This window comes from Callithrix jacchus, chromosome 6 (assembly GCF_049354715.1).
Source record: "Callithrix jacchus isolate 240 chromosome 6, calJac240_pri, whole genome shotgun sequence".
Classification (NCBI taxonomy): Eukaryota; Metazoa; Chordata; class Mammalia; order Primates; family Cebidae; genus Callithrix; species Callithrix jacchus.
Genome location: NC_133507.1, coordinates 128,363,410 through 128,435,498, shown reverse-complemented (window position 1 = coordinate 128,435,498; position 72,089 = coordinate 128,363,410). Strand labels below are relative to the sequence as shown.

Sequence of the window (72,089 nt, the reverse complement as noted above, 5' to 3'; positions counted from 1 at the left end):
CTTCCCTGTGTCCATGTGTTCTCATTGTTCATCACCTGCCTATGAGTGAGAATATGTGGTATTTCATTTTCTGTTCTTGTGTCAGTTTGCTGAGAATGATGTTCTCCAGATTCATCCATGTCCATACAAAGGACACGAACTCATCGTTTTTGATGGCTGCATAATATTCCATGGTGTATATGTGCCACATTTTCCCTGTTCAGTCTATCATCGATGGGCATTTGGGTTGGTTCCAGGTCTTTGCTATTGAAAACAGTGCTGCAATGAACATTCGTGTGCATGTGTCCTTATAGTAGAACGATTTATAGTCCTTTGGATATATACCCAGTAATGGGATTGCTGGGTCAAATGGAATTTCTATTTCTAGGTCCTTGAGGAATCGTCACAGTGTCTTCCACAGTGGTTGAACTAATTTACACTCCCACCAGCAGTGTAAAAGTGTTCCTATTTCTCCACATCCTCTCCAGCATCTGTTGTCTCCAGATTTTTTAATGATCGCCATTCTAACTGGTGTGAGATGCTATCTCAATGTCCACATATGCTTTTAAAACAATACAAAGAAAATATAAGATCAAAGCCAGAGTTGTTTAAGAGAAGTCATCCCATCCCTGGTCCAGTTAGACCTTGATTTTCACATTATTGCTTCCAGCTAATTGTAGTATTTTCAGAAAGACAGTGTAGCAATGGACTTGGTTGCAAGCAAAAGGAATAGATTCTGGTTAACTTACATAAAATGGGAATTTACAAAAGATGGTGAGAAGTATGACTTAGGAGGACTCACAGAATTAAAGGGAAAACTGAGAAATAGGACTGACTGAGGAAAATAAAGGAACCAAATCATTTTAGAATTCTAGTTTCAAGATTTACCTAACTATCTCACCAGGCTCTGCTGCCAGGATGGGCAAGTGCTACTCTCAAGATGTATAGGATAGAGGCTCCTTTGACATAGAGAAGTTTATGAAACTGCCTTTGCAAAAATTATAACTGAGGCAATTATGACAGTGAAAGACATATGACCTAACTGACTCCACCTTGCTTCTAACCTCCAAGTTGTCCTTGTTCACTCCTGGGCATAGGCTGAACTAACTTTGGGAGGAACTTAGTTTATAGTTTAACTTTGAAACAAAGACAATAACAGCCCTTTCCCAAATCAAATCAACTTCCTGCCTGGGGACTGGACTGCCTCTAAAGGACTAACAAGTTAGCCACAAGATTAGAAAATACAGTTTAGGAGTCATGCAGGTGGAGACAACAAGATTCTGAAGCTCCCCAAGTGGCTCCTGGGGGTAAATTACTATTACAACACCTAAGATCAGTGCTTGGGATATTTTGCAGATCCTGTACTCGATGGTTCAGCTGGCACATCTAGATCAATAAACTAGCTCTTCTGGTTTTGTAGCCCTACCCAGGTAGGAACTGACTCAATGCAAAAACAGCTTCTACTCCCTATAATTTCATCTCTTACCTGACCAATCAGCACTCCCCATTTTCCAACCCCTTATGCACCAAAGTATCCTTAAAAACCCTGATCCCTGAGTTTTGGGGGAGATTGATTTGAGCAATAATAAAACTCTGGTCTCCCATACAGCCAGCTCTGCATGAATTGTAATTCTCTATTGAAATTCCCCTGTCTTGATAAATTGGCTCTGCCTAGGCAGGGGGCAAGGAGAACTTGTTGGGTGGTTACATTTCCACCACTTATCAAGGGGATGGGGAGGAGCCTTCATTTATAGTCCTACTCGGACTACACACCTTGTGGGAGATGTATGTCCCCTAAAGGGAATTGGCTTTCTGTTACTGAAAAAAGGGAGGATCATTCAGAAAGAAGGGAGGATCATTCTGGATAATCATAAAAAAAGAACAATCATCCACTATACATCATTCCCAACTGCATTTTAAAGCTGGGTATTCTATCTATCTATCTATCTATCTATCTATCTATCTATCTATCTATCTGTATATTTTTGAGATAAAGTCTCACTCTTTTGCCCAGGCTGGAGGGCAGTAGCACTATCTCAGCTCACTGCAACCTCTACCTCCCTGGTTCAAGCAATTCTTTTGCCTCAGCCTCCTTAGTAGCTAGGATTACAGGTGTGGGCCATGACGCCAAGCTAATTATTGTATTTTTAGTAGAGATGGGGTTTCATCATATTGGCCAGGCTGGTCTCAAACGCCTGACCTCAAGTGATCCACTAGCCTTGGCCTCCCAAAGTGCTGGAATTACAGACAAGAGCCACTGCACCTGGCCAAAGCAGGGGTATTTTAAATCAAAAAGCCTCTTAATGAACCCACGACTAAGTTTAAAAGTCAAATGTTGACAAATCATGACTTAAAATTTCATATTTGAATTATTGGGACTAATTTCAGGAAATGTCACCGTTTTTGTAGATTAGATTAAAAATAGGTGGAGAGAAAGGATAGTAGTCGTAATGGTGAACAAGTTGACCTTCGGGGCTTCCATACTAACCTACTTTATAGTCAACACTGAGTAATTAAATTTATCCAGGCTTGCAAATCATTAAAAAATAAATAAATAAAGGGGCTTGCAAAAAATCTGCCTGGCCAGCAAAATGTGTTTGGCTGTCACCCACATTTGTCAATACTCCTCTTGATCCTGATGGCTTCATGGACAATGTAAGAACATACAAGTTTTGAGATATGTCGCAAGCCTATCAGTATGTCTTCCTGAGACCCAGGTCCCCTACCAACACACACAGAAAACAAGCAGAAACTTTGAGGTGTAGGGAGAAGGAGGTAATTGTTTTCTCATGAGGCTTGACATATTTTTGTTCCACCCACAGCAGGTGGTAGGAGGTGATTTTTGCAAATAAATTAACCTTTGTGCTCTTCAGGGTCAATAACACTTTCTCATTTTACTGGGGAATTTGAATTATTGACTAGCTTGTGACTTTACTCCCTAGAAGGTGAATTAGAGGAATTAATGTTTTTGGAGTTGTGTTAAAAAAAAAAAAAAACCACGAAAACTCACTTACATCTTTATACCAAATAGTATTTTGGTAGTATTATTCTATTAATCCTGGCATCTATTTGCAGAATGAGATAGTGACCAAAATTTCTACTAATCTCACTATCTAGTGAGGCATAGTGAAGGTAAGTGACTTTCAGTGTCACAGAGCAAACTGGTTTCAGGCCATTCATAGAATCTTCTAGCACAAGCTGGCCCAGGATAGGACACATCAAGTGTCCTCTAGTTCAGCATCTATTTTCTCGTGATTGCTAATTGCTAAGACTGTGGGTGCCAATCTTAGCTTCCAAACTGAGCACATGCCAACTTTTTAGGCCTGTTTTAACTAATTGTGCCTTTAAAATCAAACTTAAATATTTAGAGAACTCTGAAAAGGAGAGAATAAATGATTAGATATTTCAGTACTTTTTGAGAGCTTTGAAACCTATTTAACTCAAGAAAAATATTTTGGAAGGCTATATTTGAATTCTTCATTAAAACAAACAGCAGCAACAACAAAATACCTCTACAAGTTGAAAAAATCCTGGTGACGCAGAATGAAAAGTGGGAGGCTTGGAATTCTCGATGAAAAATTCCAGCTCTGACTCTTGCTAGCTGTGGAGAAATTACATATTTTCTCTGAAAGCTTCACTTTACACATCTATAAAATGAGGAAAATATATATTGCAGGTTTTGTGGTGAAAATTAAATAATGTTAATGTATGCAAAGGACTTAAGAATTTCCCTGCATATACTATGAATTCAACAAACGTTAACTATTAGGAAAGAGAATCCAAATCTTACCTACAGACTAAAAGGACCTGGGACTTAATGTCTGTTTGGTTTTTTACAGGAAGTAGATCTCCAAGTTCTTTTTCTTTTTGTGTGAAAAGGAAATTGGTTCAAAATAAGTATCTGGTTCCTCGTACACTATAAGACAACCCTGCAGGAAAGAGGTTTTTTCCCTCCTTTCCAAGGTCAGATTATTTTCCTTTCTCCCCCCAAACCCCTCCCCTGATACATACTTCTCTTTTATATATAAAAAATTTTGTTACTTTATAGTTTTTCTCTATAGTATGTGTTTTATGCCTTCTTTCCTCCAATGTAAGAAAGATGGTTTATTTGATGATACTTTTCATTCAAAGAAAATGCTAAGTCAAACAACTAGAGGGTCTGAAGAGGTGACACTCCTCCTATCAGAATAACCAATGGCTAATAACCATCACTCTAAGTTTAAGTATAGATTATTATTATTATTGAGCGTATTGTACCTTGGCTGTTTGCCCAGCATGTCCTTGCTAACTCAGGGTCACAAAAAAGAGTAATTCTCTGCCACAACTCAATAAGACATGAGATCTGCATGATTAGAATGACCTTAGCATTTGGAATCCTGAAATAATGGCACTCCAAATTAAATTAAAAATGGGTTAGATTGCTTTCAGTGAATAATTGCCATTACCACACACCATTCTTCTTGCTCCCCTCCAAAGTCCTTATTGATTTCATTGTTGCTCAGATGCTGAAGATATCTGTCCTATTGTTTGGAGGAATTTAAGATCCTTAGGAGGACTTACCAAATTAATGGAGAGGCTGAAGGGACAAAGAAAATGAGGTGTTTTACACACACACACACACACACACACACACACCAGAGGTTGTTGTAGTGATAGACACTTTCTCCGATAAAGCCAGAGCAGAATTCTTTGTTCAACCGCCCCTTTCTGGGTGAATGTGCTTAGTCAAGACATCAGGCCATTGGCCCTTGGACAACTCCCAGTCATTTGCCCAGCAGTGACTGCAGTGCCCACACAGACCACTTCGATAATTAAATTCCAGAAACTCCTGTTCTGAATCACCCAATAATTGACGACATTTGTATTTGGAAGTCGTTGCTGATGAGAATAAAGCAGCATGCAATAATGCTTTCAGTTTCACCATGGTTTTATTACCCTATTGGACCACAAGGGACCTGGTACATCCTGGGGGGAGGGGGGACACTTTTCTATTTAATTAACTTGCAGACATTTAGCCTAAACAGCAATAAATAATAGACAAATACTCCCCTTACCCCTATTTGTCTCTTATGGAGAATTACTACTACTAATAACAAAATAATTGAAATCAAAAATAAAACCACACAGCCAGGGAGGTGGGTAGTTGATGGAGAGGGAAGAGAAGCTTTAGATGTTTAGTTGGGGACAAGAATATACTAGATATGGAGAAACAGTGTTTTCTTTCCTTTAAGCTACTAACTTGGAGGCACAAAAGAGAGGGTATTGGATACTTTCGTGGGGAGGATTTCAGGAGTTCCAGGAAGGGACCCTGCCAGGCACAGCCTCTTTCTAACCAGCACACTGAGCCTTTAACTAGAAACAAAGCCATTCTTTCTATTGCTGCCTAGAAGGCCTGGAATGTGAAGTCCCCCCAGGCACAAGAAGGAGGGGATGATGTAAACTTAACAATGAGAGGCAAAGGACTGATGTCACATCCTCTCCTGAGAGCCGATTTTGATGATGAAAAGAGGAAAGAAAGTCTTGGGCTTTGAAGAGTCGTGGGAAGAAAAAGTGTCCGGCATTTTTTCATACCTTCAATTTGACCTAATACTGTTTTGCCTGTAAAACATCAACCCTTCATCCTTTGAAAGGAAGGCTACAAATACATGGATATGTATGAAGCGTTTTTTTGTATGCTAAGTTCTTTCCCACACAGTATCTCAGAACACTACTGCAAGATAGGATTCCGAATCCCCTTTTGCTGAAGAAGAAATTGAGGCTAGGATACATAAATTAACTTGTCCAAAAGATCAGCTGGCTTCTAGGTGGCAGAACAAGGACTGGAATAAAGGTCAGCTTGATTACAAAACTCAGGTGCTTTTTACTCCTGCTATGATAGTTCATAATAGAGCTTGATCTAAACTTCGAGGATGATTATTTTCAAAATGCAAACCAAGTCAAAAATGTGTCATTAGGGCCAGGTGTGGTGGCTCATGCCTGTAATCAGCACTTTGGGAGGCCAAGGTGGGTGGATCATTTGAGGTCACGAGTTCGAGACCAGCCTGGCCAACATGGTAAAACCTCATCTCTTAAAAAAAGTATCATTAACCTTGGAATATTTTGGTGAAAGGAGTCAGAAGGATTCCATTCATTTTTATAGATGAGACTGAAAAAGGATATGCAGGGACCAACCCAAGTTTCTACTGCAAAGCAGAAGGTACTACTTTCCATGGCAAAAACCTCCATTGCTTTTGCAACAACCTAATAAGGATTTAGTGGATCTGGATGTTATGACCAGCTGCCTATTTGATCTCTCCTTTTTGGTTTCTCTTAGGCATTTAAACTCAATCCATGCACAACTGAACTCATCGTCTTTTATCAGCATATTACCTGTTCGCCTTTCCTGTTCTAATTTATTGCCTGTTGTACTTTTTTTTCTTATTTAATAGGCACTGTCATTCATCTTTAGTCACTCAAGATAGGAACCTAGAACCACTTCCACATTTCTCCCTCTACTGTACTGCCTTACTCTGCCCACCATGGCTAATCAGTCCTGTTGTATATACCATCAAACTTTCGCGAATTTTTCCTCTTCTCCATTACCAGTGTCAACTCCTTGGTTGATGTCCTGGTCATTTCTCTTCTGTACTAGTGCTATAATAAACTAAACTGAACTGGCCACTGCATTCCAACCTCCTATGCTTCCCTATTCATATTCAAATTAGTAACAGGTTGGTTTCTCTAAAACCTAAAAAGGATGAATGAATGAATGACAAAACAAAAATGAACAATTTAGAAAGAAATCTACTCTCAAACACAAATAGTACAATAGCAACAAGTCAGCTAGAAAAAAAATACAAGCCATGCGTACTCCTTTAAACTGAAGTAAAATATATACACAGATATAAACCTTGACTATAAATTTCAGTGAGTTTTGTGAAAATGTACACCAATGTAAATAACACTCTAATCAAGATATAGAACATTTCCATTATACTGGAAATTTCCTTATGCCTTTCCCTACTGACTAATGGTTTTGAGCACTTTTCCCCATGCTTATTGGCTATTTATATATCTGCTTTTGTGAATTATCTGTTCATGTTTTTCACCTATTTTTAAATTTGGTTATCTTTTATTTGTGGATTTATAGGAGTTTTTGTTGTTGTTTATAAATTATGGATGATAATTTTTCAGATATAATTAATATGGTTATATTTTCCAAGACTTGCCTTTTCACTTACTTAATTGTATTTTTTGAGGAGGAGAAAAATTTGAATTTTGATGGCTAGCATTATTGCCAGTTATTTTCTTTTATTATCAGTGCTTTTGAGTCTTGTCTAAATTTTTACAGACACCTGGATTCAGTGTTTCTCTTCTATTTTCTTCTAGAATACTATGTAATTAAGCCCTTTTGTTTAGTTCTAGAGGCTATTTTAACTGAATTTCTGTGGAGGGTGAGAGGTAAGGGTCACAGTTTATTTTTCTTTCCTATAAATAGCCAGCACCATTTGTTGAAATGATTTTCTTTCCCCATTGAATTGCCTTGGTGCCTTTGCTGATTTTCTATGTGTGTCTGTTTCTAAATTCTGCTCTGCTCTAGTGGCCTATTTGTCTATCCTGATACCAATTCCACACTATTGATTATTATACCTTCATAGCGAGTTTTGAAAACAGTACAGCTATTCCAATTTTTCCAAAATTATTTTGGCTATTTTAAGTTAAAAAAAATGAAATAATGAAAAAAAGAAAAATCAGTTGAGATATTGATTGATATTGAGTAGAATCTTTAAATTTGTTTGGGCAGAATTGACATCTTAACAATAGAGATTTTTCCAATCCACGAACATGGTATATTGCTCCATTTTCAAAAGGTTTTATTAAGTTTCTTATAGGTACAAGTCTTGCAGATCTTTAATTATACTTATTATTACATTTTAAAATGCGATTTTAAATAAATTTTAAAATAAAATTTTTACTTTTAATTGTTGCTAGCTTATGGAAATACACCTAGAATATTGTACATAGTCATGTGAATATGTGAAGTTTTGCTTTTCTTTTCTTCCTAGTCACTGTGCCCTTTATTTCTTTCTCTTGCCTTAAGACTTCTAGTTCATTTGAATAGAAGTGGTGAGAATTTGCATTGCTTCTAATATTAGAGAAAAGGTTCAGTGATTCATCTTTGAGTGTGATAGTAGCTTTAGGCCTTCTGTAGATGCCATTTATCAGATTGAACAAATTTCCCTTATATTTTTAGTTTACTGAAAGCTTTTATCATGAATGAGTGTTGAATTCTGTCAAATATTTTTCTGCCTCTATTGAGATGAGTATATAGTTATTCTCTATTTTCTTGTTAATGTGGTGAATTATGTTGATTGAGTCTTAAAATATTAAGCCAGCCTTACATACCTGCACAAAACCTTACTTGACCATGATGTATTATTTGTTTTAGGTTCCACAGAATTTAATTTGCTCATATTTTACTTAGTTGTTTTACTACCATATTCATTAGAGATATTAGTCCAAAATGCTCTGTACTTGTATTTAATGTTCTTTGATAAGTTTTGAGTCAGGGATATGTTGGCATCATAAAATGAGCTGAGAAGTATTTACTCCTATAGACATCTTTATTACTCATTACTCTCTATTGCCTTAGAAAGATGTCTTTTATACATTTTTCTGTTTGTGTGTGTGTGTGTGTGTGACTCTAAGTCCTAGTGTTTCCCTAACCGTCTGGGAAGCTTATAAAAACAAAAATTGGTGGGACCCTTACCCAGAGTTCCTAATTTAGCAAGTCCAAGTAGAGGCCAATAATTTTCATTTTGAACAACTTCTCAGGTGTTGCTGGCACTTGGTCTATGAGCCAAACTTTGAGAACCACTTTTCTGGGCATTAAAACATGCATTTTTAATTTATCAATGAGCATGGATATAGTAGTCTGAAGCAGAATAGCAGTTCCCTTCTTTAGACAGGGTGTGTATTTTCTGATCTGCCCACAGTCTCAAGCCAGTTCATTTTACTCAATTATGTTGCATGTCTGATCCCTGTAGCTATTTGTATGTGTGACTCCAGCCTGTGGGCAGAAAATTTTACACATACATGATGTCACAGTCCATTTTGTGTTGCCATAAAGGAAAACTTGAGGCTGTGTAATTTATAAAGAAAGATTATTTGGCTCACAGTTCTGCAGACTGTAGAAGTAGCATAGCACTGGCATCTGTGTCTTGTGAGGACCTCGGCCTACGTCCACTCATGGTGGAAGGTGAGCGGAACCTACGTGTGCAGAAATCACATTGTGGGAGAGGAAGCAAGACAGAGAGAGAGAGAGAGAGAGAGAGAGAGAGAGAGAGAGAGAGAGACAGAGAGAGAGAAACAGGGAGAGACAGAGAGGTGCCAGGCTCTTTTTTAACAACCAGCTCTCAGAGGAACATATATTCTCAAGGAATCCACCCCCAGGATTCAAACACCTCCCATTAAGCCCCACCTCCACCTCCAACACTGGGGATCAAATTTCAACATGAATCTTAGAGGAGACAAACATTCAAACAATAGCTGGAAGAATGCTCACAATGTCCAAAATGATACACTCTATCACTACCACATTCCCCATGATAACTTTATTGCATGAAGGCACTCAGTTTTCCTAAGCTCCTTCTGAGGATGTAATATCTCAGTAAGGAAATGAAATAAAGGAACATGGAGCAGAGATATAGAATGGAGTTAAATCTGACCAGTGTACCCTGGTCTTCATGCAGGTGGAAGTTCATTAGTAAGTCGTCAGAGGCCTACTATGCTGCTGCTTCCATTCTGATTCTGAGGTTGAGATGTGTTTATGCCTTTCAGCCAACAAATCTTGCTCTTCTTAAAACTTTCTCAGATATTGCTTTCCTGGAAATCCACTTCGGCCCAGCTCTGAATTTTATACCCGTAGTTTTGCTTGAAAACTCAAAGAAATGAAAAACTATACTTGTTTTGCTTATTACTTACACAATAGGGAAATTGGTCTTTGTGTCTTATAATCAAAACTTTGCTTTTAAAAAATTTATTTAGTATATGTGTGCATGTGTGTTTGAAGGGACAATGATATTAACTAACATGTTTTGTTACTAGGCACTCTGCTAAGCATTTCATATGAAAGATTTTTTTATCTTCGACAACAATCCTTGTCGTTATGGATGTTATTCTCTTTTTACAGAAGAATGAACGTTATTCTCTTTTTACACATCAGAAAGGGAAGTGCAGAGAGGTTAAATATCTTGCCTGAGATCAAATGGCAAATAAGTAGTGAAGTTGGAATTTCAATTATCTGCATTAAAAATATCTGAACCAAGTGCTAACCAGGTCGTGCCCTCTGACACTAACAGTCCTGAGCAGCAGTGTCAAAATCTGCTACAGACTGTGCACCACACCATCCTCCCTGCCCCCCACCACTATAGTAGGCCCTCAGGTTGCACGATCCAGAGGTGTCTTTCACACCTGGAGTTGTGCAGCCTGGAGGCCCTGCTCACTCAAGTATTCTCTGTGAAAAAAAACCTCTGAAAGTACATGCCTTTTTAGAGTAGATGTCAGCAAAACATGCAGAATGAACCACAAAATGTCACAATGAAATGTGCAAATCACATGGAAAGTGAATATCATCCACTGTTCTCTTCTCTGTGTATTGACTTCACATCTGTTAGGCTCAGAAAGCAGGAAGAACTAGTGCTTGAAAGGAAACCCCATTAATATTCTCAGGGCCAAAAATCCCTGGAAAGGATGAGCTACAGAGACCAGGTAAACCTTGATGAATGTCGTCTCTTCTTAAGCAAGTTGATAAAACATTCAAGCTGGAAGGGGCCTAGGAAGTATTTTTCTCTATTTCTTTCATTATACAGATAGGGAGACTGAAGCCAAAGATAGGATCTGATTCCCAGCCACTAGGTTGGTGATGGCAGAATCGAGACTTTTAGTCCAGCCCAGGTCTTGCAACTCTCCAATATAGTGCTTTGTGCATAGCACTAGGGTGATTCGGCTGGGAAGAACTTGAGGGTCTGCTTGGAAGGTGACCCCACTCCACCTTCTGGCTGCAGAAGAAGGGAAGAGCAACGCATACAGAAAGGAGGAACTGGCAGTGGGAGAACAGTGATGATTCAATCACGAGCCAAAATACCAAGTTATTAAAAATAGAGCTAACTTTTTCCCTTCTATTACCACCCAAGCTTTCATAGACGTCTCCAAGCTGTCTTTAGGAATTGAAAGTCAAGGGAAGCAGATGATGCTATTTTATTTTATTAGTTACCTCTCATACTAATCTGATGATTAGTGGTAGGAAGCAGAGAGATTAACATTGTAGGGATCCTGAGGAGGACCCACTGTCTGGTTTGTGTAACACTTCGTTGTTTTGGTACTTTGACATGGCACCTGTCAGTGGAAGCTCTTTTATGTGTAGCTCCCATTAGTGAAGAAAATTGTTTGAAAAGGTGAACTGATTTTCCTAAGGTTGTAGAGTCACTGATTTCAGAGGTAAGACCTAGAACTTCGGTGCATTTTATTATTCTTTCTGTGGATATGCAAATCGTATAATATATATATATATGTATACACATTTAAGGGAGACATCAGTGTGGGGAGGCAAATTTTGAGTGGTGGACAGAACTGGGTTATTGCACCCATCGACAGATATAGGATTAATAGCTGTATGACTATGAGCAGTCACTCAGCTTTCCTGGGCTTTAGTTTTCTCATCTGCAAAATAATAACATAAATATCTGCCTCATGGTACTAATATAAGAATTAAGTGGTCATCCTTACACTAAATAAAAAGATTTACATATAGCAAATGTTCAAGAAATGTTATAATTTGTTCTCTGCATTGATAATCAAAATATTGAAGAGTAACAAAAATAAAGTATCTATAATTGGTTAAAGTATAATCAAGATATCAACAGAAATACCTAACCATGACTGCAGTACGACCTCTGATCAGACTTCTCTTCAGAATAATTATTTGTTTGCCTCCTTTTATGATTTTTCAGATATTCCTAATGGCATACAATAGATAGAATATGTCTCTTTAATCTTCCCCAACCTCCTTGTTTATCTAGAATTAGAAATCCTTTGGGTAAAACTTTGCCTATACTAATTTTGATATGCTAAGTGAGTATGTGTCTGGTTCTAAAGAGAATAGTTGAAAAGAATAAAGATTATAGATAGGACTTTATTCTAAGGGTACAGACTTTGGGAAACACTTATGCCAACCATGGTCTTAAGTTTTATATATGGGACATAGAGATCAAACATAAATTCTACTTAAGAATAAGGATATCTCTTATGGCTTGCAACCACAGAAATGATCATTCATGGAAGAATTTAATACATTGCCAAGAATGAATGTAATGAATTGGATCAAAGTTAGTAGTAGAAGACCTTTTGGTATGTCTTCCCAGCCCCTTTTCTGGGAACTGTTCACCTACCAAAATGGGTGGACTCTTGTAGCTATTTTTATACTGACCAATAGTTACTTTACTGGTCATAGCTGATTGGAGCAGAGATGGATACTTGACCCAATCTGGGCCAATGAGATTCTCTGCTAGGAGTTTGGACCTAGTACGGTCATCAGTTACTTGGGGGTCTTGATGCCAGGAAGCAGTGTGATTCTAGGTCTGTGCCAGAGATGTCTCACTATGTGCAAAAGGTATGGAAAGAGAGAAAAAAGAGAGGAAAAATGGAGGGAAGTAGAGGCAAGGAGCCCTAGTGCCACAGAAAGATTTGCAATAGCTCCCTTTGTTCGTACTGATTCTCCAGGCTCTGATTTCCTCTTTCCTAGAGGAAGGGTTGTTGGTTGTCGAGTTCTCTGTGGTACACATGGGTCCTTCCAACAAATTCTCACTTTCACACATCAGAGTCCATTACTTGTATCAAAGATCTCTTTAATGAGATAGGGTTTATGATGATTTAGTGGTCACGGTTATTATTCACCCACTCTGTATTAGAAATGTCTTATTTGGAAGGAGGAATTTCTCATGCAGCCATCTGAGGAAGCAGGGCCTCAGCCAGAACAGAGCTACAACAATCTCTTTATTCAAGTGCACCCACTGTGTATTTCTGTTTTTCCCTCCACGTACATGTATTCTCTCCAACTAAACTAGAACCTTCTTCTGGAAGATGACTCTCCACACTCATCTTGTCATCCCCTGTAGCACCTGCACTGTGATTTTATTGAATTTGATGATGGTGTTTATGTAAAAAGAAATTTTTTTAAAAACTTTCTACTTCAATAATTTTCCATTTGGACAAAACTTCTTTTGCTTCAATTTAGGAAATAATCACATTTCTTTCTCTTGTTGTTGTAACCAATCTCTCTTCGCAGCTTTGTGTCAATGAGGAGATAGGTTTATTTAGCCAGTAATTTCCACTGCAGAAAATCTTGGGCCCAGATTGCCCTGCAAAAGCAATATGTTCTGTTTTATTTTTATATTACATTATATTTATTTTAATTGCATTCTCCATCTGGTCAAAGATGGCATTAGGCACCGTAAATGGAGAAAAGAAACAAAGAGATATCTAACTATGATAATAACTGGGACTATTATTTTAAAAAAATCATCTAGGTGCACTAGAACCTCCAGGCATGAGGCAAATTCCACAGCCCTCATAGGATAGAGCTCTAGAAAGGCTGTGGAGAGGAAGATAGATGAAGAGAAATGGACCAGATCATGACTTGCCATGTCCCCTCTGCAGCCCTCAGTGGACTCCTGTACCCAGCCCAGGCCTGGAATCAGTTCTAGGACAGCATAGGGCACAGAATGAAATGATACATGTAGCTCCTAAGCTGTCTTGAGCACTTTCACGATTTCCAAAGTAGTTGCAGAAGGACATTAATGCACAGTTTCAATCAAATGTTTTATTAATAAACTTTCAAAGAGACCCCCACGGGAGAGGTCGTTTTCTTCTCATTTCAGGGAGATGTTTCTGCAAAGCTCCGCTAACAATTGGAGGTCTTCCAAATGAAGCTGATGTTATTTCAATGGCTTAGTATACCAGAAACCAGATCCTAAAATCAGATGCCTGCAGTGGAAGGCTAGGCACTCAGCATTCAGGCCAGGATGCTTTATGAAGGGTTATCAGGGATGCTGAATCGTCTGTTCCGGCTTTTAAATCTGAACAAATTATGAGACTTAAGAGGAGAGTTTACACATGAAAGTTTGCCAAAAACAAGTGGGTGGTGACATTCCCCGACTGTAATCTATTCCTCCTCCCACTTGCTGCAGTCTGTCACTTAGGATAGTTTATGTTTCAAAAAACAAAAGCCCATTTGAAACTAGCTTAAGCAAATAATGGAATTTGTTGATTCACATACTGACGGCTTCAAGGTATTTGGCTTCAGGTATGGTTTGAGGCAGAGATTCACCATATTCTCAGGGGCGCCATGGATTTGAGAGGCTTTCATCCACTTTGGGTGTCAGATCTTTTCTTCAGGCTGGTCCCAGGCTGAGGTCCCAGAAATGGTTGTATGGCTCCAAACATCACATCCTTTCCCATGCTGATCAGAAGACGAGAAAGCATTTTTCCTTAGTCTTTACTAAGAGCTAGGAAGCATTTTCCCCCTGAAACTTCAATGTCTTCTTGCCTTTTATTGGCTCAAATTAGATTATGTGCTCATTGTGAGGCCTGGGAAGGGGTAGATGGACTTTGCAGATCAGCTTTTGTCAATTGGAGCTCACCCCTGGAACAAAGTCAGATCACTCCTATTGGGAGTGGGACTTTTCCCCAAAGGAAATCTGGGGTGCTGTCATGATGAAAGAGGGAGAAATGGACATGGGCAATAAAATCCCAGGTATCCACCACAATATGCAGAACCATGATGGGCACCACCACCCACCCCTGCCCTAATGGGACCCTTTCATATAACGGCTTCTACTCTTGATGCTAATTTCAACATATTTTACAGGATAATAAAAAGATAAATATAACAGAAAAGGGTAGAAAAGGACCACTGGGATCCATCAAGTGCATTTTCTCCTGAGTGGTCTGAGAGGGCCAGTCTTTGAAGTGGCATGCTGGAAGAAGGAAGATGATGGAATAGTTAGAATGAAGAAAGCTGTGGTAGGCCTGACCGGCACCCCACCCTCATTCTTTTCATCAGGATACAGAGCCCTTCCCCAGCCACTGGAAGGCTGCTGGGGAGTTGCTAGTAACTGACCACACTGCCTTGCCCACCTCCCTTTCTGTCCGCTAGTCAGTTGCTGACTGACAAGGCACAAAAATCCAGTCCCCTTTCCTCGAGCTGAGGCTGATCTGTGGTGCATTTGTCTTCCCTCCTGGGCCTCAAGCCAAGTCTAGACTTCACCTGAAACCACCTCCTGGCTCAACCCTTTCCCTTCCTTTTGGTCCCCTCACTCCTGTTCAGCCATTTCCTGAAAATCACCCCCTCAATAAATCAGATCACCTGAATCTCTACCTCAGGCTCTGGTTCTAGAGAACCCAACTTTAAACAGAGGCTCCTTGGTATAGAGAAAGAAAAAACAAAACATAAGCTAACAAATAAATGGAAAGAGGTCAGAGCCTTCGTTCAAGGTGGGTTTGATGAGTAGTGGATTATAAGAATTGGAAGGTCCTTCAATTAATTAGGACTCTGTGGTTTCCCAGTAACAGGCAGCCCTCTGATGTGACTGAATGCAAAAAGATGATGTGTTTCAAAGAATTAGGGTGCAGGCTGTGTGTGGTAGCTCACACCTATAATCCCAGCACTCTGGGAGGCCAAGGCAGGCAGATTTCCTGAGGTTGGGAGTTCAAGACCAGCCTGGCCAACATGGTGAAACCCCATCGCTACTAAAAATACAAAAATTAGCTGGATGTGTTTGTGTATGCCTGTAATCCCAGTTACTCGGGAGGCTGAGGCACAAGAATCGCTTGAACCCTGGAGGTGGAGTTTGCAGTGAGCCAAGATCATGCCACTGCACTCTAGCCTAGACAACAGAATAAGGCTGTCTCAAAAAAAAAAAAAAAAAAAAAAAAAGAGGTTGCCACAGAGGACCTATGGGCTGTAGGCCAGACCAGCCACAGTAGAAGGTCATCCACATTCTCCTCCTCTCTATCACCTCTGTACCTGCTTCATTGTTTTCTTCTCTACCCGCCAGGTCCTGTGGAGGAAAACACAGTCATGATAAAGCTCTGAATATTTCACTCTCTTTTGCTTGGGAGATTGGACTAGACTCCATTGTCCCACTTTTCGGTTCCAGTAGAAGGAATTTTTATTGGTCCCCTGTGTCAAATAAGCCCTGGACCAATCTATCTTAGCCAGTGTAGGGTAAATGCACCTGAGAGCAGTGAGTTAATCATGGCCTTAGAATGACCCTGGATAGCCGGTGCATCTGAAAGTGTGCTCCAAGCTAGGGAATTAGAGACTGGCCAACCTGGAGATCGTTCCCTGTCTATAAGAAACATCTGAGCCCCAGACCCATACTGGGAACACAGGCTTTATGGGGATTATGGCCCTCAGTTTTGGGCTAAATGAAGGTTGCCAGTGGAGGTCGTTTAGGGGAGGGTGTTAAGTGAAAATGCTGTATAAACTGCATGCTGTTTGCAAACGGTTGCCCACTGGGCCATACGGATATCTTGTCCAGCACCACTGGCTGTAGGTAAGGCAGATATCCTGTCCAGCTCAACCACTGCCAGTGGATTCTCTCCGCTGTATGTAAGCCTCTAATAGAAACCTATGTCTTGTTTGCTGGTTCTGAGTCTCTTCTTTATCCTCTTGAACCTGGTTCCTTCCTCATTGAGCTAAATAGGAGTTTGGCACAGCAGCCAGGAGCAAAGGTTTGGGGCAGATGCAGCACTGCACAAACACCCCAGAAGCCTACTCTTATGGACATATGAAAGAGAAAAGACAGTTCTCCAAGAAAGGCTATTGGCAGATAACACTGCGGGTGCCCACTATACTAGTGAAAGTAACATGCCCAGGGGAATGTCACTTCATGAATTCTACCACCCCGAAAGTTATCTCTATCTTTGCCCTAGTCAAAACAGTTATTGATGAGGGCAGCATGCTGATTACATTCAGGGGACACTTCAAACTGGGAGGAATAGCTAATATGTTAGGTGACAGAAAAAGAATGCTGAAAATTTGATGGGCTTTCCTAGTGCCCAAAAACAATAATATTATATATAATGAGATAAAGACTCTTTAAGTAGGTTATCAATTGGCTTGGCAATAACAGCAGAGAAGAGCCCATATTTGACAGTGATTAAATTTTAAAAATCTAAGAATTTTAGTTTACCATGAGCTGGTTGTGGCATGACTTGGCTTTAAATAAAGGATTTGCTATCTCAAGCTGCATTTACAAGTACAGTATCCAGATCGGATCAGAGTAGGGAGCAGGGAGTGTGGGAGAAGGTGGCTCCCTCTGTGCTCTGCGCTTATTAGACCAAAGGTGCATTCAGCTCTAGGCTCCATGTTAAAGACCTCAGAGATTGGAACTCAGGAGTAAAGGAATGCATAATTGTTTAGCACCTACTAATTACTAGATACTACAGAGAGATTTTAAAACACAGCCCCCAGGTTAGATGAGTTGTCTAGAAATTCAATTTTATGAAAAATGAAACTGAGATTGTTTTTCTGAGAGGAGAGAGGACCTCTAGAAGGAACAGGATAGCTGTGTTCAGATATATGAAAAGTTGTCATGTGGAGGTCTGTGCTGTTCAAGAATGTAAAAGAAGCACACCCAATGACTAATAGAGAGAAGCGAAGGCAGGTTTATGCTGAATAAGAAAGAGTTTTCTAGCAATTAGAGATGTTCTGTGTGATGAAACTGGTTACCAAGTGATGAGTCTATGCTGCCTCTGGAAGTGTCCAAGAAGAGACAGGGTTAACAACCGTCATACTAGCTTACTATATGCCATGTTCCATGCTACGTGCTTTATATATGCTATCTCAAATCCTCACAATAATCTGGCAAGGCAGAAAAAAATACTGGCAGTATTTTACAAATGAGGGACCTGAGGTCTAGAGGGGTTACCGCACTTGCTGAAGAGCTCATTACTTGTAAGTGGCACAGCCTGAATTCAAACCCATGTCTGTCTAGTTTCAAAGTAGTGAGATAGCCAAGTGAATTCCTGCCTTAGCAGGTGTATTAGTCTGTTCTCATGCTGCTAACAAAGACCTACCTGAGACTGGGTAATTTATAAAGGAAAGAGGATTAATTGACTCACACTTCCACGGGGCTGGGGAGGCTTCACAATCGTGGTGGAAGGCAAGGAGAAGCAAAGTCACATCTTACATGGCTGCAGGAAAGAGCATGTGCAGGGGAACTGCTCTTTATAAAACCATCAGATCTCATGAGACTTATTCACTATCATAAGAACAGCACAGGGAAGATCCACCCCCATGATTCAATTACCTCTCACCAGGTCTCTCCCACCACACATAGGAATTATGGGAGCTACAATTCAAGATGAGATTTGGGTGGGGACCCACAGCCAAACCACATAAGAAGGAGGCTGGAGAAGACAAATATTAAGGATTACTATTACTTATTTTACTAGTTTACTGAGCCTCAATTTCTGCCCAGTAAAATCTCTGTATGGGTATAGTGTACCTATAATTCTAAGTATACTTTTGGAAGAACAAACAAGATATTCTCCCTTTATGAGGTCAGAGTAAAGGAAAATAGAAACATCAGTAAGGATCTGCTAAATTGCAGAAAAAAGAATCCTTAACTCTCAATGGCTTAACCCAATACTTCTGCAGGGGTTGGTGGGGGAGTCTTCCCACCACAGTCAGGGAGCCTGGCTGGTGGAGGCTTTATCTCATTAAGTACTTACCTAATCACAGCAGCTGCAGACAGAAAGCATCTCAAACTATGCATTGGCTTTTAACACTTCTGCCTGGAAGCGATGCACAACCCTTCCACTCACATTTCTTTGGACAACACCTGGTCACACCTAACTTCAAAGAAGCTGAAGAAGTACAATCAAGTCATGAGACCAGAAATGCAAAGCCATACGGATTCGAGGCTACTTTTGTGATTTCCACAATCAAATTTTGATAACAGTCAATATTGAGTTGATATTTAAATTATAACTATGATCATTAAGAATTTTTGAAGGAAATATTGGCGGATAGATAGTGTGGAATGCATGCCCTGAAAATGTGGGGAATAATAAATTAGGTCTCATGATACCAAATCTTCTGAAGACAAGTCATGTTAGTGGTTTCCATTCTGTGTTGTGAAATGTCCCAGACACTTTTATAACAGGTAAGGGGTGAGGCTTCAGGCTCCTCTTCTTTTATCTCCTCAACTTTGTTCATCTGTTTTATTTGGGGTGTGGGGTACATGTCAGTATGTGTGGGTGTCTTTGATGAATTTTGGTTTCTCAGCACCCATTTCTCTCTTCTAACAGCTCCCAAATTTCCATTTGAAGAATTACACCCTTCATATTGTATAAAAGCTTCAAGATGTCCTGACTACCAGCCATACAGGCTATTGGTTTCTATGAGAAGCCATCCAGGTACAGCCAAACATGTGACCCCAGCTTAATCAGACTCTGTCCCCTTAGATTTTTACCCACAGACCCCAGCGACTACAATGGCAAAAGAAATGGTGAAAGTTCATTCATTCCCCCTTTGTAGCTCAGTATTAAATTATTTTCCAAGATATGGCTTATGTTTGAGCCCCAATCTAAGGAATCAAGCATTTGCCTGGTGCTCAATTATCCGAATCCAGATAGTTCCTATTGACTATCTGGCAGGAATGTTATATCATTAGCTGTATTTAAACTCATAAATATCAGCCATGAAGACTGAGGAGGTGGTGCCAGGGTGATCAAATTATTCATGGAAAATGGTGTCACGGTTGTGCAGAAAGGGCGCAACCCTAAAAAATACGTTATTCAAAGTCAGTGTGTGAGACAATGTTCTTTCTCTTTATCACAGAGAGAATTACCTGTATATTCAAAGTCTCATGCTTACATCCTCCCGTTAAATATGTGCAAGCTTTAGTATCTTCCAAGTGAATTTCCTTATGCTTCCTCATTAATTTCTCTTGCCTACAACCAAATAACCCTAAGTGTATAAAGTTTTATCAAGGTATGTTTTTGTTTTCTTGTTTGTTTTTTTGCAAAGAGTTCCATGCTAAAATATTAAAGTTTGGACCAAATGACTTTAGATGTTGCTCCTAGTCTTATGCTTTTAAGCTTAAAAAACAACAGAAGAAAATGCTTTTTGCATATCTGGCAGCTGACTCAATGCAAATGTTACCACCAGCAGAAACCACAAAGAAACCTAGGTCAGTAATATGATCATGCAAACGATGTCTCAATATCTTTCCCACCAATCTTCTTGCAGTGGCTTGTGAAGTTTAACTCTTTCTTAATATCTAAACATTTAAGAGCTGCAGGCTTGCTGCACGTTCTGGAGCTGTGTGATATGGGTTTCCCTTGCAAACCTCACTGTGTGCTTTTCTCTGTGATGAGGAATAGAAGCATTATGTCCTGTACTTACTGACTTTGAATGAGGTGGTTTCTGCACAACAATGACACCATTTTCGATCAATAATTTGTATCATCCTGGTACCACCTCTGCAGTCTTCCTGGCTGATACTCCTGAGTTTGAATATGGCTAATGATATAACATTCCTGCCAGATGGTCAATAAGAAATACCTGGATTTAAATATTTGGGCATCAGGCAAACACTTGATTCCTTAGATTGGGACTCAAACCAAAAGCTATCTTTGGAAAACAATTTTTTTTTTCCTGCCTCAGGTTCATTTATACAAATAGCACAGGAGGACCCCAGCCCCATGCAGATGGCAGTCCCGGGCGGGGGGGGAGGGCGGGGTTGCACCAGTCCTTCTGTCCTCACGTTGGCAGGCAAAGATATTTACTCTGAAGCCTTCGTAGGGGCCTGGGCATCTTTGAGAGCCTGAGCTGGAACTGAAGCTGGAGCTGCAGTCTGGGCCTTGGTTTGATCCTTGGCCTTGGCCTTGACCTTTGGCCGGCAGAGCCTGAGCCCCTTGGCAATGCATGCACGAGCACACTTCCCAAGCTTGGGGTGGGCAATGTAGGCAAGTCGATCGAGCTTGCGGCTGACACCCTTTGGGATCTTGGGCTTAACCTCCTTGGGCTTTACGAGAGCCCTGATGGCCTCGGCACGTGCACTCACGGCCTTGGCATTGTTGGCCTGCATCTTCTTTAGGCCCTTCTTGTTGTACTTCTTGGCAAAGTGCATGTTCCTCAGGAACTTGGGGTCCACCCCCTTACGAGATTCGTATCTTTGTGATCGGGGTTTCTTGATACCATTTCTGTGCCATTTTCGGGACTGGTTGTGTCTGGTGTGGTTCTTGGACTTGGCCATGTCTGCACCCAAGCCGCGGTTCCCGAAGCTCCTCTGGAAAACAATTTAATACAGGAATCATAAACATCATAATGAGCTGAGAATAGACCATGCATTCTTCTCACTAGAATGGATAGTTCGTATCTCATTAGGACTGTTGCATGTCTTCGAGTTCTAGCTGTGTGTTCTGTTTGGGATTCCTGTTATTATACAGGTTGCTGAGAGTTAACATGCATTTTCTCTGTGATCGATCCAATATCTGCTTATTTTGTTTATATCACCATAATGTTTACAGGTAATCTTGAAGATTTCATTGCCTCTAGGGAAGGTACTGCATCTCACCTCTTGCACATTACTCTTCTGTGGGAATCTGAACATTCTGTGTCTTGCACTGCCCAGAGGGGTCTACATTCCACTCCTGCCTTCTGCTGAGTCCCCATGCTGAAAGCCCACCTGCTTCAGTAATTCTCCAGTATCCCCCTTCCTGTCCCCCTCCCTTGATTATTGATGAGTTTTCTTGAGCTGCCATCACCCCATTAAATAACCCAGTTCTGCACTTCGTGAATGGTTTCCCACCCTCTGCAAAATAGGCACCTGCTTACCCAGAAAGCAGTCTGGTCTCTGCTAGGAAGGCCTGGCCTCTTGGCAGAGGGCCATCAGAAGAACATCAACCCAGCAGTGAAAACCAGTGTTTTTGTGTGTAAATGTTTTGTTTGTCTGCTTTGTTTTCTAGCTTTAAAAACATCACTTGGCCATCAAAAAAGCAGGCATATTTTGAGTGCTATCAGCAAGGCATAGAAACACTACTTCTGTGCATTCTCAACATGGATCACTCTTAGAATTAGGTAAGAGAGTTGAATAAAGAGAGTTTGCAGAAGAAAGGATTTTCAGAGAATATAGAACAAAGTTCAGTGGAAGAGGGTTGAGGAAATCAGAAAGCAACTAGTTTTCTAAATTAAAGGGAAACCACATATAGACTCTGGATGAATTAAAAGGCATTTAAAGGCTGCGCTTTTGTTCTTTAAGTATCATTTTCATTTGCACAGATTTCCCAAGCAATCCACCTGGCTGATTTCACTGTTTTGTCATCCATATGGAGGTCTCTGGCCAAGACCAAGGAGCTATAAACAAAAAAATACAAATAAGAACGGTGGAAACAGAAGTCAGGCTTCTAAACCAGGAACGTGTCTAGTAAATGATGTGACAATACTAAGGGGTCATTGTAGCACTTCCTGGTCTGATCTTATTGGGCTCTTTCATTCTGTAAATGTGCCTGCGTAAACCAGCACCCCAGCCAACAGCCTCTTGCAGGGGAAAGACACCTGCCTAGCCTCCCTCTTACTCCTCCATCGCTTAGTCTGTCCCGAGATGTCACTGTCAGGTAATGGGAATTACAGAGTTCATCTGCCCAGCCTGTGAATGGACTCCATGTGAATACATCTCTTATGTGTGTTTCACATGCATGCTCTGGTCAACATCCAGTGTTCTTTTTTCTCCCTGCTCCTCCCATCATCATCATTCACAAGTGGCCATGCCCCTCACTGCCTGGTATCTGGGGCCAGCCTTACCTCTCAGGGGAGAGACTGATTTGTTTTGCTCTTCACCCTGAACAAGGAGACCTTTCGTTTAAAAAGGGAAGATGCTTTATTTCCCTGTGAATTAGAATAATGAAATATTTCTTGTAAACCTGGGAATTAAAATGCAGACAATATGAGTCCTTCAGTTTCTTTTATTGGTCTTCAGAGGTGAACCTGGGAGCAGTTGTAAATATGCATCAGGGTAGCTCCTGATCTGGTATTGAAACTCCACTCACAGCAGTGCTAAGTGTTGTCGCCTGATTCATCTCAAAGAGCTCCCTCTCACTTCTCCCCACCCTCTACCTCACTTCCAGCTCCCTACCCTGGTTACAGTGACTTTGAAACTAGTAAGAAGCATTTTGAGGTGACACTCGAGTAGCTGTGTGGTCTGGAATGCATTATAATGTTATGTCTCAATTACAATATTCTTTGGTTGATACAGAAGGCAGGCACAGCCAGGATCCAGCCTTAGGGCGCACTGCCACCTCCTGGAAAACCCTCTGTGTGCGGCGCCTGCTATCATCCTCCAATGCCACCAACCAGAAAAAAAGCACTTGCTCATGGCCTTCTATCTTTAGAACCCAAGATCTGGGCACACCTAGCCATCTTCTGCCCCTTCAAAGTGGAATGCACCAATTCCTGAAGGGAACGAAAAGGTATTGCATTGTCTTTTTTTTTTGAGATGGAATCTCGCTCTGTAGCCCAGACTGGATTACAGTGGCATGATCTCAGCTTATTGCATATTAGGTGAGACGTTGTCTTACTCTGTTGCGAGGCTGGAGTGCAGTGGCTGCCATCTCAGCTCACTGCAACCTCTGCCTCCCTGGTTCAAGCAATTCTACTGCCTGAGCCTCCTGAGTAGCTGGGATTACAGGCACACGCCACCACACCTGACTAATTTTTTATATTTTTGGTAGAGGTGGGATTTCACCACGTTGGCCAGGCTGTTCTCCAATTCCTGACCTCAGGTGATCTGCCCACCTCAGCCTCCCAAAGTGCTGGGAGTACAGGCATGAGCCACCATGCCCGGTTGCATTGTCATCTTAATTTAAAAAAAGTAACTAGATTGGGGAGGCCACTGGTGCAGAGATCTGTGATCATTACTCTCACCCCCTTCTGCTCCTGAGGCTGGTAACAGATGCTGCTTACTGTAAATGAGTGCCTGGCACCAGTAGGATCCTGCCCTCGGGATCTCTGGAAGAAATGCCAACATTATTTACACCATTATGCCTATTGTTCGATTATTGGAACACTAAGCATATGGAAGTTATTTATATTGCACTGCTCAAGGTCATCGCCAAGGTCTGATTGCAAAAATTCAAAAAATTGCAACCCGAGGCATAAATGGGCTAAGGACTCGGCCAAGGACTTGGGGCAGAGGTCACATGTATGGTCAGAGTGGAGGAATCCCTGAGTTCTTCAGCCCTATCGCTATGTGGTGATTGTTTGAGGTCCCACCTTACCAGCATGTTGGGATCACTAATGAGATATTTTCAGAAAATACCAAAGACATAAAAAAGCACCTATAGGTTTCCATTTAGACTCACAGCAAATGAAGACCAGCACACACAACTGTCTCCGAGGCACACGCTACCCTGCTGCCTAGAGGAGGGTAGAAAAGCAAAACTACATTTGGGGAGCTCTCAGGATCATCATCGTGAAAAAGAATAGGGTAATAGATTTCTCTGTCAACAGCTTTCCTTTAAAATAACAAAAATATGATTATCGGGCAAATAAGAACATAGTCTCATTAACTGAATAGATTGATTTCAATTAATTACCTGAATTGCTTAAGTTCAACTAGTATCTCTCTGAGTCAGTAGTTCTTACCTTTTGAAAGAGGGGTTACAGACTCTTGAAAAATACTTAAGAGTCTGTATACTTCTTCCAGAAAAACATATACGCATTTTTTTCTATTATCTAATAATGTCTGTGAAAACTCATCACCACTGCCAAAGTGATCTTAATAGCACTTAATTAAAAATGCCTTTGTAGCTAGCTTTCTTTGCAAGCCTGGGTTAAAGTTTTGGGCATCCTGGTTAATTTGGGGGGAAAGGAGGGGCCACAGGAATATATGTAATAAACTGATCCCTGGGTTGGGCACCAACAAGAAATGGCCAAGGATATTTCCACTTCTCTTCTGTTCCCTGGCCTTATGCTGAAAGTAGATTTAAATGCTCATCCTTTGAAAATCCTGGACCTTCAGAGGCACACATCTGAAAAGCTCAGATAACACCTTGCTTCAGCCCAGGCTCCAGGAAAACAAAGCTGAATCAGGGTTCTGCCGCACCTGTTTGGACATGCTCTTTGTCTTTACCCCTGGAGAAAAACCCTAATGAAAGTGACTTGGGAACACAGCCTTCCTTGTGGCAGGAGCATCAGACACCACATTTTCCGACAGTATCATGGTTGTAGCCCCACAGCGTTCCCAGGGGACTCTAGGTTAAAAAAAATAAAAATATGAGATGGCACAAGGTGAGATGAATTGCAGTAACTGCATTAAAATAGTGGTAAAATACTGACATTCAGCATTGATTCCAGGGTTAAAGATCCTTTACCTTTGGATCCAGATTTTTAACCAAAGGCTCTTGTCTTCAGCTCCTTGTTTTCATCTTAATCAGCAGCTCCTGGAAGGAAGGCTTTTGTCTTCCCTTTCTAATCTGTTGGCAAAGGCCATGAGGTCACATGGATGTTTTCTGATTTGAGTTTCTGAAAAAGTGGTCACCAATCAGCTTCTCTTGTCTGTCTGGGCCACTTCAGCTGATAATTGGGAACTGCTTATTTTTCCCTGTCTGAAAATGATGGAAATGACAGTTTCATATGTATATGGTACTTTTTTCTTCTGAAGTTTCACTGAAGCACATGTAGATTAAGAGAATGAGCATAAACTCCTGGCACACAGTGATAATAATAACAGGTAGGTACCAATTGGTTCTTGTCCAAGCATTTTGCTTTGCACTTCATATGCATTGTCTCACTTACTCTGCTCCCAAACCTTGTTACATTATGATCCTTTCTTTCCAAGTTAGGAAATTGAAAGAAGGTTCAGTTAGCTATTGATGCAATAATGCTGTGTAACAAGCAACTGCAAATTTTCAGTGGCATACAACTAACTATAAGCATTTATTTAGGTCACATATCTGGGAATTTATAGGAAGTTGGCCACACCAAGCTGGAGTCAGCTGGGGTGGCTCCATTACATGGTTCTTTCATTGTTCTTGGACCAGTGAGCTAGCTGGGGCACATTCTTCCCATGGTGACAGTAGAGATGAAAGCAGCAAAGTAGAACACATGAGGCCCACTTCCGTCTTATGCTCAGAACGAGCACAGGGACCCTTCCACCCATACAAAATCAGTCAAAGCAAGCCACATGGGTGAGCCCAAAGGCAAGGAATGGGGAAATACACCCTGCTTAAGATGAAGCAGTGCCAAAAGTGGATGTAAGGAAGGGAAAAGAACTAGAACCCAGAATAGCTAAGGGGCAGGGTTGGAATTGAAGCAATGCTACTTGTCTTCAAGATCCAAGTTCTTAACTGCTATGTTATGTCACAGGGGTTTAACAAAGGGCCACTATTGTTATCTGAAAAATTCAGCCGGAATAATGTAGTCAAAGGAGAGTAGCAGAAGAAAGCTGTAAGAAGAAATGATGGAAGAATAAGAATTGGAGCACAAGAGGGAGGATGTAACTGTGAATTAGCTCACCATTGCCCAATGTTTGCCATTTACAGAATGTCTGCTTACATTTTATTTCACTATTTCAGAGTAAATGTCCCATTTCATCTTCCCAGAGTCTCTATTAGCATGTGTCAAATGTTTTGAGACTCAAAGTCAATTTTATGGAGTGATTTGGGAGACGTGTCCCATTGTAATACTGTGTCTGACTTTAAACACTCCTCTCTCTCTCTTTTTTTTTTAGAGACAGAGTTTCGCTCTTGTTACCCAGGCTGGAGTGCAATGGCGCGATCTCGGCTCACCGCAACCTCCACCTCCTGGGTTCAGGCAATTCTCCTGCCTCAGCCTCCTGAGTAGCTGGGATTACAGGCATGCGCCACCATACCCAGCTAATTTTTTGTATTTTTAGTAGAGACAGGGTTTCACCATGTTGACCAGGATGGTCTCAATCTCTTGACCTCGTGATCCACCCGCCTCGGCCTCCCGAAGTGCTGGGATTACAGGCTTGAGCCACTGCGCCCGGCCAACACTCCTCTCTTGGAAAGGGCACAGGGGCTAGCTCATCAGGGTCTGACCTCAAGAGGGACAGCTATTGTGCAAAGCCAACCTTCAAGAACCAGAGGAAGACAAACTAAGGAGATGGGACAATGTCTTAAAATGACTTTTGAGGATTAACGAGATTGAAATAAAACAAAATAAGGCAACAAATAATAACTGAACATATAAGAAACCTTTCCCTACCAGGGGACAAATAATCTACCTTCTGTAACTTTGATCCTTAACCTGGAGCAAGATTGCTGGTGTCAGCCACATATAATCTCGTGGGATAATAACCAGGCATGCAAATGCCACCCTCCCCCAAGAAGCCAGTGAAAACTTAGAAAAGAAGTCATTGCAAAAGAGGGGCTGACTCCCCAACCATCCAGTAACTTCCACTGGATTTATGACTTTCCCCCTTCTCTTTTGGAAGTGAGTTATTAGGGTAATCTCAGACAAAGATTCTACTCTCCATCTCCTGTTTCTCCTAACCTGAAATGCTATTTAAGGAGCTGTTGACACCCTGCTCTTTACTCCTTACTGGACAGGTGAGTGACTCTTGGCTGTGATTAAAAAAAGAAAAAAACAAAAAACCTGCCTTATACAGGGAAAAGAAGAGAGCTCATGGAAGACAGAAGTGACTATGGAAAGCCAAGGAAAAAGGCAACGACAGGGAGAAGGACAATGGAATGTTTTTACAAGAGGAAGGAGATAAGCCCTCTTTTCCTGGTGACATCATTGAGGCTTGGGTCTAAGTGTAAGTTCAGAGGCCCAGCAGGCAGCCAAGACGTAGGGGACTGCTGTGATGTTTTGGAAAGAGTCATTCATCCATTCCTATTCCACTCTCCTGCCTCAGACTTCCATACCAAGTGTCTTTCTTGAGGAGCAAAGTCCTCTTCAGTGATGCCACTGTGAGACATCTTTCCTGACCCCAGAATAACAGACTGCTGTGAAAGTGGAGCTAAAATAGGAAATACTGGAAATATTTGGCCACTGACATTCACATCGGAGTTCTCTTCCTATATTTGAGAATTTCCATGAGAGCTGGGGCTGTGGTAATAAGAATAGTCTTAACCTCTAATATTTACTGAGCACTTACATTGTGGTTAGACTAGGTGGTCTAGGGTGGACAAATCACTATCGTGGAAAATTAACGTCATTTAAAGCACTTTACAAACATTAACCTACTTAATCTCCCCAACGGCGGTGTAAGGCAGGTCCACTTATTATCCGCATCAATGAGCCAGTTGAGACACAAACATGTTCTGTGACTTGCCCCAGGTACACGCCATGAAGTCACTGTGGGGAGCTTTACCTGGGCAAGATGCCTTCAGAGTTTTGCTGTTAACACTTCCCTACAGTGTCTCTCACTTACCCGAATTCTGGGAATGGTTCATGAAGATAGATTCCTGAAGATTTTGTGCAAGGACACAGAGACATGGTTGCTACAATTAAGTAGGCACTGTGAGTAGAATGGACTTTGGCTTGGTCTGAGGGATCATGAACCTAATTTTGGATGTATGCTTAGCACACAGTTGAGAAATAAATGGTTTTACTTTCTTTTTGAGAATATGACACTCAGAATCTGCTAGGGTGAACTCTGAGACTTGTAGAAAGGTCCTGTGCTTTTCTGAGATAGGGAACAGCTATTGCTTTTTATCTGACCAGTGTCTACTCTTCTTCCAACATAAGCAGCCTGATTTTACTTCCTTTCTCAATCTATGTGGTTTCAGAAGCTGGTCTTTGAGTGGACATGTAACCTGGGCTGGGACAATAGTATATTCCGACTTCTTGACTGAAGGAGGCCTATTCAGTCCCTCTTTGGGAATTTTATTGGAACCATTACAAAAGAGAAACATTTTTTTCCAGGGGTGTAGAGAGGCTGGGATCCAGGGCTGGAGCTGCAGGGGGTGGGTGGGAGTACAACAAGGCCAGGGCTTGCATTTATGCCCCCACGAGGAAAGCACCTGCTTCAGTAAAACCATCAGAAAAAGGTCTGATGCAAAAATAAAATATGGAAACTCATTAAACTGTAATAACATGTATGGAATCCCTGGATTCTTGTATTCTTGAACTCCCTTCAGACCTTTTATTCAGATGAACCAATAAATTTGGGGACAGGAGTTAACATCAGATGATTGACTTTCTGAGAATTTAAGAGCCAGAGACAACCAGGTATTTCTTGACTGTGATTTAATTCCAGCCTCTTCCCCACTCTGAGGGAGGGTGTGTTTAGGTTTAGCCCCTTCTCCATCACTTCTGCTGCAAACCCCCGATTCTCAGCTCTCCTCTCCAACTACCCCATCCTGCCTCATAAAAGATGTTGAGATTATTTTTAATTATAAATGCATAATTAACTGGTATATCCATGGCTATTATCAGGATCTCAAAGATTGCATCTTGCACAGAGTGCGGATCATTTAAGCCATCAGACTATTTGCAAGTTCTTCTCAGGTTTCTAAGACAACTAGTGAATGCTTCCCTAGTTTGCTCCCATGCCCACCCCACGCAGGCTGAGTTAACGGCTCTTCTCAGTTAGTTGCTTGCACATGGTCTTCATTTTAGTGCTTATCATTTTGTGAGGTGTTTACGTTTCTGTATTTTGGTCTAGGTGCTAAGATCCTTAAGGGCAGAGACTTTTGTCTTTTTTGAATTTTACTTCCTTTTACTCAAAAACTAAATCAAGATACCTCTGCTTACCTAGTGGCAGCTTTTCCTAATTATGAGTGGACTGCTCTAGTGTGTTCCCCAGAGAAATGGCATCAACATTGCCTGGGAATTTGTTAAATATACAGATTCTCCACATTCCCTCCTTCCACCCAACTACTGAATCAGAAACTCTGAGGGGGAGATGGGGCTCAGCAGTCCAGGTTTTAACAAACCTTCCAGATGATTCCAATGCCCACTAACATTGGAGAATCACTGCTCTAGCTTCTTGCCACTTGATGTGTGGTAGTCTGAGGACCAGCAATATCAGCATCAACTGGGAGCTTGTTAAACATGAAGACTCTCATACTCTACCACTGATCTATCGACGTGGACAAGAATATGTGTTTTAACAAGCTTTCCAGGTGATGTCTGTACTCTAAAGCTGTGCTACCTAAATTTTTAAGAGCATCAAATGACCTAGGGATTTTGTTAAATGCAAGCACTGATGTAAAAAAATTTGAATTTCTAATAAGCTCTCATCTAAAACTAATGCTGTTGGTCATGTATCACAATTTGAGGAGTAAGTGCTTCAAGACTGAAGGGAAATTGGGGGAGGGGCAGCATCTTTAAACCCATTACCCAGCCTTCTCAAATCAGGCAGAGCAGTGCAGTTACGTTTCATCTGACTTACATTTTAACCTTCAAGGTAAATTTTTATTTGAAATAAGAATTCTCTTGCAAAACAAATCTTTGAGGCAACAGCCTTTGAGAAAATAGTCAACCTTTAAAGTGATAGACTTGCAAACCTAATTATAAAGTAAATGTCATAGGGTGAATTAGCGTATGTGTAAGAAAAAAACTGATGGAGATTATAGTTTTTAATTTTTTTTAACTTTTTCAAGTTTCCATACTGAATGAAGTTTTAAATATGAGACTGAAATGAAGGTTGCATGTGACTCAACACCTGATAGAAAACTCACCCTGAATTTCAACTGACACCTTGGCGTGATAATTCTGCGTTTCCTACTTCCTATCTGAAACCACATGGCTCTTCATTTTTCCATTCTGCTTCCCTTCTGGCTCCTGTAGATCTATAAGTCAATTTTCAGCATTATTACACTTTCTCAGGCAGGGATGAAACAAAGATGATTGAAGACACATTCTCATGATCTTATAATACTTGACTCCTTCTGAAAAGCCTCTCTGATTTCTGTCCCTTTGTGGGGAAAGAATGGAAATTTCTGTGGCCATCAACTCAACTTAGTTGTTACTTAATTCATGTGTGTATGAAACCACTTTTGCAAAAATCAAAACAATGAGAAAATTAGGACAGTGAAAAGGATCTCATCTAACCAACTCCATCTTTGCCTTTAACCTCTGAAATGCTCTCGGTCATTTCTGGGCATAGGCCAAGCTAACTTGGGAGAAGTTTAGTTTATAGTTTATATGATAATAGCTCTTCCCCAAACCAAACCACCTTTGTAAAACTAATGGAGGACCACCATATTAGGAGGATAATAGGGGCCTGATTTGTGCTAAGATGTAGGTCTGATTAGATTAGCAGACATTATTTTGAAGGTCCCAAGATTTGCAACTTCCGCAGTTACTCCTGTAAATAACAATTCTATTGTAAAACTTAAGATTGACCCTTAGAACTGTCTTTTCAGGCTTTTGCATTTCTGATGATGACTCCTCTGTGGCCCCCACCCAGAAGCAGACTCAGCACATGGGGACCATTTTCCATACCCCTTTGATTGCATATCCAACCAATCAGAATTTCCCCGTCCTAGCCCCCGGCCTCCCAAACTATCCTTGGAAAACCCTAGCCTCCAAATTTTCAGGGAGTCTGATTTGAGTAATAATGAAACTCACATCTCCCATTTAGCTGGCTCTATGTATATTAAGCTCTTTCTCCATTGCAATTCCTCTGTCTTGATAAATGAGCTCTGTCTAGGCAGGGGGCAAAATGAACTCACTGGGTGGTTACATACCCAGTGTAATATTTTCTGAACTGTTTTGCCTGACTTCTTCCCTCTTATTATTTCACCCTAGTTCATCCTTCCAGAGTAAGCTTTACATTTTACTCCCTCTGCCTCTTTACTCCTTTACTACCTCTGCTAATAACCCCCTTAGCCCATAGAGAGAATGTTTAGACCCTGGTCTGTGTCATTCAGGCTCTTCAACCGCCTGATCCTAGCCTGACCTTCCACTTCACCTTCTCGGGATCCTGTATCTAGTGAACTGGGTTTTCATGGGTTCAAACTCATAGTGTGAAGACACATTACTCTTTGCCTCCTTTGTGTCTCTGTGTTTGCTTTTGCACCATCTATGTAAATAAAAAGGACACTGTTCATCTTTGGTTGAAAGCATCATTTCAGAGCTGACTTTCACAAATGTATTTTTTTTAATTCTCAGCAAATACAGAATAAGAGCTCTGTACTAAAGGAACATGTTGGCGAGATAGGAGTTAATGCACTCACCATTAAAGCTCTTTGGAGCTTTATTTTTTAATTATTTTAAATGAATAAATCCTGAGACAGAAATAAAAGCTCTTTTTCAGAGTAGCTGAGAAAAGACTATGCAGTCTTGATTACAGTAGAGTGTGAAACTATAATAAGTGGCTATTATTTTCTCATAAAGTCTTATAACACCAAATACTTTAAAATTTACAAGTCTATAATGACTAATATTTTTTTTACTGTGCCTTCAATAAGTGGTTCAACTAAAAATGCATGTTATCCTGAAATAAAAGTCTTATCTGGAATAAGACTCTTCATGCTCTGGAATGATAAAATAGTCAAAATAGAAATATTTCTGTTCATACAACATTTGTAATCTCCAGGCATATTCTGAATATTGAATAATAGTCATAGTTGTATTAAAGGTTATTTTAGGAAATTAAAAAGTTATGATGTTTTGGTAATAATTCCAAAACTTCGGCAATTACATTGGGTTCCCTAGAGACAGGTCCAGATGTGAGGATTCATGCGTAAGTGATTTATTAAGGAGGTACTCCCAAGAGAAACTAGTAAGGGAGTGAGGAAGCAAGACAAAGAAAAGGAGGAAGCCAGGCAAGGATGCAACCTCAAGGCAAGTTCTTTGGAGAGTAACTTTAACCTTATCCTGTAGCATCTTTGGAACAAATCACACTTCCCACTCAAGAGACCTGGGCTTTCATACCCTTGGACTCATCAGTTACCCTCTAGGCAGAGACTAGGGGTTTCTGGTCCTTTTTAAATCAAATCAAATTTAGCCTAAAGCTGCCTTCTTACATATTCTAAGTTCATCCTAAAGGTTTCTCTGTACATAGTGAACAATAATCTAAGTGGAGGTGTAAACAGACTGTAACCTACTCTTGTGCCAATCATGGAGTTTTGACCAATCAAAGGGGGCCAACTGTTTAAACTGTGTTCAAATAAGGCAAATGCCAACCTGTAACCAATCTGACTGTTACTGTACCTCACTTCCGTTTTCTATATATCACTTTCCTTTTTCTGTCTATAAATCTTCTTCCACCATGTAGCTGTGCCAGAGTCTCTCTGAGCCTACTCTAGCTTGGGAATCTGCCTGATTCGTGAATCATTCCTTGCTCACTTAAAATCTGTTAAATTTAATTTGGCTAAGGATTTCCTTTTAACAGGTGTCACTGTCACACACTTCTAACTCTCTGTGGCTGCAGGCAAAGTACATGCAGTAGCCCAAGAGAGGACACTGGAAAAAGCCACACAAGTATGAGCCACTGAAGGCAAAAGCACATCAAAGATGGAGAGGGATGCAGAAGTTACCTGAAGGAGTTTTGGCAAAGCACTGGCAGTATCCATTAGAGAGTACTTCTGACATCCTAAAACTGGAAAATTCCCATTTCAGTAAAACTAATCAATCATTAAGAACAGTGTTACCAGCTGGATGCAGTGGCTCACACCTGTAATCCCAGCACTTTGGGAGGCCAAGATAGGAGGATTGCTTGAGGCCAGGAGTTCAAGACCAGCCTGGGCAGCATAGCTGTCTCTACAAAAAACTAAAAAATTAGCCAGGTGTGGTGGTACGCACCTATAGTCGCAGCTACTCTGGAGGCTGAGAAGAAAGGATCACTTGAGCCCAACAGTTTGAGGCTGCATCGGGCTAAGACGGTGCTGCTGCACTCTGGCCTGGGGCAACAGAGTGAGACCCTGTCTCTAAAAACAAACAAACAAACAAGCAAGCAAACAAACAGTGTGCCCATGAATGGGCATATTTCTTAACTTCTCTTTGTCTCAGTTTCTTCATCAAATAAATAAAAATATCTAACTCAAGATTCTTATGAGCATTGTCAGAGGTGTGTGAACCAGAGCAACTCCATCTTTAATAGGGTCTGGGTAAAAATAAGGCTGAGACCTACTGGGCTGCAACCCCAGACAGTTAAGGCATTCTAAGTCACAGGATGAGATAGGGGGTTGGCACAAGATACAGAATAGTCAAACTTGCTAAAAATAAAAGAGGAAGCATTAAAATACTTTGATTAGCACTGAGATAGTCTTAAATCGAACCATGTAAAATCACCAATACTAGAACTTTGTTGACCCAAGAAAGCAGCAATTTCATAGGATTCAACCTGACACATAAAACCTGGAAGACAGATGTTTATGAGCCTCTTTTTCTCCTGCATGTCTGTCCAAGGATGCAAGGCCCTAACAACTTTACTTGGGCCATTTCTCAGTTTTATTTACAGTAAGCAAGCAACCGTGAGTGATGAGGACATGTCTTCTTCTGGGATAAAGATCAGGCCCACTTACTGCTTGCTGTAGAAGCTGCGAATTTCAAAGCTGAGTGTTTCTCTCCAGTTGCATAACTCGCTGCATGTGCACATGGCATCTGCGCTCTTTGCATCAACCTCTTGGAGCTTGGGAGAAGGAGGTACCCCTGTAAATATGCTGATGCTCATGCTGCTTCACGTGCTGTGGGAAATATTGTTCTTTGACTGTGGCTGGGAGTTTCATGCCTTCTACCAACATACATGAAGCATTAAAAAGCTAACTTATTAGCTTTAAAGTAGGATAAAGTCAAGTCTGAGACCTAACCAAGCTACAAACAGGATACTCTCAAGATTGCATTAGTAGCATCAGCTATGAAATTTTCCCAAAAAAATACCATTTTTCACCACAAAGCTGAAAACATTCTTAAGAAAGCTCAGTGTGGTCATTCACCATCTTTCTATCTCTGTTCTTAGGTTCATTTCACAGGAAGTCAAAAACTTTGAGAAGCAGTAAAAAATGTGTTGTATTTCCTAGTACCCTATTCTCCCAGAGACACGTGAAGCCCCTCAAGGAAGTTATGATCACATCCTGGAATCTGGAAAAAGCCATGTGGGAGGTTTCAGGCAAGCTGATTGATTATCTGTTCACTTCTGTCTTTATTTGCGCATGAGCTTCATCTCTGGACATGAATTAAATTTTGTAGATTGGAGCTCCTGTTGTACTCAGAGGTCTGAGTTATTTTGAGAATAGCCTTGGAGACTAAAACACAGGCTGGATGAACACCAATAACTGGTGTCTCTAAGCACAGCTCCCCTGCTTTCTTCCTGAATATAGCATTGGGTGGTCACACTAGTTTTCTTCCCTTCTAGGCTGAGCCTTGATGAAACCAGACCATTTCCTCCTGACAATGCCACAATTGTGGATTGGCATTTTTATGTAAATAGCTGTTCTCTGATTCATTAAACCCTATTGCCCCTGACATTTTCCTTTCTGACCCTTATCAGCCACACACTAGCAAAACATGAAGAAATAAAGAGGACAAAGAAAGGCAATAAAAGGGTTACAACCAAGAAGTGTATTGTGACTGTGACCAACAAGGAAATTTGGCAATGGGTGACTGAACACCCAAGGATGCCCTGTCAGCTGGTCACAACTACATTTATTCGAAGCCTGACAACTGCTTAGCACCATTTCCAGGTGTCACGTAGAGATACATAGGAAATGACAGTCAAGGCTGCTACGTTAACAGCACTTACAATTTAATAGATGAGATAGCACAATTAAATGCCCAGATCTCTGTACATGTACAATGTGGGCCTTCCTCTCCTCTCTACTGACTTTTCATTTCTTTCATAGTATGTGTCACAAACTGCAATATTTAGTTTATTTATTTGTGTTCTTGCTTATTGCACTCCCCTAGAGCTGGGATTCACCTGGGATGAAACAGCATGTCCACTCTAATGATTTATGGCTGCTACTCCTGATCTCACCCACTGGAATGTAAATTTCAAATAGACAGGGACCATGTTTATCTTATTCACCATTATAACCCCGGAACCTATCAAAATGCACCTAGTAGATTCTCAAATTTTTTGAATGAATAAATAAGTAAATAAAACCAGCAGCAGTCATCTAGAGAGACTGTATAACTTGTCCTCTGAATGCTGCTACTAACTTATTAACACGAAATTAAGAAAGCAAGAACCTGGTTCAAAAGCATAAGCAAAATTTTTGAAAAATATAGATGAGAAAAAAGTCCCCAGACCCCAGGGCAGGAGAACTATTCTTACCATTTTCCTTAGTGAATATTAAGATCATAAATCACAAAAATTAGTAGAGTACAAAAGGCCCTATAAGAATCCCATCATGTGACTTTTAATTAGATTTCAAGAGCAGCGGGGTTCCACTGAAACTCACAGGCTTCTCCACGTTTAAAGCTGAATAGAAATAATAGCCATCTAGTTGCCTTGAATTGTAGCTGAGCTACCGACTATGAAGCTAAACCGGTGAAGCTCAAGCATGTGATATAAACACCAGATAGAGTCATTTCCCTGATGGCCCCAATTCTTCATTCACCACCTTCTGCTCTGTTCCACCCCTTGATGCAGAGCTCAGCCATGTGACTTCCTTCGGCAAATGGGATGTTAGCAAATAGGATGCAAGCAGAGGTTTGAAAAGTCCCTGCGCAATGAGACTTACTCTCCTGCTGCTTTTGCTCCTTCACTACCGCCATGAGTGCATGGTGCTAATGTGCTGGAGGAGAAATATATGGATCACAACCCCGGTTTCTCATTGCAGCTGAGGCTATCCTAGACTAGCCTACAGCAGCCAACCCCCAGCGTGGGTTCATCTGAGATCTACCAGCTGCCCTGAAACTGACCATGGATGCATAAGCGAGCACAACCAAGATCACCCCTTGGTTTTAGAGAGGTTTGGTTTGTAGCATTATTGTAGCAATCACTAACTAATATCTAACTAGTTCCTCGTATAAGGAGTAAAGCTCAACTAACAGAAAAACAAATATTAAGACATGGACATGATTTTTCTTTAATGAAATAGGAAGTATTTTCAGTTAAATTTTTCGGTTTCTCTACAACCACAGCACATGGTTCCTTCAGCCATATACATGCCACTGGGGTTGAGCAGGCCTGGGCGCAAGGCACTTAGAGAAGAGACATGCAGGACATCAGCAGGCCCAGCAGGACTGTGGCAGGTGTCACCCTTCCACCACTGTCCGAGGGCCAGTGTTTTGCATACACATCATCCAGGACTGACAGCACAGCCTCCATGGTCTCATCACAGGTGGGCTGGATCTGATCTTCGGGCAGAACAAACCCATGTGTTCCTGTGTCCCTCAGCTCAAACGTGTATGAGAAGGGGATCCCAATGTCTCGGGCCCAGTCTCTTGAAGACCCTGATGAGGAATCTACAGGTGAAAACATGAAGGCAGAGGTAGAAGTGGTACTTCGACAAAACAGATTTCTATAGCCATTCCAAGCACTAAAGGTTCACTTAGTAAAATAAAGGAACTCTTTGGATCGGGGTCTCAGAAATAGCTGTCTTCTCTTGTAAGCCCTGTAGGGTGGGAACCACATCTTATTCAGTATCTCTGTCCCTCATCATACCTGGCACTGTGTCTGGCACATAGGGAGATTTGGCTCAAGTTTCTCAGCTGAGTCAATGACTTGGCAACCTAATATTGCCTGGAAAGAGTGAAGTGAGTCATATAAAGAAAAAAACAGAAAGAAAATGACCCACAAGAAAAATATTGTACAAGTATTATTTAGAGGGGGGTTCATGAAGGGTGGAGAAGGTAGAAGCTGGGGTCGGGAGAAACAGTGTGCTCTCCTTTCAACTAAACTCTTGCCTTTAGATTTTTTTCTCCAGGGCTTTCTTAGCCTTATGGGTCCTCTGGGAACAGAATGGACTGACCAAAGGTCAGTGGACAATGTCCTTCCTGTTAACTCCTGTGCTTTCTAGCTTGCCAGTTCTTTTTAACTGAAGCCAGGGGAAGTTCTGGTCAGAGCCAGCACATTAATTCTTTTCCTTTTAGTTCATCCCTTTTCCCTAGAGAGTATAATTCTGGATTTGTACAGACTTCCTTTTATCCTTGGTCATTTTGATTTGTACAACTCCCTGTTGATCCCAGGAACTCTTCTGTTCCTCTCCTGCCTATCTCACCATCCAAAGTCTACTGACTTCTTTTGTGCCTTAGATACTATTGAAAAGGCAAAAAAAGATACTTACATAAAATATCTGCACTTGATCCAACTCTATAATTGGTTCCATACTTTGCTTTCAATGCATTTGCTGCCTTCTGTCCAACTTGAATCTGTAGGTGGGAAATGCAGAGACAGATATCTGGTGTTTAAAATAAATCCAACAATCCAAGCTTTTGCTATTTTGTCCAGATTCATCTCCAGAGTTTTCGGGCTACCTTTCCAACTTCCCATTGGACGTCTACACCTAGGTCGCCTGCTGGTACCTCAGATCTAACACACTCACATCCAATTTCACCATCTCTCCCACTAATAAGGCTGCTTTGACTTTCATATTTCTGGGCTTGCATGCTCTCCCAAACACACATGTAGAATTCTGCAGACATCTCTGATATTCCTTCTCTAAAACAGTTGCCAAGTTGCATCTCCAGTGCCATCATTCTATGTCACACTCATTATCTCTGAACTGGTCTATTGCATCTCCTAACAGATTTCCCTTTCTCTCACCAATCCGTCTTCCAAGTGATCCCACCCGGCTTCCAGGTGAAACTTTGTAGTGTACAGCTATGATCATGATCCCCTGGAAAAGTCTTCAATAACCCCTGGTTGCTCACTGTACTAAGTACAAACTTCTCAGCCTAGATTTTGAGATCCTCTCTAATACGACTCTAACCCACCTTCCCAACATCGTATTTTGTCATCCACTCTAGATGATAGTCAAAAACTCATTTTCCCACCATTCCTCAGCCTTGCCCCACATTCCTCAGCCTCTATCTTTCCTCAGGATATTTCATCCACATGGCATCCCTACCTCTTATGCCTGCCTGTTGAAATTCTGCCCAGCCTCACGTGACTTTTTTCAAGTGCCAACTTCTTCAAGAGGCCTTATCTGATCCCTCCAACTGAATTCTCTCTCTCCCCACTTTGAATCCCCGTAGCCCTTTTTTCATACCTCTCTCTGATCCCCCCTCTTCCTTTTCATTATAGTGTTTGATTCTTTTTTGTTGTTGTTGTTGTTGTTTTTTGTTTGTTTTGTTTTTTTTTGCTTCAAATTACTTTAATTAATTTTCTAGCCAGGATCATACTAAATAAGACCTCATGACAGTCCCATATGCAGCCATTTTAACTAAAGCATGGCACAGAATGCTCTGACCTGAGCCACAAGCAGCACAGTCACCTCCCCCAAGCACAGGTTGCTGCGGTGAGCCACCCTTTCCTTTTCCTTTCGTGTTTATATTCTTCTCAACTGCATTTCAGTTTCCTAAAGGTCCCAGCCACACAGAGTTCTTTTAGGAATTAAAGTAGAAGGGAAAAAAGTAGAAGCCAACATCCATCCTTGAAGAAAAAATGTAAATCCATTTCATGGTGAACTTCAGCTTCCTGACAGATTTGAGATCAGTGTTCTCCAGTCTGAACATAGTCTTCCGTGACCTGGGAGAGTGTGGTCAGGTACTGCAAGCTCAGGGCAGCCAAGAGCATGACAAAGGACAGGTAGATGGGGGAGTAGTGGCTTCGGGAGATCAGCTGACAGTTGGGAAGATTCTGCGTCGGGATGGTGGAGATGATCTGCCTCGTTTTACTGGAAGATGGGTCTGAGTCGGGGATTCTATGGTAAATCTCTTCCATATACTGATATATGATGGCTTTGACAGCTGGCATGTTGGTGGCATCCATCATCAGGGTCACTGCTTGCCCTTTCCGAATCTTCACTACCCCTCTGAACACCTGCTGGTTATTGTAACAGGCAGCCAAAGTGGCAATGGCCATCACCTGTGGGATAGCACAGAAGTTAAACACGCTCTGGTTTCTGAGTCTCGAAAGGTAGGTGATGACGTCTGGGATGTGGTGCAGCGCGTTGGTTATAAGTTCATTCAGGCACTGCACGGCCAACTCAATATTCTCCGGCTTGGCAAAATCCCCCAGCTTCTTAACATACCTGCTCCAAACCTCTTGAGGCCAAAACTCTCTTCCTTCTTGCTGGTCTTCCAGATAGTCACGAATGATGTTTGTTTTCTGCAGAAACAGGCCCATGGAGTTGGCACGTTCTGTATCTTCACCAACTAAGGGGTCTTCGAACTCTGAGGCCGAGAAGAGACTGGAAAGGCCAATTCCTACCAGCCCAGCAACATAGTGGCAGTACTTGTCCCACTCCTGTTCAGAGGTCACATGCTTATTCAAAAACTCTGCCATCCCAATTCCCATTCTCCGGCAAATGTCAGCGATCACCATTTGGTATTTCTCAGCCAGATTTCTAAACTCGAGGGAGATCGTTGGGAAGTCCTCCAGCACCTGGCGGTCCTTCTCCTTGCTTTCCGTGAACCGCCAGTCTGTCTGGTAAAGGAAAGAGTGGAAGTTGTATAACAGCGGGACCTTCTTTTCCACACTGATGGTCATGTCATCTTCCAGCGTGTCCAGAGCTCGGAGGACCAGATAAAATATGCACACTGCATTGCGCATTTCCCCATCCAGCGCCTGGCTAACAGCTGCGAAACTGCGACTCGTCTGATTCAGATACGTGAAGCAAGTTTTCAGGCTGCTGCTGAGCGAGTCCTGGTCCATCTTGGGCATCACCTTCCGCTTGCCCCCGATGCGGAAGCGCACCAGGTTGTAGAACTCCTCGGGGTGGCCTAGGCACTTTACGAACTCCATCCTGGGGCAGGCGGCGGGCTCCCGGGCTCGGCGTTCACCTCTGCGGTCTTCAGGCTCCCACTGTCAGGCCAGACCTGGGTAGCTGATTCTTATCTCTCATAGAATTTCAGAGCTGGAAGTCATACCCATCCCTACACCTACTACCATTTCACTTCTGCAGCCCCTTTCCTGAGATCAGAGTCACTAACTGAGGCCCAAATCTACTGGCTAGGCTTATTGACCTTCTGATGAATCCATCTCACCTTGGTTTGCCGACAGACCCTCTGAGTATTCGCCAGCCTAGACACGTGTGTTCTACCCATCAGATGGTATATCCCACTGTTTCCCTTGACAGTCTCCCTCCCTGCCTGCACTGTGATCCACCATAGCTTTGCCCCTCAGGGCTGCCTGATTGTGCTCCAGAGGTACCAGCTCTCCAGATGCCTGACTAGGGATGGGACAGGTCTTGTTTTAGATTCTGCCTCTTTCTCCCAGCTCTGTATTGTCCAGCTGAACCCTGAGATGTTGCAGAGTAGTGCTTGTGTGGAGAGGGAACTGGCCCAGTGAAATTCAAAAGGAAGAATATTTCTGTTGCTAATAAGGCAATGGCAGTAAAGAGGTTGGAGGGATCATACTGGACAGTTGTGGGCAGCATTCTTAAGGCACTTGGGGTTTTCTGTGTATGACTATGATCAAGGAAAAAACACTCAGTCAAACATACTTGCAAGCTGCTTGCCTTCTCTCCATTTACTACTGAGCATTCCATCTTTGGCCATTCACCTTCTCCTCCCTCACTTCCTAAAAAGGGATTCTGTGTCTGCCTCAGTTCCTGGCTTTGTGTTATCCAGAACTGGGATAATGGGTAGGAGAGGCTAAAAAAGCTGGTTTAATCGTTTACACTGGGAAGAGGCACAAGAGTGATCTGCTGGAGAGAGAAATTCTGGTAAGGAAATGAGAGTGAGGGGTGGGCAGGATTCAGGGTAGCAACTGTATGTGATGAAGTTGAGAGACGGGGTCTGGGAAAAGTGCTGGGATTTACCAACTACACTCCCTTCTGAAGTTCTTTAAGGCCTCTAGCAGAGCTATGAATTGCTTTTAATTATTTTAATTCTCGTGTGTGTGTGTGTGTGTGTGCACGTCCGCACGAGTGTGTTTTAAATACAACTCCATGCTAACTGGTCCACGTGGGGCCTTACCTTTCATTTGGAATAGGTGCATCAGACCCACACTACACTTGCTATCCAAATGGTTCCTTGCTTTTTTTTTCTTTCCTGCAGCTCACTCTATACAACAATTCTTTTTTCTCATTGCCAGCCATCATTTATTTTTATCTGATATCGTTCCCTTCCCTCAAATCCTGGCTGTAAGGTAGGAAACAGTCTTCCCAGTTTATCCTTCTTTGTTGATAAAAGAACTTTTGAGTTCTATTTCAATAATTCCATGAGCAATTACCATGGGGAAGCAGAGAGGAGTAAGAAATAGATATGAGAGGCATTCAGTTGTGATCCTCAGCTTAGCGATTTGGGCCTTCCTGAGAAGATAAAATGGAAATCCCATAGACTTCTGAATTCAACTTCTGTCTCTGGAGGTGGAGCTCCTGACTGAACTTCTCTCTCCTTCTGACACTATATTGCAAGGCTATAATAGAGCCAGTTTCTCTGCTGCCCTTTTTTCTCAGCTTATGGGTACTTCTTAATAAAAATAATGAAAACTCCTTTGCCAATAGTACATAACATACATTTCTAAAAACCTCTGGCGTGCTTAACAACGCCTTCTCTGGGCCCAGAGAATTTCCTGTAAGCATATATTCACAGGCAGGCACACATAACAGTTAAATAAAGCCCTGGCCTAGTGGGGGTCAGGGCAACAGAGCTTGGGATGGAGTACAGAGGTTGATACAAAGAGTTCAAATGAAAAGAATGTAAGCATGTAAACCATTAGAATTCTTATAGCGATTATAATTTCCAGAGCAGTTTAGAAAGAGGCTAAAAATAGTTATGTTTCTTCTACATAGTGATTGCCAAGCTGTCTATCATGTAGCATAATATTTACCATGATTTCTATAAACTTTTGGTTTTGTAAATAATAGAGATTAATTACTAGTGTCTGCTGCTTGTAAATAGCACTAGAGATGGAAATCTCCTTAGAGCAGTTGGCTTGATTCTGTGTCTTTGTGAACTCTATCGAAGCTTGCCCCCAAGAACCTGAAAACACTGCTAAGCAGCTTCAATAAGGTAGACACCTGGTGGTAAAATATTCACACTGTCTTTGTACTGAACAGGCTAGGAGATGACTGTTTATGTGAACCCTTTGGCACCTGGACTGTAAGAGATACAAAATTGAAGCCATCTTTCTCAATTAGATTTACTGGTTTCTGCATATAGTGCCATGGAGTTGCCAGTTATTACCTTCTTAGAGTTACTGTCCAGCAGTGGCTGTGCCGTTGCCTCAGGTCCTTCCTGTTGTCTTGTTCCTTCTAGCCTCTGGCCACACAGCTCAGGGCTCTAACCAGACAGCCTATCCGCTGCACAAGACCCTCTAACTTTTTTTTTTTTTTGAGACGGAGTTTTGCTCTTGTTACCCAGGCTGGAGTGCAATGGCGCCATCTCGGCTCACAGCGACCTCCGCCTCCTGGGTTCAGGCAATTCTCCTGCCTCAGCCTCCTGAGTAGCTGAGATTACAGGCACGCGCCACTGTGCCCAGCTAATTTTTTGTATTTTTAGTAGAGACGGGGTTTCACCATGTTGACCAGGATGGTCTCGATCTCTTGACCTCGTGATCCACCTGCCTCGACCTCCCAAAGTGCTGGGATTACAGGCGTAACTTTGCAAAACGGTCACATAGTATCTGTTTTCCTGAGCTACTTAGAGAATGAAATACCCAAGAAAAATACTGGAATATACCAGCCTCCTTTTTCTGTTGGTGGAAGACCTCTTTCCATCAAAGATCTCTAATTACCTGTCTTTGGAGATTCATTTGTGTTTTTCACAGATCCCTTTAAGCAGAAAGTAGGAATCTACAACAAATATCCCTGAAACTGGGGAAAAGGAGCATTCTGGGCTTCTTGACTGAGACGTCTGTTTCTATAGATTTCTTTATTGAAGAAATAGAACTTCCAGGGCTCACAAATGAGAAGGAAATAGTGCATAGCTGACTGGGAATCTAGCTGGTAATAGCTCCTGGAAGTTGCACACCTTTTCTGAGCAGAGAGGCAGTGTGAGGTAGTGGGATGATGAATGTGGCCTCTGGAGTCTAAAGGCGTGAGTTCCAACCTCGGACCAACCACTTTCTATCTATAGAGTTCTGAGGATAAAGTTAACTCAGGTTTCTATTTCTACACTCCAAAGTGAATGTAATATATTATCATGAGGGTCAAATGATATAACAGCTGCAAATCTCTTCGTAAATTGCAAAGATTGAGGCAGATGTTAGTTATTTCCACATGTTACAAAATGATCATGTAATACAAGTGTTCCTGGACAAAGAAAAGAAAAAATAATTGCAAGAAAGATCCTTGGGTATTATTGGATATTTTTGACTGTTGGGAGACCCTCTGCTGGGGGCTTCCTCCAACAGAGATCTATAGCGGTTTTTCTTTTAGTGTTCAGGCCTTGTATCTTGTGGGTCATGCTCCAGAGGGAGATGTGCAGGAGGTGTAACCTAACCAAGAGGTCGTCAGGGCTCTGTGATAGTAAGACAAGGGCAAGCTTAGCCCACTCCTTCTCAGCATTTGCATATAAAGAGGGGCATTTTTTTTTTAAAGATAAACAGAAAATAGCAAGTGTTGGCAAGAATGTGGAGAAATCCTTATGTACTGTTGGTGGGAAAATCAAGTGGTGCAGCCTCTGTGGAAAACAGTATGGTGGTTCCCCAAAAAATTAAAAATAGAATTGCCATGTGACCAGCAATTACAAGCAGAGTCTTAAGACAGATTTGCACACCCATATTCATAGCAGCATTGTCATAATAGCCAAAGGTGGAAGTAACCCAAGTGTCCATTGACAGGTAAGCGGATGGGATGAACAAAATGTCGTATATACACATGACGGAATATTGTTTGGCCTTAGAAAGGAAGAAAATTCAGACACATTCTACAACATGGGGAAACTTAAGGATAATATGCTTAATGAAAGCAAGTCATAAAAGGACAAATACTACATGAGTTTCTTATATGACGTATTTAGAGTAGTCAAATTCATAGAAACAGAAAGTAGAGTGGTGGTTGCGAGGGACTCATGTAGGAAGAAATGGAAAGTTGTTTAATGGGCATAGTTTGATTTATGCAAGATGAAGAAGTTCCACTGACTAGCTTCATAACAATGTGAATATACTTAACGCTACCGAACTGTATACTTTAAAAATGGTTAAGATAGTAGATTTTGTTTATTTTGCTACAATTAAAAATGGGAAATAAATTAAAAATAAATGGAAAACAAACATTGCAATTTGCAATTCTAAATTTACCCTCTCTGACTTGTGTCTGTTGTCCTCTGGTTCACAAAAGGGCAAACAGCCCAGTCCTTCTCAGTAATTCTGCCCAACAGTGCTTGGGTAAACACAGCTTCAGAGAAGGACCCAGATAAGGCAGAATACAGTTTCCCTGCTCCAGCTTGCATTTCGTTGGCACTTCCCCTTACAAATAATCCTAGGCAAATACTGAAGGAAGAGTTTAGAAGAAAATAGAGCATTGTGTTTAGCAGAGAAGAGAGCAGATATTATTTAGCTGTGTTATTTTAGATATGCCATATTCCACTAACAGCTGGCAAGTTCTTGAAAGCACGGTTCAAAAGCTGTAATTGCTGAATGAAGCTTCAAGAGAATTTACAGAAATGGAAGTGCATTCCTGCAGATTATTAACATAATCATCTCACTTGTATTATAGATGAATACCTAAGATGTCTCCCAACTTGACACTTTATGAAACAGGTAGTTAATTAATGTAGGTAAAGCAGCATTTAACCTGAAGCCTTCCCAGCAGGCGTCTGGCAAGGTGCAAAAGCAGGAAAAAGAATGTAAGGATAAGCAGAGAGAACAAAAGGGTGGCTGGAGCCAAAATCTTGGAAATGGAAATCAGAAAAAAGGAAGGCAGAGGTCTTGCTGAGATTTTTCTGGAGGCCTTGGTGCTATGGACTCACCATTTCTGGGTGGTTACTTGATTTATTTTTGGTGTAGCCATAAGGTGTAAGAATTAACTGCCCATATGAGTGGATGGTCAGGAAGCACAAAATATCCTCCTTCTTGCTCTCTACAAAGCTGGCAACAGCTTTAGTCTCTGGTTCAGACAATGGTCCTGTCCCACAGAATGTTTCATCTTGGCAGTTTCTAGATGCGCCAATACCTAGAAGATGAAAGAAACCGCAAAGGAGGCTTCATGATCTCAGTTTGGAAATGACCAATGGCGAGGAATCATCCAGACTCAGGGCATCTGTGAGTGGAATCTGCGCTTCCCCTTGGTTGTCTGGGTTAGTCCTGGCTAAATTAGTCAACTTGGATAGTTGCTGAAAGATTACCATTCTAGAAGGAACTCAGAATGGCAGAAGGGATAACATTAGGATTCAGAAACAAACTCCATGCTTCCATGGCCGGGGAAAGAGGATGCAAAATCAAATGGCATTTTAGTAATCTTTTACTTAAACCTGTGGCGGGTCCTGAAACAAATGTCTAGAAAGCAGTTCTTGGTTTCCTAGGTAAGGTTCTGACATAGTCTGTTTGATTTAAGTCTCTCCTTCATGTCTTACTAGCTTGAGTCTCATTAGAGCTATTTGGCAAGGACATAAGTAGTCTCTAATCCTCATGAAGAATAATAAGAATGATCCGTTGAGCACCTCTTACCTTCTGGGTACTGTGCCCAACACTTCCTATGTAGCATCCCCTTTAATCCCTGCAGCAACCTACTGATAAGGTAGGGTTACTGTGACCCACATTTTACATAAAAGAAAACTAAAGCAGAGGGATGAAGCAATTTTTCAAGACCACACAGCTGCCAAGTCTCAATTTTAACCCTTCCCATCTGGTTAATGGCAACGTTCTCAGCCATTCCTCCTTATTTGCTTCCAATTCACCGGGCATATTGAGATTTGGAAAGATGAAAATGCCATAAGGAGAGAAAAATGTTTGCTTTGTTTACTGTCTGCCCCCTGCTATGAAATCATCTTCAAGGATAAGTCTCTGATATTTCTTTTCTTTATGATAATTCATATATTTAAAAACAAAGGGATGGATTTGAAATGTATTCACACTGGTCTAGCTCTACTGTGTTCTTGTATAGCCAGTCTCACTTGAAGAGAGTCCTGTACTTGAATGTTGATACCCCTTACCATGTAGATAATATTATCTTGGTAGAGGGAATAAAACTCATCAGGAAGCTCAGAAAGCTGTACCAGATTAGGTGTTTATTTTCAAAAATTATATATTTAGTAATTCAACTCTTTTCTTACTTCTAAGCCTTATTTATTTGTTTATAATTCATCTAAGCTTGTACTTACTACACCAAGATGCATTGAAATTTCTATTGAGATCCGTCCCAAAACATGTGCCATTATTATGGGGTGAACGGGATTTCCTCCAAAGACGATCCTGTAGCAGAGGAACATAGGGATGTTACTGTTCTAAGATTTCATAAATCACAGTGTTAGTGATGATTAGGTGTTTCTTGAACATGAAAAATGTTTCCTAGAATTATCTGGAAGAATGTCCCTTCAACATTAGGCAGCTTGTGTGTGTAATTTTTAGTATTGCGGATGGAATAGCAGCCCCCAATAATAGGAACACCTGTACAACCCAAAGTATGCATACGTGTAAACAATTAAATTGGAGGAAGTAGTTTGGCCTTTTCTTCATGAGCAGATTAGCAGCGGCTGTGGACGTGATCTGCTTACTCAGGGAATGTTTGTTTTGGAGTCATTTTTTACGTCCAAGTGATACAGGATGAAAAGGAAATAGCTTGACAGATGGAAAAAGGCTGTTCCAGGTGTGTCAGAGATGATCTCTGCTCATTTCTGGAAGCTGAAGACTGATGAGTGGAGATGCGAATAAAGACAAGTGTCATCAGAGAAGCTCAGAGGGAGGACTCGATTCACACACCAGGCCAGAAAGGCTGTTACAGAGAAAGGGGCCCCTGAGTTCCTTAGGAGAGCAATGGGTAAGGAGAGGCAATGAATACTCTCTAGAAATAGGGCTCTTATTTGAAGAGTGATAAATCTTTAGGAACATTTTAAAGAGACAGTTGTCTGGTGCATAAAAAGCCTTTATGTGATGTTTGCCCCCTGTGTGAATGATTACATTAAAAAATGTAGGCTGGTTTGTATTTATACATTATTCATTCCCTTCATGCTTCTAGAACTGATTTGACATGGATGCAAGTTGGTATGTGAATTTTTATCAATATAATCCTAATTGGGTGGCAGGCAAACATTAAGAAGATGGAAGAGGAGAGTAAAAAACAAAGAAACAGCCTATAATGGACTTCAACTCTAAAAAGGCTTTAGGCTTCCTCAGGCTAACTTAATGTAGATGGTTTGATTAAAAATGTTAAGCTGATTTTTATCCCAAATAGGGTTCCTTTCTTTACATATGTGTAAAATATTTTTAGAGCTGGAATGGCTAACATTGGAAAATTAACCTGAATTGAGCTTTAGTTCATGAACGCATCCCAAGACCAAACATGGTGTACTCACAGTTGTCCAGGTGTAGATATAACCGTCTATGTTAAGAACTGGAAGGATATAGAAGTCCAGGTTTCTAAGGAACTTGTGTATCCTTGAGTTGTCTTTGTAGTTTTGTAGAATCTGGGAATTTAAGAGAGAAACAGAATTATTTTGAGAAAGGATCTTTTCTCTCTTAATTTTCTACCAATTTCAACTTAATTATAAGAGGTGACTGCACATCACACCTCCACCCTCCAGCCACCAGGCCCTCCTAGTTGTCTTATTATGGTAGTTGTTCCCAAACTTTGTCATGCATCAGAATCACCTCGGACTTGTTAAGACACAGATTGCTGACCTCTACCCTCCCTTATCCCCATTCACCTCCTGCTATCCTTGTCTTTGGGCATTTCTAATTAACTGTGTTTGAAATGGAGCCCAAGACTTTGTATTTCTGGTAAGTTTGCGGTTGGTATTGATGCTGTTGATCTGGGGACAACACTCTGAGAACTACTTTCTACGGGTTTCTCTGTGTTTGGGTTTCTGAAAAGACTGGCCAAGAAAGTATTCTGTATTACTTTTAAAAGTTTCTTATTCTCTCAAGGGAGGAGTGTAAGTAATACACAAAAATTCACTGTGCTGGGTATTTTCCATGTGCTAAATCTCTTAATTCACACTACAGACCCATGAAGTACTTATTTCATACTCTTTTTATAGATGAAAAACTAGAAAATTTGCCAAATACTATCAGAAAGAGGCACAGCCAGGATTCAAACTCATCTCTGACTCTGTAGACATATTGTCTTCCATATTTAGATATGTTTATCCTCCAATAAAAATTACTGTGGATGCAAAAGAGATCAGAATATCAATTCAGTTTTCAATGAAGTTTCTCATTAATTTTATTTCACTTGAGGTTAAGGATTAGCACAGTAAAGAGTTGCATCACTAACATGTGAAAGAAGTGTGGTTTGTAAGTAGCCAAGAAGTGACAGGTATTTTATGGGGATGATTTACCAGTACCAGGAAGCTAAATACACTTACTTCTTTGACAAACCATTGGCAAAAAGCAGGGGCAATCCATTCTCTGGCATGAATTCCGCAGTCCATCCAAATGATCTTTTTGGGATTACCAGACAGTTGGCTGATCTGGAAAAGACATCCATGCCCCAATACCAAACAACTGCTTATTATTGTAAGCCACTGTGCAAACTTATCAGATTTTTGATTCCCCTACAGGTCCCTTTTTTACTCCACTCTGTGGTTTCAAGAGGGAGGCAAGGATGCTAATGAGACACCCATCAATATCATTCTTTCCTCCGTCACTCTTGTTCTCCTGCCAGTTACCTTGATGGTTGTTCTCAGGACCACGCACTGACTCCCCATGGTACCCACCCAAAGAATGATTTTCTTTATACCTTAAATTATTCCCTAACTGTAGGTAAAGGCATAACCCCTAATCCACAAGCTAAGAGGCTAAATATATATAAACCTTATAAGACCTTTGCACTTGGATTCACTTAGAGTGGTGAAGTGTGCAAGAGGTAATATTCAAGAATCATAGGTGTTTAAAAATGAATCCCAATCTCTACTCAGAATTTTTGAAATTTCGAATGGATTCAAATATACAAATTCCCCTTCCCCTCAGAGACTCCCTGACTCCCTGCCAGCCCGATCTTCTTTCTTTCTCCCTATTTGCTATTCTTGTATATCATTGCAGCCTCACTGAGATTCCCCTCTTTCAGAGTGGTGGGTGGGTGGGAATTAATCTGCTAATTGTGGATTCTCTTTGGTAGAGAAGAGGCTGTTAACACTCCCATGCTTGGAACAGTCACATCTGTTTTGGATTTGTAAATAGCCTATACCAGGGCTATTTGTTGAAAACCATTGGGAGCTGGGCAGATGAAGGCTCTCTTCCTCTCTATGAGAAACTTACAAATTGAGGTAAATACATGGCTGGATCTATCATATTCAAGGAATTTTCTCTTTTATGTCTCATCCAATTTTTCAAACTGTCAGGACAATTCCTAATCCACCTCTCCCTTAATGTTCTCTTATAATTAGCCTTTTTATGAGTACATGTATGCTAGTTGCATGTTTATCTTTATCGACTCTTTATTATGTGCACATTCGATTTTGTATAATATGCCCCAGGCAGAGGATATTTAGGTATCTTTTTGGCTGCTCTACTGTAGACTTGGATGGCCTATAGAAATTCAGGTAGGCAGGTGCCCCATGCTTAATATATCAACCAGTTGCTCATATAATCCCTGGTAAATCCTATTTCAGAGCCAATATTGTTTTTGGTGATGTAGTTAACTCTCAAATTTAGGGCTGTGCTTTGTAAATTCACATACCTACACTAAGTAATAAGAGCTAAGTAATACTGGTTCTTAATGCCATAGTACTTTAGTAGTCCCGTGGTATCAGCATCACCTAGGAACTTGTTAGAAATGCACTGTGGTATTGCTACTCACCCTTTTGGCCATGATTAAGTGTAACAATGCACTGTGGTTCTGAAACTTGAGTGTGTATCAGAATTGCCTGGAGGAAAATTTGTTAGAACAGATTGTTGGGCTTCAGCCTCTGAGCTTCTGATTCAGTAGACCTTTGCCGGGACCTGAGAATGTGTATTTCTAACGAGCCCTCAGGTGATGCTGCTGCCGATTTAAGTACTGCCCTTTGAAAACCATAGGTTTGGAGCAGAGATTGTCAACTCTGGCTACACAGTAGGATCACCTAGACAGTGTTCGAAGTGTGTCATGTCCCATCCTGACACAACTGGGTCAAAATGTCTAACCGGATTAGGTAGGGTCTAGGCATAAGGATTATTGGAAGCTCCCAGGTGACTTTATTGTGCAGCCAGAATCGAAAATCACTAGTCTAGAACCAGGAGCCCAGAGGTACTTCCTGTACCTGTGGAAAAATGGCTTTTTGGTCCCAAATACTTTTGGTCATGTTGTATGGAAAAGGGGTAGGAGACCCTGGAGACCTGGTTATATCCCCTTGGCTACGCTGACATCTGCCTGCATGGCCTTTCACAAGTCACCTCACTTCTCTAGATCTTTGTTCCCTTAACCATAAAAGGAAGAAACTAAAAATGAAGGTTGTCTGTGATTTTTAAACATTTTTGTTTTTTTTTAAATAACATTTTAAAAGTTAGAAATAGAAACAAAATAACAACTTAAAATACAATGTCCACTTCTGGGCCCTGCTGTTTTTCAGCCCTACCCCCTTAGTCCCACCCAATTCTCCCAGTTTGCAGCCATCTCAATTCTCTTCACTCCTCAACTTGATTTCACCCAGATGATTAAGGCAAGAGCATCTATGAGTTTCGAACTTTAAAAATCCAGTTTGGGGTGGAAAAAACAAAGTCATTCTTCGTGGCCTCTTTTCCATAATTCTGATTAGAGTCCCTAAATGGTAAACACATATCCTCAGATTGGATAATTGTCCCAGTAAGGTAATTGTCAGCCTTCTCACTCACCTTCAAATAATACATGGAATGGGTCTCATAGGTCACTCCTAGGAAATGCTGTGTCACCACTTCCTTGTACTTCTCACTGATCTCTCTCATCCACTGATAGATCTGAAACAGCCAGGGAGGACTGTTGCTATCAATAGAAGATTGTTTGCATGCCTCTGATTAAGATAACTGCTTCTTTCACTGACACATTGAACTCTGTTATCTTTGCTCTAGATTGCAACAGCTGTGTGGTAAAAGAAACGGAAAACAAAACCTCCCGCCTTTCCTTTTCTTTAACAATCTACTCTGTCACCAAGTCTTAGGATCTACCATTGCACTTTACAAATAAGTTATTAAGAATTAACAGTTTGAATAAACTTCCAATACCACTTCAGAAATATTGCAAACAGTGCATCCTTTAATTGACCACCAGCCTTAGCTTTCATGTGGGACACAATCATGCCAGAAATTTCAGGTTAGGCTTATTTTGTGAGGTTTTCTTTCATCTTTACAGATCCCAGTGATATCTTTTGCTGATGTTCATGTGATATGGTTTGGCTGTGTCCCTACCCAAATCCATCTTGAATTCTATAATCACCACATATCATGGGAGGGACCCTGTGGGAGGTAATTGAATCGTGGGGGTGGGTTTTCCCTGTGCTGTTCTCATGATAGTGAATAAGTCTCAGAAGATCTGATGGATTTAGAAGGTGCTTTCCCCAACCCCCTTCACTCTTTACTTCTCCTTGCGGCTGTCATGTGAAGAAGGACTTGTTTGTTTCTCCTTCCACCATGATTGTAAGTTTCCTGAGGCCTCCCCAACCCTGCTGAACTGTGAATCAATTAAATCTCTTTCCTTTATAAATTACCCAGTCTTGGGTATTCCTTCATAGCATTGTAAAAATGGACCAATACAGTAAATTGGTACCAGTAGAGTAGGTGCTTCTACAAGGATACCTGAAAATGTGGGTGTGATTTTGGAACTAGGTAACAGGCAGAGGATGGAACAGTTTGGAGGGCTCAGTAGAAGATAGAAAAATGTGGGAAAGTTTGGAACTTCCTAGAGACTTGTTGAATGACTTTGACCAAAATACTGACAGTGATATGAACAATAAAGTCCAGGCTGTAGTGGTCTCAGATGAAGATCAGGAACTTGCTGGGAACTGAAGCAAAGGTGACTCTTGTTTTGCCTTAGCAACAAGACTGGAGGCATTTTGCCCCTGCCCTAGAGATCTGTGGAAATTTGAACTTGAGAGAGATGATTTAGGGTATCTGGAGGAGGAAATTTCTAAGCAGCAAAGTGTTCAAGTGGTGACAGAGCATAAAAGTTTGGAAAATTTGCAGCCTGACAATGCCATAGAAAAGAAAAACCTATTTTCTAGGGAGAAATTCAAGCATGCTGCAGAAATTTGCATAAGTAATGAGGTGCCAAATGTTAATCACCAAGACAAGGGAGGAAATGTCTCCAGGGCATGTGCCAGAGACCTTCACAGCAGCCCCTCCCATCACAGGCCTGGAGGTGTAGGAGGAAAAATTGGTTTCATGGGCCTGGTTCAGGGACCCCCTGCTCTGTGCAGCATAGGAACTTGGTGCTGTATGTCCCAGCTGCTCCAGCCATTGCTAAAACAGGCTGAGGTACAGCTCAGGCCATGGCTTCAGAGGGTGAAAGGCCCAAGCCTTGGCAGCTTCCATATGATGTTGAGCCTGCAGGTGCACAGAAATCAAGAACTGAGGTTTGGGAACCTCCACCTAGATTTCAGAGGTTGTATGGAAATGCCTGGATGTCCAGGCAGAAGTATGCTGCAAGGGCAAAGCCCTAATGGAGAACCTCTGCTAGGGCAGTACAGAAGGGAAATGTGGGGTTGGAAACCCCCCACAGAGTCCTACTGGGGCACTGCCTAGTAGAACTGTGAGAAGAGGGTCACCATCCTTCAGACCCTAGAATAGTAGATCCACTGACAGCTTGCACCATACAGCTGGAAAAGCTGCAGACACTCAATGCCAGCCAATGAAAGCAGGCAGGAGTGGGCTGTACCTTGCAAAGCTACAGGGGCAGAACTGTCCAGTGTTATAGGAGCCCACCTTTTGCATCAGCATGACCTGGATGTGAGACATGGAGTCAAAGGAGATTATTTTGGAGCTTTAAGATTTAATATCTGCCCTATTGGATTTCAAACTTACATGGAGCCTATGGCCCCTTTGTTTTGGTCAATTTCTTCCATTTGGAATGGGTGTATTTACCCAATATCTCTATCCCGATTGTATCTAGGAAGTAACTAATTTGTCTTTGATTTTACAGGCTCATGGGGGAAGGGATTTGCCTTGTCTCAGATGAGACTCTGGACTATGGGCTTTTGCATTGATGCTGAAATGAATTAAGACTTTGGGGGACTGTTGGGAAGGCATGATTGATTTTGAAATGTGATGACATGAGATTTGGGAAGGGCCAGCAGCAGAATATATGGTTTGATTGTGTCCTCCCAAAAAAACTCATCTTGAATTGTAGTTTCCATAATCACTACATGTCATGGGAGGAACATGGTGGGAGGTAATTAAATCATGGGGAGCAGGGCAAGTTTTCCTGTGCTGTTCTCATTATAGTGAATAAGTCTCAGGAGAGCTGATGGTTTTATAAAGGGCAGTTCTCTTGCACACACTCTCTTGCCTGCTGCCATGTAAGACATACCTTTGCTCCTCCTTCACCTTCCACCATGATTGTGAGGCCTCCCCAGCCATGTGGAACTGTGAGTCCATTAAACCTCTTTCCTTTACAAATTACCCAGTCTCAGGTATGTCCTTATAGCAGCATGAGAACAGACTAATACACCATGGTTCCAATATTAGAGAAGACCTGAGTATGGCCTTCTCACAACATGCCAACAGAAGTCTCTGTATCAAGTCCTAAGTTTGTTGTTTTGATTCAACTGAATAGACCTGAATAGCTGCTGATTTAATTACAAGTCTTATGTTGTGCTTAGAAAGAGTCTTATACCTTGGACTAGAAGTCCATACTGGGATTCTGTAACAGTGAATGCAATAAGCAAATTCACAAACATAAGACCTATTCAGGCAATCATCAGCATTTCACACCTCTTACAATCAATTTCTATATAGTTGATGTCTCTGATAACAAGCAAGAGTTATAGTAAATAATAGTTAATTGAGGGATAATAAATATCCTATTTGAAAATTTTTATATCTCAATTGACATTTATTTTAGCATGAGATAGATATAGATAAAATGTATTATAACAGTAATAATACTTAAGTATTTTCATTTCAGTCTATTTACTGAAAAGTGTAACAGCTTACTACATGGGTAGTTGTATCTGTGATGGGACTAGGTCAAATGCAGATGCCTTAAGTCTTGAGAGAGCTACAGATAGCAGCCAGTAGCAGCAGCAAATACTCTTTATGTATTGCTTGTGCAGTACATGGTAGTATTATTTATTTCATTTACTCTCACAACAATGCTACAAGATAGATACTACTATTCCTATTTCACAGATGAGGAAGCTGAAGATTAAAAAGTTTCAGTGTCTTTGTGAAAGTCACACTGCCAGCAAGTGGTCAAGCCAGGTGTGAACGCATCTCTACTACCAGGTCATAAAGTGTCCATGGGCCATACTCGACCTTTTCAAAATTGTAGAATGTTCAGTACTTTGGGGGTGATTTCTATATAGGAAAGTGTACATCTTTTCTTGTACTTGTTGAAAAACATTCTGGAAAATATGAATATATTTCCAAATGCTGAGCGAATAAATTGGTAAAGGCCACATGAAGGGAAAATTGCACATTTATATAAAAATGTAGGTGTGCATATTCTTTGACCCGGCAATTCTATTTTTAGAAATTTATACTGCAAAAAAGATTTGCATAATGTCACATACATATACACATACACATACATACATAAGTAGAAGCTAATTTTTTACTGTATCCAATTTTGGAAACCACCAAACTTATCTTAATAGCAGTACAAATATTTCTTTAAAGAAACAGTTTTTCCCTCTTAAGAACTGCTGCATGTGTCTCATAAATCTTACAAGAAATAGGTTTTCAGCTACACATGATTCAATCAGAAGGCTTCTCCACCTCACACCCATATAAACAGCAAGGCTGCCCAGCTTAAACTTGGTAAGAACTTGACAAATGAAAATAAGAGTTAATTCTGGTTTATGTTCACAGCAGCAAAACTGGCTAATTGAGATGTTCTTGTCCATTTTCTTTTTATTATTCGTTTTTCAACATTTCGTATCACCAGCTTTTACAGCTTCAATGGTGGTGGTGGGTGAGAACATGTTCAGGAATCCCTTGAACTCAATGTACTGGCAGATCTTAATGCCATATTTTCAGCCTGTCCAATGCATGGATATTAATAGTGAACTATTCTTTGCCCATCCTAAAGTAGGTTGTGACAACCACCAATCTCCCCCCATGGGTCCTTCCTCACCTCTTCCATGGGGTGGTATTTGTTATAGGAATATGTCTCCAGGCTCCATGGACTCACTGACTTGTCCACAATCTCTTGTCTGTGTTGTGCTAAGAATCTACAAAGGGAAGAAAGTAAGATGAAAAGCAGTGATGAAACTCGGATATCCTGAGGGTTGGAGGGTTGATGAAAAAGGTAGTAGAATCAGTGTGCACAGCATTTGGAGGACAAAGGCCTGTGTTGGCATCTTTGGCTGTCTGACTTACTAATTGTGAGAACTTGGGCATCCATTGAGCCACTCTGACATGAAGTTTCTTCATTTGTAGAGTGAGGACAATTATTCCAACCTTGTAGGGAGGCTAAGATAATTCAATAAAATATTGTAGATAAAAATACTTCTAAGTTTGTAATTGAAATATCAACTAAGATTTATCGAAGTGAAATTTATGAGACATGCTTAGAACACTAAGCAATTTAAATCTCATTTACTTCTCTCTAAAACTCTGAAATAGGTACTCTTATTATCTCCATTTCAGAGATGAAGAAACTGAATCACAGGGAAAGTATTATTAGGGGTTTAAACCCTGACTGGAGTCTGACTGAAGACCCTGGAATATTAACTACTGTACTGCATATAATGGCGAGAACTAATTTTTTTTGCAATGATTTATCTTTTTATGCAGTGGTTTATCTTTTTTAAAGTAAACTTTATTATTTAGAGCACTTTTAGGTTCACATAAAAATTAAGCAGAAAATGCAGATAGTTCCCATATATCCACTATCCTCACATATGCAAAATCTTCCCCACTGTAGACATCCCACACCACAGTGGTACATGGGTTAGAATGAATGAACTTGCTTTGATACATCATTCTCACCCAAAGTCCATTGTTTATATTAGGGCTCATGCTTTGTACATTCAATGGATTCTGACAAATGTTTGATGACACATATTTACCATTATAGTAAAATACTAAATAGCTTGTTTTGTTTTGTTTTTGAAACAAGGTCTCACTTTGTTGCCCAAGCTGGACTGCAATAGCCATGATCATAGCTCACGCAGCCTTGGACTCTGGGCTCAGAATACCCTCCTATCAGTCTCTCAAGTAATTGGCACTACAGGTACAAGCCACTACACTCAGCTATTTTTAATTTTTGTAGAGAAAGGTCTCACTGTGTTGCTCAGGCTGGTCTCAAACTCCTGGCCTCAAGCAATCCTCCTGCCTCAGCCTCCCAAAGTGCTGGGATTATAAATGTGAGTCACTGAGCCAGGCCCAAAATTGTTTTAATGCCTTGGAAATCCTGTATATTCTTCCAGTTTATCCCTCTCTTTCCCTAACCCCTGGCAACTACTGCTCTGTTTACTTCTCCATAATTTTGCCTTTTCAGAATGTAACATAGTTGGAATCATAAAGTGTGCAGCCTTTTCAGATTAGCTTCTTTCACTGAATAATATGCATTTAAGTTTCCTCTATGTTTTGTCATGGGTTAGTAAGCTAATTTATTTATTAGTTCAGTATAATATTCCATTGTTTGGATATAACACAGTTTATTTATACATACATATCTACTGAAGAACATCTTGGTTGCTTCCAAGATATGCATATTATGAATAAAGCTGCTGTAAACCTCCTTGTACAGGTTTTTGGGTTGACATGTTTTCAGTTAATTTGGATAAATACTAAAGAGTGCAATAGTTGGATCATATGGTAAGAGTTTGCTTTATAAGAAATTGCCAAACGGTCTTCCAAAGTGGCTATCCCATTTTGAATTCCCATCAGCAACAAATGAGAGTTCCTGTTACTCCACATCCTTGTCAGCATTTAGTGTTGTCAGTGTTTTGGATTTAGGCCATTCTACTAAGTGAGTAGTGTTACCTCATTGTTGTTTTAATTTGCGATTCTGTAGTGACATATGATGTAGACTATCTGTTTTATGTTTACTTGCTATCTTTGTATTTTCATTGATGAGGTGTCTGTTCAAGTCTTTTGTCATTTTTCAAATCAAGTTATTCCTTTTCTTGTTGTTGAGTTTTAAGAATTATTTATATATTTTGGATAACAACCTTTAAGAGATGTGTGCTCTGCCAATATACTCTGTCAGTTTGTGGCTTGTCTTCTTGTTTCTTGACATTACCTTTTGCAGAGTAGAAGTTTCCAATTTTAATGAAGTCTAGCTTATCATTTCTTACTTTCATGGGTTGTGCCATGTGTGTTGTATCTAAAAAGTCATCACCAGACCCAAAGTCATTTAGGGTTCTCTTATGTTATCTTCTAGAGTTTTATAGTTTTGCATTTTATATTCAGGTCAATGACATTTTTTGAGTTAATATTTGTGAATGTGCAATGTCTATGTCTAGATTCACTTATTTTGCATTTGGATGTCTAGTTGTTCCAGCACTATTTGCTGAAAAGACTATGTAGTTCCTTTATCAAAGATCTTTTGACTGTATTTACGTAGGTATATTTATGGAATCCCTGTTTTCTCCTTTTGCTTTGTTTATTTTGTTGCCAGTAACACCTGTCTTGATTACTGCAGCTTTATATTAAGTCTTGAGGTTGGGTACTGTCAGTCTTTGACTTTGTTCTTCTCTTTCAATATTGAGTTGAATATTTTGGATCTTTCAATTTGCCATAAAAACTTTAGAGTCAGTTTGTCAATAACCACTAAATAACTTGCTATGAAGTTGGGAAGAACTGACACCTTAACAATATTGAGTCTTCCTGTCTATGAACATAGATGTTCCATTTATTTAGTTCTTCTTTGATCTCTTTCATTAGAGTATTTTAGTTTTCACCATGCAGATCTTGTACAAGTTTTGCTAGATTTATACTTAAGTATTTTATTTTGAGGCGTGCTAATGAAAATAATAACTTGTTTTTAATTTCATACTTTACTCGTCCATTTGCTGTTACATAGGAAATCGACTTTCTTTTTTTTTTTTTTTTTTGAGTTGGAGTTTCACTCTTGTTACCCAGGCTGGAGTGCAATGGCGCAATCTCGGCTCACCACAACCTCCGCCTCCTGGGTTCAGGCAATTCTCCTGCCTCAGCCTCCTGAGCAGCTGGGATTACAGGCACGCACCACCATGCCCAGCTAATTTTTTGTATTTTTAGTAGAGACGGGGTTTCACCATGTTGACCAGGATGGTCTCGATCTCTTGACCTCGTGATCCACCTGCCTTGGCCTCCCAAAGTGCTGGGATTACAGGCTTGAGCCACCGCACCCGGCCCAATTGACTTTCTAATATAAACTTTGTATCCTGCAACTTTGCTATAATTGCTTTTACCAGGAGATTTTTGTTGTTGTTGATTCTTTCTGATTTCTACATTGACAATCATGTCATCTTCAAAGACAGTTTTGTTTCTTCCCAATCTGCCTTTATTTTCTTTTCTTGTCTTATTACATTAGCTAGAACTTTCAGTACAATATTTAAAAAGAGTGGTGAGAGGGAACATCCTTGCCTTAACCTTAGGCGGAACACTTCTGGTTTCTCATCATTAAGTGTAATGTTAACCATAGATTTTTTGGAGAAGCTGTTTATTGAGGAAGTTCCCTACCACCTTTTTTAATAAAAAATGGGTGTTAGATTTTGTCAAATGCTTTTCCTACATCTATTTATATAATCATGCTGTGTTTCTTCTTTAGCCTATGGGTAGGATGGATAGTATTAATTGATTTTTTAATGTTGAATGAGCCTTGCATATCTGGGACAAATTCCACTTGATTGTCGAATTAGATTGATCTAATTCTTTTTATACATTGCTGGATTTGATTTGCTAGTATTTTATTAAGGATTTTTCTATCAGTGTTTGTGAGAGATATTGGTCTGTAACTTTCTTCTCTTTTAATTATTTGTTAAGATAATACTGATTTCATAAAATAGGAAGTATTCTCTCTGCCTCTATTTCTAGAAGAGATTTCAGAGAATTGATATAATTTCTTCCTTAAATGTTTGGCAGAATTCACCGCTGAACCTATCTTGGTTCGGTGCTTTCTGTTTTAGAAGATGATTTACTATCCATTCAACTTTTTAATAGATAGGGACTTATTCCAAATATCTATTTATGATTTACTTTTTAACAAACAGCTTACTAAAGATACTCAGTTCTCCTCTTTACCAGATATTGTGCTCATACCTAAGAGAAACATTCATGCACAGTATATAATTTTATTCTCACTATAACTCTGTAAATTGTTATTCTCTATATGTTACAAATGAGGAAACTGAGACCAAGAGAAATTAAGAAATTTGCAAAGAGTCACAGAGCTAGTAAGGCACACAGCTAATATTCTATCTCTAAGCTGCACAAATATTTGTTAAATGTCTTAGTTTCCTAGTTTAAATGCTGTATGTAAGCAAGAAATGGGGTTATATTTTTATTGTGAGAGCATATTAAGTGGTAATTCATTTACCCAGCAAATATGTATGGAATGACTACTATGTTAATGGCATTGGAGTATGAACTTTTGGAGCTGCTGGTGTACAAACTTCTATATAGTGATTCTGAATTGCAATGAAATGTGTTAGAGATCTAATTTGCTAATATTTCTATGACTTTTATCCTACATTTTCTTGAGTATTCAAAAGATGCTCAAAATAGTATTGTATCTTCTCTTTCTCTAAGTTTTTATTTCTTTGTTGCTAAAATGGGAATAATAATAGTACCTTCCCAAAGGATTTTTTTGAGGATCGAATAAGCTAATAATCTGTGTTTAACAATGAGCACAATTTCTGTCACAGAGTCAATTCCTAGTAAGTGTTAAAATACAATTCAAAACAAAACAAAAGCCCTATTTAGCTGCATAGTATTAAAAATAAAAATTGTACAAAGAATAATTTAGCCATTCAACTAGTATTATCCACAAACAATGCCAGACTACAAAATGTTTTGATAGAATTAATTATAACTCAAGTTCCAGTCATATCTATGTAAGTCCTAATTTTATTTTTTTTCTAGTTCACTTAGCATCATGTACCACATTAAGCTGCTCCAATGGAAATAAATTTCTCCACACAATTCCACTTTAAACTTAGAGTTACATTTATTATTGTTAATTGTTAGTAATATTAATAATAATTTGAACCTAACAGAAGCTCTTTGTCCTCAAAATTATAAATGTTTTTATTACATTGTTGAATGAAGTTTTTCCTGTTAGCTTGTCCAAATGAAAAGACAGTCTCAATGTCTTCATGAAATAGAATTTTCTAAATAATTGATTTAAACAATAAAAATGAATTTTAAAAGAAGATGTTATTTACATTGTAATAGTTGAGGAACGATTTTCTTTTTCATGTTATTCACAAATCTATTACTAATATTTACCATTCATTTGATTTTTTAATGAACAGGGATGCATCAAAGTGAGAAATTTTAATATAAAAATATATACTGGTGCAAGCAATATGTTGTGGCTGATTGCTTTACAAAAGATGATCATTTTGTAAAGAAAATACATGTATTTTCTACTGTAGCTAAAATTCATAAAAAATTCATTTTTAACATACATTTTCAGGAGCACGTCTCATATCTCTACAAAGTAATCAGCAAATATATATATATATTATAATAACAACAGTTAACCCTTACTGAGCACTATATGCTAGGAAATGGTCAAAGCACTTTATATTACTATCTTATTTAATTCACTCAACAACCCAATGTGTATATACTCTTACTACTCTATGCAAAAGTAGTAATAGTAGTAATCGAAAAGCAGATTTTTTTCTTGCAGAATTTAAAATCTACTTCAGACAATAAGACATAAACACATGGACAGCAAAATAACTTAGCCATTAAATAACAAAGCAGGAGGTGTGATAAGCTAGTGCCTGATTAACTACCAATGAAATGGTGCACAAAGTGTATTAAGGTCAGGAGAGGGAGAATTCCAAATTCAAGCATAGCCAATGATAACAACCAATATTTTACAACAATTATGTATGATAGGAACTGTTCTAAAAACGTGGTATCTATATCATGTCTGTCTCTCTGTTTATCACCTATCTGTTCTCATTTAATTGTAACAATAATTCTTAAGGTAAATACTATTATCCCAGTGTTTTTTTTTTTTTTTCTGAAGACTTTGTTACATAGCTTTAACTATTCTTTTATTACATCCTAGAAAATAAAGATGAAGTATTAAGTAGTTTACTTTTAGGGACTAAAATATTATCCAAATTGTCTACCTCTGTTTGGGACTACAGAGAATAAAAGTAAGTATTATGAAGTCCCTAGAAAATCATTTTAATACTTTCTCAGAATGGGAAGAGGAGAGGGAATGATACAAATGAAGAGGACATGCTTTTAACTTCCCCTAGCCCCCCACTCCCTGTCTCTTATTCCTCATACTGGCTGTTTGGCCCATCCTGTCCTGCCAGGAAATAAGATCATTGACGGTGCTTTCCCAGCAGTGTTGAGAACAAGGATGCTGGCTGCTCTTCCTTTCTTCACATAGTTTAGCAAATGTTTGGGTTTTTCCTCATCACAGTTATCTACTCAGTGGTCTAGGAAAGTAAATATACTAAAAAGCGGGGTTTGCACCTAGTGAATTCCTGTTTCAATTGGGCTGGGATTCCCTGGCAATACCATAGCACTGAAGGGAATAAATTAAGTAAAGATAACCTAACACCCTCAGGCGTTTGCCTTACGCTTGGCTAACATCTACAAAATTGTGAGTCTGTTACTTCCTAAAAGCATTGACCAACTGGGTCCATTTCATATTCAAAAAAGTGAATGGTCTGGGATTTAAGTGAAAGCCCCTGATATTAAAAGTGCGCATCACTTGTAGAGGAAACTAAAACACATTACTTAAACCTCAGAAACTCTAATACTTTGTTCAAATGAATGCTTAAACCATATACTTAGAAAAGGCTATTCTCTGTTTCTAGGCAATTTCTTAGGTGATGCATAATACATGTAGAGAGGGGAGGAAAAAGCTGGCTAATCTCCCAAATTATCACCAGACTTATCTCGCTGATCAAATGAAAAGATTATTGTACTTTTTGTATTCTTTTTGAACAGGAATTCATAAAATGTTTAATAGAGAAAATGATCCTTTGGGGTACATTATTAATAAAGTCTGCAGATCAAAGATGATGGTCTGAGAGTACTTTGACTGGAATGTATAAAGAGGCAAAAAAAATCCTAATGAATATTGAGTCAAATTTTGTATTTTAAATACTTGGTGAAGAAATCGTTACATGAATATTTCATGATAGTTCTGTATTTTCAAACTTTATTTTTCTGCTTACAAAATTAACATATGTGTAACATGGAAAATTTAGAAAGTATGGAAAGGCAAAAAAGGAGGAAAAACAGAAAAAAGAAGAAAGAATTATCAATAAATCCACCTCCCTGCATTAACTACTACTGATATTTTGGCATGTCCTGTTTTTCTTAAATGCAGGGCAGATTATATCTATATGTAATTTTGTATTTGTTTCTTTCTATTCTAAATTCTACCAAAGATATTTTCTCAAACCGATGAAAACTCCTTAATGGTTACACACTATTTGACAGTAAGTATATGTTACATAGTATCATTTATTTAAATAGTTTCTTCTATGCTGGTTATTAAAGCTATGGCCCTTTTTGTTTTTATACCATTGTAAATAATTCCAGAAATAATAGCTTTTTGTATAAATCTTTGTTCTCATTTTCTATTGTTTCCTTGAGCTACGTTCCAGAAAGAAGAATTAGTAGATCAAAGAGGATGAACATTTTCAAGCCATTCGAATGATATTGCTATCATTCCCACCTGATTATACAGAGTTACACTTTTTTAGGATGTATGCAATGCATAATATGTCGGAGACCACCTTCCTAAATCCTCAAGAGAAATATTACAAAGCTTGTAATCTTTATTAATTTTAGATTCTCTAGACTATTATCATACATAGTGAATAAAGATTATCAAAAATTGCAGCTAACATATGTTTTGAGTTGGTGAGAGTTCCATAAAAGTGAACATATTTTATATCAATAACCAGTAATTAAAATAAAAACAGCCAATAAAGACAAGCATGGTCAGGTGCAGTCATGAGGAAGCATCCAATGGAAGCCGCTAGTAGAGTCCCACTCCCTGAGTCCCACTGCCTGAGCCTAGTCACTTCTGTTATTTAACCTGGGCTTGGAATCTAATTTTTTAAATGAAAGTTTTATATCATATTCATTGTACAATATTTGCAAAATGAATAATAATTGAGGGAAGGGGAAAAAATATCATCAACTGGAGATAACAATTACCATTTTAGTACATATTTTTATTTTTCAAAGTACTCCATTACATTTACATATTACCTCTTTCATTTAGCATAAAACATACATTTCCTATACTATTAAAATGTTTTATACTTATTTTTCTATTGTATGAATAATATTCTATTGTCTTATATGACACATCAGCATGTACATAATCAAATATAGACATTTAAGTTGTTTCCAAATATTAAAATATATATAGTCTAAATAAAGCTGCATCCCAGAGCTGCATAGAACTCTTTCAGACTTTAGTTTATTTTCTCAGTATAGATGTCCAGAGGCAGGGACACTGGGCCAAAAGATTTATGTTTTAAGGCTCTTGATATTTTTAAGCAGCCTAATTTTTTTCATGTTTTCCCTGTAGAATATGTAAGAGTCTTTGTATTCAATTTATGGGTGAGAAATTTCAGAAAGGAAAATAAATGCACTATAAGAAACCAAGTAAACTAATGGAAAAATGAGGAAGAAATAGTCAAATTAGTTTTTGATATTACAGAGATCCAGGACTCTGCACATATCTGAAATTGAACTGTCTATAAAGATAAGGAACAAGCTGAGGTTACACAATTATTGTGGGACAAAAATTGGAGTGGGTTTCTATGTTATGTGAGAGCAAGTTCATTGCAAGATTTCTTTTAACCATGAAGCAAAAGAGGAAATACCAATTAAAACCACATATACTTCATGAGACATGCCAAATGAGCAAAATAATGAGTTACGTATGAACAAGGGAAAAACACAGTTTATATGGAAACTACACACACACACACACACACACACACACACACACACACACACAGAGAGAGAGAGAGAGAGAGAGAGAGAGAGATTTCAATACAATGTCTTCAATGTATTTAGAGAACTTACAATTCATTAAGAATAGGGAGAGATCACAAAAATGGGCAAATTACATTAATGGGCAATTTGTAAAATAATAAAATGAGCAATAAGACAAAATATTTACTCTTATTGTACACCAACAAAATACAAAGGAAGTCAACAGTGGGTATTTTTTACTTGTCAATTTGCCAAACACTTAAAAAGTGCTTTCATACACTGTTGCTGAGAGTATAAACTGATACAGTCTTTCTAGAGGGTAACTGGGCAATTTATAGCAAGATCCTTACATTTTTCTCAGCCACTGACCCAGTAATTCCACTTCTTAGAGAAATAATCAAAGATTTGCAAAAAAAAAATATATATATATGTAGCTGGTTGCTCATCACAGCATTATTTGTAAAAATGAAAGAGCAGGAATTGACTAAATGATAGAATATTATTAGCGATTTCAACTATGTTTTAAAAAAATTAATGCCATAGGAAAATTTCTGTAATACAATTTAACTGAAATATTTCAGAAATAGTACTGCATACATAATTAGCTAGCTATCTGAAAATATTAACAGTACTTATATCTAGGTGAAATTATTTGGTCATTTTTAACATTTTTCTTAATAATTAGGATAATGTGATTCACCAATTGAGAAACTATGAAAATGAAGGATATATAATTTTTATTACAATTTTTTTTTTCCAATCACAAAACATGTCTATTGGTATATGTCATGCATTGTGTTAGGAAATGTTTGATATATTTATTCATTTATTCAAGGATTATTAGAGGATTATTATTATTCAATGATAAATTTCAGCGGTCTTTTTTATTCTCATCTCATGGTGGTATGTATGAGTATCAAGGAAGGAGAAGTCAGCTGCATTGATCCCGAAAAAAGCATTCAATTTAGACAATCTGAATCATAATAATCAGTCCCTCTTCCCACTTTACACTCACCTATCATATCCCAGCCCTCCAGGAACCAGCATTCCCAAAAGGTAAAGGGTTTCAAGCAGAGGCTTCATTCTTCTACAGAGTAAGTTAGAAAATTCTAGGCCTCTCTGGCAGTGGATCAAGTGTCCTTAAGAACGAATCATCAAGACTGTGGCTCCCACAATCAAGATGAGATAAGTCAGTTAGATGTCTCAGCAGAAAGAGACTCGAGCAGCTGCTTTATTAACTCCATCATGTCCTCAAACACCTTTTCAATGGGGGAAATGCTGTACCATTTAATATTTCATTTCTTCTCTAAAATCAAATTTACAGGAGCTCTCAACTCCACCGGATCCAGAAATAAATTTCCTCTTATGCAAAGTCACCTTGGAGTATTTCTAGGAATCCCCATCACTTGTACTCAAGAACAATCATTCCTGCTCCTTCCCTCACATAGGTTGGCTGGGAATAGTGGGCATGGGCATGGTCATTATTCAGAATCTCCACTTCCTCCTTCAGTCAAAGGCTTTGAAATGCCTTCTCTTTTTTTGATGAACCACATTACCAGCTTCTTAAACAAACTCAGGTCTCTTCAAATCTGAGCAGTGACAACAGTTTCAATCCTTTCTCAATTGGATTTTACCACACATCCCTCTTACATGAAGGATAATCCATCATGTTTTCAGACATAGCCAAGCTATGCTTGAGTCTCAATGACAAGTAAAAGTAAAGACTTACGTGAAGACCACTGCTAACAGTATAATTGAGCAAGGCAAACTTAAGTGCAGAGCAGGCTCAGTATTTAAACAGAGTCCTTGATATTTGGGGACCCAGTTTAAATCTTTTGCCCTGTATTCATTCATTCATTCTGCAAAAATCTCATGAGCACCACTGTATACCAGGCACTATGCTAGATACTGAGGATACAAAGGTGAACGAGGCAGAGTCCCTTCCTTTATGGAACTCACAGTAGAGTTGAGAGAACAATAAACAAGTGTACAAACAAATACTACAATTTCTAGGGAAGAGAATGCAGTTAAGGAACAGAGGAGATAGGTGCTTCCATGCTCTCTCCAGGCATGCCATCGACTCAGTCCCTCCGTGTGTTCAGCAACACAGAGACTCTCTAAACTCCTTTCCCTTGGGTTCTTTTTGGAAATTTTGTTACATACACATGATTGAGCATGTCATTCATCATTGGTGATTAAATAAATCTCCAGTCCCTCTTTCCTCCCCAGAGATGGGAGGGGATTACTAAAACTTCCAACTTTCTAATCACATGGCTGATTCTCCTGGCAACTGCCCCTGAATCCTTAGAAACTTTCCAAAAGTTACCTGTTAACTTAGACATAGTCAAAAGGGGCATCATGAATAACAAAAACAGCCCTTTCACCTTTATTGATCTTCTCACTGAGGAAATGTCAAGGGTTTTAGGAGCTCTGTGACAGGAACCAGGGACAAAGACGAAATATGTATTTCCTCTTTTATCACAATAACACAAAGGTGTTTAAAGCCACTGGGCTAGAAGAGTTCATCTAGGGTGTGGATATAAACAGAGAAAGACAAAGACTAAGTCTCGGGCTGACCTCACATTTAGAGGACTTGGTAGAATAGAGTAATCCAGTGAGGAAATTGTGAAGAACAGCCAGTGAGGTAGTTAGAAAACTGGGGGATGATTGTGTCCCAGAAGCCAAGTGAAGAAAGCATGAAGAAAAAATGGTAGTTACCACTGGTGAAATGAGGACGAAGAACTAACCAATGATAACCAGCAGGATAGAGACTCCCAGAGACCTTGAAAAGAGCAATTTCAGAAGATACATGGTGGGGACAAACGCCTGCCTGGAGCTGGTTAAAGAAGGAAAGGGAAGTGAGAAAGTGGAGGCGGTGAGTATAGAAAACTCAGCATAGCTTGCCTACGATAATGGCACCTTAAAGAAAACTGCATTGTTAGGGTTTTGCATCCTTCCCTTAGGATATAGCTAATTCAAAAATCATGAATTTGAATTTTGCTGTTAAGAATGAGGGGTAAAATGCAACACCCATGTCACTCTCTTCCTCACCCAAGTGAGGGGACCGGGAGGCACCTTTTTAGTACTAATTTTGGAGTAAGGGTTCTTCTAATGGAGCCGTCAGTTCCACAGAAAGAGAGTGGGACCTGGAAGTTAAGGGTGTCTTCTTTCTGAACTCTTGCTAATTGGAATGGACTGAGATGGATTCATGGCAGAGGGACGCATGGGTAGCCTAAGTAAAACGGAAGACTACAAAAGGCTTCCCCCCCTACAAATACGTAGTTCCGTACAGTTATTCTGAAGCAAAAGAATGCAAATAAAAGTTTAAAAACACATAAAAATGCAGTCAAATGACACATAAAAATTGTTGGTAAAAACCTGCAAATAATTTTTAAAATATGTCCTGAGGACATTTGGTATTACTACACAGGATTTTCTTAACTGCCACTGATAATTGGATTTTCCTCAATCCCCATGTCCAATTTCACTGTAATATGTGGTCTCCTGCCAACCCCACTGGCCAAAGATTATCTTTCTGTAACCTTATGGAATGCAAGCAGTAGCCCAGGCAACTCAGGGCCAATGAACTGGAACCATGGGCTCCTCACTAACGAGGGTGAATTATTATCACATCTTTCCTGGTGATTAGATTATTTCTTATCATTGTGTTTTATAGCTTTCTAGTTAGTCATCTCAACACAATTTATTCACAATAATAGTGTTTTATTATTGCTGCTTTATAGTTCCTATAATAGTAAAATTTATCCTCAACACCATTATTACAATATTTGACTACTAATGGAATTCTTATTTTTATTTGATTGTGTTTTAAAGCCATAACAATAAAATTTACTCCCAAAAATATTACTGCAAGTTTTATGCTCTTTAAACTACTTGATAGAATGCCTGCAAACACATGTGGTTCTTTAAACCACATGAGAGAAAGCCTGCCAAAACATAAACATTGTTCTAGGGAAAAAGGGAATTGGCTTCTATTATGGTGAAACTCGTGTTCTTTGATAGAGTAAGTAATTCGATGAAAGAAATGAAAGGACCTTAGAGATAGCTGATTTCAAAGAGAATTATATTCTAATTGGTAGAATTATTTGTTTAAAAAAACAGCCTCTTTTTATTACCTGCCAAGCCCTACACATTTCCACTGTCTATCCTCCAAAATAATGTGCTCTCAAAATGATGCCCATGATTTCTCTGGGCTCAAAATTGCATGGCTTGTTGCCACATTAGTTGGATAGAGGCTGCTATGAAATATTATTACCAAAAGCCAGGGTCATGTTGAAGGTGAACAGCTTCAGTGACTTAAGAACTGGAAGGCATACAGCCAAGTCAGCTCACTACCTCTGCTGCTTGTCAGGTGCTCTCATTGACCCTGAACCCAAGGACATTGCAATAAACTTCATCACTTGCTTGCTGTGCATTGTTCGTGGCTGGAACACTGAATCAAAGGGACTATAACATGAATTACAATCCATCCAGTGGAGCAAAGTACCAGCGGGATTCAAATAAGTGGTATATCAGACTGGCAGCAATTAAGGTGTGGTTAAGAGCTTGGTCTCGGATGATACATTCAGTTACAGTCACAAGAGAGCTAGAGGCAGGTTGGGTGGAGATATAAACTGGTTGACACTCTGAACCTACAGCTTTATTAGCAGAAAAAGTAAAATCTAGATTTGATTTTTGAGGCAGCACCAAGGAAAGGTTCTTCTTCTGACAGAAGCTTCAGCAATTGTTGCCGTCATCTAAAGCAAGAAATCAGCAGATGTTTGGATGGATGGATGAATGGATTGATGGATGGATGCTTGGATACATGTGTCCACAGATGCATGAATGCATGGATGAATCTGTGTCTATGCTCTGGTCAGATGGGATAAGTCCACTGACTAGATGTAGCCACTCACATACACAGGTAGGAACTTAGTTTGCTGTGACCATCTTCTTTCCTTTGCCCAGCTGTGGAAGTGTGCAACTCAGCTCTACCTTCAAGAGAGAAACTGCTGTCAACATCTGGTTATGGGTAGCTTCAGAATCTGACTCTGTATTCAAGCTGGGATCATGTGCTACCTTGACAACTCCGACTAATGACTGAGTCCAGAATTGGTGTAAGTGCTCACCATTGAACCAATGCAATGTGCCTCTAGGAGCAATCTTCTTTTGACTGAGGCCTTTCCTGGCCAATCTTCCTTTCTTCCCTCTATCTTTTCACAGGTGTCAGATCTGGGCTTAAGCCTCCCCTTGCTTTTTCTCCCCTTTATCTTTCATAAGAATTACTCCCCTAAAATCTCTTCTACTTTAAACTCCATATTGGTATCTGCTTTGCAGATGATCCAGCCAATACACCAGCCAGATCCCAGAAAAAATGAAAATGAATGTAATTGATCTTGAGTCACATGATCTTTCTGAAACTTTGTGGATAATTAAATGCAGAAAAAAACCTCAAGTTTGGAAGTAACAAGGATAATCCTACATGGCTAGGCCTTAACAGGCTTACAACACACAGCCAGAAAGCTACAGAAAATTACATGGCAGCTTAGTAACATTCCTTACCAGTTGGCTTTCTGAAAAAGTGTTTTCTCTCTCACTGCTTGCTCACCCTGGCTAACGTGTGGCAGGCGCAGGGTCCTCAACCTTTCCTTGAAGATGATCAACATTGCTCTTTCCCATGTGCTGATGTATTTTCTATTTGGATCATCTGGGGAAGGAAGAGGAGCAAAGATGAAATGCATGCTCTCAAGTGCTGAGAGTGGAGGTGGGAGGGTGAGGAAATGGAGGAGGTTTTAAAGAGGAGTTGGATTTCCTCCAGAAACCCTAGCAATTTGCAGGGCACGAGGTGGGGACAGAACTGAGGTGAGGTAGGGCCATCAGCTTGGGAATTAGCCACTGGATACTTTTCCGTCTCTTTCTCAGTTGGACAGTATTTCATTCTGCATCAACTACCAACTAGTTTTCCAAGAGAATGCTTCCAAACCATCACCCTGAATCATCACACTGAAAAACTTGATCAAGAGGGTTTACCATTCCGAGTCTCTGCTTCCATCCATTGCTCAGGTACTGAAAAGAAAGACAGCCCAATTAGGACAGTTTCCTTTCCTTCTCTGCATTTTGCCCCAAGTTGTTGTCCTACATCTTCTCATTTCTGCTTAATATATTCGGCAAGGACATCACAGATCACCTTTGTTGTCAGAATCTCAGTGCAACGTTAGACGGACTGGGTGCAGAGTAATCAGTTAGAATTCAGAAGCCTTGGGTTCTGATTCGTGTTCCTTTGTTTCTCAGCCATGTGATTTTCAGCAAATCTCACTTGACTTCCTTTGTAAAAAAAGAAAAAAATATTATACCTGTTCTGCCTTCCTCTAGGGCTATGGAGCACATTAACTAAAGTAATATACGGAAAAGCCCTCTGAAGACTGTGATGCCATCAAAATGTATGGTATAATTATCATTGGCACTGATAACAATGGTCTGTAACTAGATTACAGTGCTAGCTATGCAGGATTACTCTAACATAAGACCACACAATACAAAAGAGAAAAACCAAATTCCCCATAGAGCAAAATGTTGAGCTTTCTTTTTTCTTTTACTGTGAAATATCTTAATGTAAAGTTCATCAGAGGATTTTCCTAAAAAAGGGGGGTGGGTGAAGTTTTCTCAGCTTTATATATATTGAAAAAACAGATTTCTGAAATGCATTTCTGAAATACAGCATCTGTT

At 40.0% G+C, this 72,089-nt stretch overlaps 2 protein-coding genes and 1 pseudogene across 4 annotated transcripts; all 3 read right to left on the bottom strand.

Moving 5' to 3' along the window:
- Positions 1-20,651: 20,651 nt before the first annotated feature.
- On the bottom strand, positions 20,652-21,320 carry LOC108592084 (large ribosomal subunit protein eL29). The gene has a single exon (XM_017973180.5). It carries the CDS (start codon positions 21,285-21,287, stop codon positions 20,814-20,816), a length of 474 nt encoding a protein of 157 aa, XP_017828669.4. The 5' UTR covers positions 21,288-21,320; the 3' UTR covers positions 20,652-20,813.
- A 15,645-nt stretch (positions 21,321-36,965) lies between these two features.
- On the bottom strand, positions 36,966-66,481 carry CPO (carboxypeptidase O). Of its 2 annotated transcripts, XM_002749700.5 has the most exons (9): positions 66,379-66,481; positions 56,344-56,440; positions 51,912-52,013; positions 49,469-49,573; positions 48,458-48,568; positions 47,267-47,357; positions 45,917-46,119; positions 38,182-38,266; positions 36,966-37,360 (listed from the first exon to the last, which is right to left on the bottom strand). In XM_002749700.5, the coding sequence occupies exons 1-9, from the start codon at positions 66,444-66,446 to the stop codon at positions 37,098-37,100; spliced, it is 1,125 nt and encodes a 374-aa protein (XP_002749746.1). In that variant the 5' UTR covers positions 66,447-66,481; the 3' UTR covers positions 36,966-37,097. The 2 variants fall into 2 exon arrangements, with proteins under 2 accessions (XP_002749746.1, XP_054113803.1); XM_054257828.2 differs by lacking the exon at positions 56,344-56,440.
- Positions 39,134-40,844, bottom strand: LOC100405611 (squalene synthase pseudogene; annotated as a pseudogene). Its single transcript, XR_013519384.1, has one exon. The product of XR_013519384.1 is annotated as a squalene synthase pseudogene (transcript).
- Positions 66,482-72,089: the final 5,608 nt, after the last annotated feature.

Coding starts and splice junctions, on each gene's coding strand:
- LOC108592084 (XM_017973180.5), bottom strand. CDS start 21,287: ATGGCCAAGTCCAAGAACCACACCAGACACAACCAGTCCCGAAAATGG.
- CPO (XM_002749700.5), bottom strand. CDS start 66,446: ATGAAGCCTCTGCTTGAAACCCTTTACCTTTTGGGAATGCTGGTTCCT. Junction 52,014..56,343: donor AATACCACCCCATGGAAGAG/GTGAGGAAGGAC, acceptor TGGCTGTTTCAG/ATCTATCAGTGGATGAGAGA. Junction 37,361..38,181: donor ATCAAGTGCAGATATTTTAT/GTAAGTATCTTT, acceptor TTTCACCTGTAG/ATTCCTCATCAGGGTCTTCA.